This window comes from Wolffia australiana, chromosome 4 (genome assembly GCF_029677425.1).
Source record: "Wolffia australiana isolate 7733 chromosome 4, ASM2967742v1".
Lineage (NCBI taxonomy): Eukaryota > Viridiplantae > Streptophyta > Magnoliopsida > Alismatales > Araceae > Wolffia > Wolffia australiana.
This window is the reverse complement of record NC_135838.1, coordinates 21,457,710-21,528,786: the sequence shown is the minus strand read 5'-3', so window position 1 is coordinate 21,528,786 and position 71,077 is coordinate 21,457,710. Positions and strand designations below refer to the sequence as shown.

At 40.9% G+C, this 71,077-nt stretch overlaps 5 protein-coding genes across 10 annotated transcripts; 1 reads left to right on the top strand and 4 right to left on the bottom strand.

The window, feature by feature from the left end:
• Positions 1 to 21,289: 21,289 nt before the first annotated feature.
• On the bottom strand, positions 21,290 to 25,045 carry LOC144702365 (serine carboxypeptidase-like 5). Of its 5 annotated transcripts, none has more exons than XM_078574382.1 (16): positions 24,838 to 25,044; positions 24,623 to 24,765; positions 24,356 to 24,435; positions 24,156 to 24,278; positions 23,981 to 24,083; positions 23,851 to 23,888; positions 23,655 to 23,759; positions 23,109 to 23,189; positions 22,876 to 22,998; positions 22,712 to 22,783; positions 22,514 to 22,635; positions 22,296 to 22,409; positions 22,162 to 22,207; positions 21,735 to 22,083; positions 21,570 to 21,663; positions 21,290 to 21,498 (listed from the first exon to the last, which is right to left on the bottom strand). In XM_078574382.1, exons 1-14 carry the CDS (start codon positions 24,966 to 24,968, stop codon positions 22,000 to 22,002), a joined length of 1,365 nt encoding a protein of 454 aa, XP_078430508.1. In that variant the 5' UTR covers positions 24,969 to 25,044; the 3' UTR covers positions 21,290 to 21,498; positions 21,570 to 21,663; positions 21,735 to 21,999. The 5 variants fall into 5 exon arrangements, with proteins under 5 accessions (XP_078430508.1, XP_078430506.1, XP_078430507.1 ...); XM_078574380.1 differs by having other exon boundaries at positions 22,876 to 23,022; positions 24,838 to 25,043; XM_078574381.1 differs by having other exon boundaries at positions 21,871 to 22,083; positions 22,876 to 23,022; positions 24,838 to 25,043.
• A 19,371-nt stretch (positions 25,046 to 44,416) lies between these two features.
• LOC144702363 (uncharacterized) lies at positions 44,417 to 49,411 on the bottom strand. 2 transcript variants are annotated; one of them, XM_078574377.1, is made up of 4 exons: positions 48,986 to 49,411; positions 46,403 to 46,618; positions 45,531 to 45,590; positions 44,417 to 45,446 (listed from the first exon to the last, which is right to left on the bottom strand). In XM_078574377.1, exons 1-4 carry the CDS (start codon positions 49,010 to 49,012, stop codon positions 45,429 to 45,431), a joined length of 321 nt encoding a protein of 106 aa, XP_078430503.1. In that variant the 5' UTR covers positions 49,013 to 49,411; the 3' UTR covers positions 44,417 to 45,428. The 2 variants fall into 2 exon arrangements, 1 of the variants encoding a protein (XP_078430503.1); XR_013581240.1 differs by lacking the exons at positions 44,417 to 45,446; positions 45,531 to 45,590; positions 46,403 to 46,618 and adding an exon at positions 46,627 to 48,817.
• A 293-nt stretch (positions 49,412 to 49,704) lies between these two features.
• Positions 49,705 to 53,395, bottom strand: LOC144702362 (ACT domain-containing protein ACR3-like). The gene is made up of 8 exons (XM_078574376.1): positions 52,822 to 53,395; positions 52,637 to 52,746; positions 52,386 to 52,431; positions 52,177 to 52,291; positions 52,035 to 52,102; positions 51,248 to 51,895; positions 51,068 to 51,172; positions 49,705 to 50,260 (listed from the first exon to the last, which is right to left on the bottom strand). The coding sequence occupies exons 2-8, from the start codon at positions 52,720 to 52,722 to the stop codon at positions 49,886 to 49,888; spliced, it is 1,443 nt and encodes a 480-aa protein (XP_078430502.1). The 5' UTR covers positions 52,723 to 52,746; positions 52,822 to 53,395; the 3' UTR covers positions 49,705 to 49,885.
• A 3,462-nt stretch (positions 53,396 to 56,857) lies between these two features.
• Positions 56,858 to 57,284, bottom strand: LOC144702364 (uncharacterized). The gene has a single exon (XM_078574379.1). It carries the CDS (start codon positions 57,219 to 57,221, stop codon positions 57,009 to 57,011), a length of 213 nt encoding a protein of 70 aa, XP_078430505.1. The 5' UTR covers positions 57,222 to 57,284; the 3' UTR covers positions 56,858 to 57,008.
• Positions 57,285 to 61,312: 4,028 nt separating this feature from the next.
• Positions 61,313 to 64,334, top strand: LOC144702557 (uncharacterized). Its single transcript, XM_078574605.1, has 8 exons — positions 61,313 to 61,436; positions 61,555 to 61,634; positions 62,101 to 62,184; positions 62,474 to 62,586; positions 63,074 to 63,127; positions 63,193 to 63,277; positions 63,977 to 64,047; positions 64,209 to 64,334. The coding sequence occupies exons 1-8, from the start codon at positions 61,313 to 61,315 to the stop codon at positions 64,237 to 64,239; spliced, it is 642 nt and encodes a 213-aa protein (XP_078430731.1). The 3' UTR covers positions 64,240 to 64,334.
• The last annotated feature ends 6,743 nt before the right edge of the window (positions 64,335 to 71,077 follow it).

The window sequence follows — 71,077 nt, the reverse complement described above, 5'->3', positions numbered from 1 at the left end:
TAGCAATTTGGCTGAGGAGGGTCTAAAAGGAATGATAATTTGTTAGTAGGGCTACAATGGTTACATAAGGAACTATGATTAAAATGAAATGTCCCTATCTGTTTATCTCTAAAGATTCTTTGTTATTATACTATATAGAATAGTGATGAGAAGTCTTCTGATATTAGTTAAGTTAACAGAAGTTTTTTAATTTGGATTATTATTTGGATGGTATTTTCAAAATGACTGGACACTGATTGATAATTTAACTTGGCAGAAAACATGAAAGAGACAGGCCAAAATAAATAAACACTCAACATTATTTGATCTACATCTAACATTTTTTCTATGCAACGATTATATCAAATGGGTTAATAGTATTATTTTGATTAATTTATGCACTTCCTACACAGAAAATGTGAAAAATAAAAATAATATTTTATATGCTTGACCATTCATATACCCATTTCATAATGACCTTGTTTCCCTTTATCCACGATGTTTATAAGACATAAAACCTCTGACTGGAATGAACTGAAAGTTTCCACACAGGTTAGGTAAACGTTTGTGTGCAAAGTAATGTGCAGAGAAAAACTCTTAAGGCCGCCATGGAAGTTCAGAGGCAAGAGGAATTATTCTTTAGCTGGCTTTCTCGCAAAAAATAAAATTGTTTGTTTTATGAGATCCAACTCGTTCGGAGCTTGAAACCAAGAACATCATGGAACAAAGAAAGGCTATGTTCGTTTGTCCGGTGTAACATGAGCATTTTCCCCATGAGGCTTCCTGAGTTAATGGTTTTCTGTACAAGTTAATAAAATCTATCATGGATACTTCCCTCGAGGAAGATGTTACTTTTATTTTCGGCCTCAAGGAATGTTTTTAGAAATAATAGTCCACTCAACAAGGATGTGTGGAAGAACTGCACTAGGATATATAGATTTACCTTCATAACATATTAATTTAAATCTGATTAGTATTTTTTTATGTACTTGTATTAGGGATGATCAAGGCATAAAAATATGATCAATCCTCTTACAGTTATAACTCTGTAAGCCTCAAATTCATTAGGCCTAAGAGTATAACTCGTTATACGGTTGACACACATCTGGTTACTCAATTCATTTGAGTATTGAAATAACATTTTCCTCATAAGTTGTGATAAGGATACTAATGTTAAAAAGCTTATGAAGTCTCTCATGCAAGGACAACCACTTGGTATCATCGAATTTAAAATTATATAGTATCAGAGAAATCAATACAAGGGTGACTGCTATCGTTCTGAAACCATATTCTCTTTTAATATGCCTCTCTAGGAGGAGGTGAGTTTTGATAACATGATTAATGCATGTATATTTTCATACATTTTAGATGTTTTGGTATTGTTAATTTAGAATTTATCATGTTATCACTCGAATTAAAATTTATGCACATTATGGTTATTTTTTACTAAAATCTTTGAATTCTTTGAAATCAAGCAATTTAAGTACTGATGAGTATTCTATAGTTTCACATATGCAGAAATTTCCAGGAATGAGAAGATGGTAACTCTTAAAGAGTTGGAGAATTTTTGTGAGCTCAGTGATTCTACAAAGGGGCTTGAAAGGATCAAGTGGAGTTGTGGACCTTCAAAAGAGAAATCTGAGGAAGATGGGCAACTACCTGACCTGCCCATTTGGCTCTAAAAATCCTTATGAAGAAAGAAGCTAAATATTCCAAGGGGAAGTTCTCAACCAATGGAGAAAAAGAGGCAAAATGGCAAGAAAAGAGAATAGAAAATGGCCAAAAGGCTATTTCAGTAATTCTACCAATGTATAAATAGATTTTTTCTCCCTCATTTTGGAAGTGCTCTAGCAAGTGGCTGGCCAGCAGGACAAGGCATTTTTCAGAATCCAGGTTGTTCAACCTTCTTAATGTAAGTTTATTGAAGTTTTCTCTTCATCCCATCTCTTATTTGCATTGAAAAATGCCTGATCCTGGAAAAATATAAGGATCCAGACTTGAGAGGAAGCATTTAGGGATCAGTGAACTTGCATTGAGGTTTTAGGATCTTAGATTTCTATTTTCTCCATCATTACCCATACATTTACCCTTAAAATCCACCACTTTCCCACTCTTAACACTATTTTTCTCTACTTTATCTCTCTAGAATAGTTTTTTTCTCTCTATTGACCTTCACCCATATCCCTAGTTACTCCCCATAAAATTTCATACAAAATCGTTTTCATTTGCACCTTCAAATTCTGTCTCAAACTCCTTCTACACTCTCTTCATTTTCTCTCTCTATCTCCTCTTTCGGCTTTTTCTCTCTCTAGATTTGGTTCTTTCTCTCTCTATACTTTCACCTATATCTCTAGTTAATACCCTCAAAATTTTATAAAAAATACCCTTCATTTACCCCTTCAAGTTCTCTCTCAAACTCTCTCTACACCATCTCTTCATTTTCTCTCTCTATTTCTTCATTTTCTCTCTCTATCCTCTCCTTTTGACATTTTATCTCTCTAAACACGTTTATTTCTCCATCTAAAATATCTCCCTATCTCTCTCTAGATCCTCAAGCATTCCCCACTTCGAATCCCAAAAAAAATTGTATTAAAATATCACTTTTATCCTTTCAAAACTCAAAATTTCCCTCTTCTAGCCACCACCGTGTGCTGCCGTGCGATGCTTGTGCGGCAGGGACAGCCCTCTGCCCGCCGATCTGCGCGCCGGCAGTGCACATGACCACAGTGCACAGGGTATACCTGTGCAGGACTTAGCCAAATCGGCTAAGTCCTGACCATTGGGTTAGTCCCAATAGGGTTTAAGCCCATTTGGCTAAGTCTTCACTTAGCCAAATTGGGCTGAACATTAATGGGCTGACCCACTAAGGCCAGCCCTATACGGGCCACACATTTCCCTCCGGCCCATCTGGTCCACCGCCGCTGCCACTGCACTGCAGCCGCCACCCGCCCGCCACCTCCGCCGCTCCACTGTCGCCCCTCCATCGTCGCCACTCCATCGCCGCCGCCACTAGCGATCGCCGGAGTAGGTAAATTTATATTTTTCATATTTAAAAATTATTAGAAAACCAGTAAAAATCAGAAAAAATAGAAAAAAATATTTATTGCATTTCAAAACTCCGAAAAAAATTAGGAAAAATCCAGATAATTCATATAATCAATTTCTAGTCATTTTAACGTCTAAAACAAATTGTAAAAAAAATCTCTAACCCTTTTTTTTAATATTTCTTGTGGTTTTTGGTGTAAATTAAATTCTAGAAATTTTTAAAAATATTTTTCTTTGATTTATTTTGTTGAGAAAAATTACGAAAGTTAGTGTAAAAATATTTTTAGTGTTTTTCTTTGTACTTCTGCCTCGCTTTAAATTATAGGAAATTATATAAACTACCAAAAAATCAAAAAAAAAACTCAAAATTTTATTCTTCACTTTTAAATCATTTTATTCATCTCAAGGTTGAGAAAAAAATTGAAATTAAAATTCTGCCTCTCTGTGGGTCGACCCCTTACTTTCCATATATTAATTATAGAGTATTTTAAGTGGAATTTTACATAAATATTGTTTGTTAAGTCTAAATCAAAACAATGACATAAAACCCCTAAGTTTGGACTTTTAATGTTTGAAGATGCTTTCTACAAAGATCACGGCCTCCACTTAAAGATTCTACCACACTAGTGGATGGACGAAACAAAGACAAAATTAGCCCCAAAACTTCAGCTGTATTGGACTTTTGGATCTTCGGACATCAAGCCCTGAAGTTAAACAACTCCTTGCTATCGATTTAACCAAATATTTCTCTCTCCTCATTCTGGCCAGTGTAGTCATGTCATTTTTAGAGTTTGCATTCATCACGGAAATAAATTTAATAATAGGTCCTGATGAGCCTATGTCATCCATTATCAAGAGCTCTTGTTGTATCACATATCATCTTCTCAAAAAAGACAAAATAAAGCTCAACAGTATATGGATATCATAATATTATTGAAAATGAGAGGGCATGTGACACAACAGCTCATCAGCGCATGCCACATCAAAGCGATTTTAAAACAACCCAATGAAATAATGACACATGTGTGCCATGTGTATACATGGAGCCACATGTCTGGTGACCTGTCAGTGGCACCACTATTTACATCCAGTCAAAGGATGAAAAGCATTTGTTTGAAAATTTCCAGCCTTGGTATACATGCCCATTCATGGCAAAAAAAGAGCATTTTTTTTCTGATTGGGCCATGTCATCCTGCAATTATGAAAATAGGAGAGAGAATTCGGAGGCAATAAATGCCATTTTGACATCACAACTAGTAATCTTATAATGATATGACCTTTAATGATTTGCTGAATTCAACCATTTTTTATTTCATATAAATATTCAACCATTTATCTTTTTTTAGTTGATCATATTTCCCTTAAAGTTATGTAAATATAAAATAGGCAAGATATTACAGTCCCTATAACATATAGTCCAATCTTAAATATTTTAAGTATTGAATCATGTGATCAATGGTTAAATCTATTCATCAATTCTTTGTACTGACTCAACCTTATTTTATTCAACTAAATTAAATTATTATTTACTTAAATTTGTAAATGTTATCACTCAAACTTTCTACGGTTTCCAGTATGTCGAACTTAGTTAAGCTTCATAGTTGAAGGGGTGACACTTCAAACAGAAAATAAGTATTTTCCCTTTTCATAAGACATTTGAAACCGAATACCTTCATATTATCCTAACCAAATTTGATACAAGAGAAAAAGGCACTGGGAGAAATAGAAATGTTTAAACGAGCTGAAAAGAACTACAATCAGCTAACATATACTACTCATACAGTGTTTAACCAAATTTGATAATGACATAATATGAGGAAATCAATGACTTCATACAGTTTTACGGAAGTTTTAAATTAAATGCCTTCTACATTGACAATCTTTCAATAGAGAGATATTGAGGAATACCTTCCTGGGTCAAAATTTTTAAAACATTAGTTCTTAATTAGGTTAATACTGAACAGAAATTTAAATACTTGAGATTAGCTTTGAATACATTATCCTGAAATAATATCTAGTTTATCAATAAATAAATAATTTTCTGTACGGGTAAAAATTGGAATTATAAATAAAGAGTGATAGATTTGGAAATAAAATACCTCTTAAGTTTCGTACTTTCATATATCTTCTTTCTTACAAACTCTAAATTATATTACCTTTCAGGAGCAGACTATTTCGAGACAATGACTAATCCAATTGAAGTCACAAAAGCTAAGCATTTTAGTTTATTAAGAAAATTAAAGATATTAAAATATGCCCTTTAATTACAATTTAACTTACCAGAACTTAATCAAGGGTATTATTTGGATATTCAATAAGAAAAGGATGAAATGTTTATTTAGAAAATTGTGTAAGACCACATTGTGTAAGATCAGAAAAGGTTCTCCCTTGATCAAGTTTGGTGTTTCTTCTGCAGATATCCTTCTCTGAGCTTCAGACCACTTCAATATTCAGTCTTGATCACTCAATAATGGATCTAACCACAATTTAAATGATATTTAGCACTCACAAATACAAGTTGGGAGCCTAATATGGGAGCCAAATGAATATTTCTATTCTACGTGAAAAATAAAGAAGCAGATATATAGATTTTTGTAGAGAGGGAAGGAAAATACTACTTGCAGGACCTAACATAGAGTCACATAATAAATAAAGTGTTAAAAGGAACATTGATAGATAGTACAGGTTATTTTGTAGGTGAAAACAGTATTTCGAGATAGATGATTCAAATTGGAATACAGATTGTTAGATAGGTGTAGTAATAAAACATGAATGATAGACTCATTGTAATATAGAGGATGCTTCATTCCTGAATGAAACCAAAATATTCATGAACTCATTGTAAGGTAGATCACAGATTCGCAGATTTAACCTTGCAATGAATATTGATTGCACATTCACTATAACAAAACACACATAAAATGATAAACTCTGAAACTTCTTCAAAAATAAAACTAAACTAAGAATATGGAAATATCTAAGATTCCCCATGATTGAATAAAATAGAGAGAAAAATATATCTGAAAATGGTTTTGAAGAGCACTGTAAGATATGTGAGATATCTTATTTAAGAAGAATCTAAAAGTGGAAAGATCAACTTGGAAGTTCGTGAAATAACACTAACAATAAATAGCAGAACTTTGTGCAAAAGATCTTTAAAGCTTGTAGGGAAGGACCAGGTCTGGGAAATATGTGAGATATTTAGTTGTTTGGATTGCTGAAGCTACAAAGAGAAAATTGGCAATCCAAAAATATAAGTCTACCTTGTCTTTCACTTTCCTTTTCAGCCTCTTCTTTATTTATGCACTTCGAGGCACCATACAATTAATTCTCTTGTAAATATAGCAAATGTTTTTAAATTTTGAAGCAACCTATTGGATATAAAATATTCGTAAATGAAAAATATTGATACAAATACTTATATAAGTATTCAGAGTCTAATATATGAACTTTCATGACATCATATAGACATATAAGTGTGCATGCATATTTCTCAAGGTCCTTATGTATGCATGAATATTAACCATATGACCTTACAAATTACTTTCTAGATAATGATAAATATAACTTAGATATATACATATCAACACAAAGTAAGTACTATAAGCAATATATGTATATGAATTACTACACTACTAAAATGCCAATTAGATAAAGTAAATGATTAATTATAATATAACATACTCTTACCATTGATCTTACGATGCTTACTCAATTGTGGCATGATTATTGACCGCATCCCACCTATTTCCCTGAAATTCCTCAAGGAGACATCTATCTCTCCCATAAACTGAAAAATATAATATAAGTATCAATTCATAAAAAGCCACATCAATGCATAAACATTCGTCTAGATATTCATTGCTCTATAGTTGCCTTCATTCAAAAAATGTCTCTCTCCTGGCAGAAAATTAAGGCACGTGTCATTAGAGTTGTCTCATCATCATCATCATCATTAGATTACTACTATCTCCACAAATTATCACATTTCATTCCATGAACTTTACCATTCCTTACACCGTCATATTTATGTTTCTGATTATCTCCAATTTAGGGGTTTAATTCCTCTTTGGTACTTTGACATTATTCAATAAAAACTTAAACCTGTGCTCATGTTAGTAATCCTTGCTAGTTATGAGCATAAATCGTCACATAGGTAACAATGATTAAGGATTTAATATTCTTAATATGGTGATTATTGAGATGAGAAGAGATAATTCTTAACACAAAATTAAGCGATGAGGAAATATAAAGTGAGATAGTGATATTAAGTCGATGAGAGTAGTTGGCAGATATAATAATTCCAGTTTGAGAGGAGCAAGTGAATGCGAGAATTAAATCACGATGATGCAATGTGTGGTGGGAATAGGTTAAAGAACGAGTCAAATACGATATATTAACAAACAAGTTAATGATACGACAATGATATGAAGTTGGGAAGAGGTGATTTGGAGGACGTAAGGTGGTGATGGAATGCCAAGATGTGTTGTGAAAGAGAACGAAACTATCGGCGTTGTCAAGAAAGAGCAATGTAACGCAAACATTTCTTACTCTAGATACTTCCATTCTACCAGGACCACTACAAGTTTCGTGTGCAGGTAAGCTCCCCCTCTTCTCTGATGCAGCAAGAACACACATAATGGATCTCAAAAGCTCACTATGTTTCAATCAACCCGCACTAGTAGGAAGCACATTTCAGGGTGATTTTGACAGTGTTCCACACCTTTATCTATAGACAAAGGGTATGGATGGCTAGTGGAAGCGGAGACAAAGCTTTTCTGAAAATTTCAGCTTAATCAGAACTCTGAATTTTCAAATATCACATTTTGAATTTCGGAGCAATCCTTGTTGTTCATTTTTTCTCTCTCCTCCTCATTGACACTGACAATTCATCTTTTTCTATTTTCAGTTAAGACATCTAATCGCCATATTCTTCAATGATTATGCAATCACGTCGTCTTCAGTAACTGTGTGCTTCAAAATCGCCATGTGTACCTGCATGAAAAAAGACAAAAAGCACTAAAAATTTTGTTTTGAATATTGTAAAATGGCGGCGCGTCGCCATGCGCAGCGTCACAATATTCCCTTTTTCCTATTAATGACACGCTGAGGCATATCATTCACGTCAGAAAGAGAGAATATTCTCTTATTATTAACTGACGGGGGATGTGTTTCTGTGTGCGGCATCAGTGTCCTTTTTACTTCCTAATCAATTGGGGGGGTACACGTGTGCGCCACATGCATCAACACAATTCTTGAATTCATTTTTAATATTTTTTATCCTTTTCTCTCTCAATTTTTATATCACATTTATTGTGACTTAAATAAGCTCATGTTTCCTATTAGTCCACATCACTTGTGCAAATGAAAGGATAAAGAATGTCAGATAATGATTGGTTTATTATGGCATCACAATTTACGATGTCAAGTTATGATTAGCGCAGTTAATCATTACGGAAACTCGTGATTGGTTACCATTCAAGGAATCAAATGGCGACCATGGCGGGCGCATATTAAAGCAAAAAATACTTTAAAATCATTCTGAAATAAATAATAAGTCATAAAAATATAATAAATAAATATTTTCACTTAGAAAATTAATATCTCTATGAATATAAGTGAAACAAAATCATAAAAGGTATATTATGAATCACAAAATTAAGTTTTTTTAGGATTTGATGTCAAATTAATTATTTAGAATTTAGTTAAATCCACAAAAATCGGAAAATACAATTGAATAATAGGTTTAATCATTTAAAGATTCATAACATGCATTTATATTCATTTTATTGGATCAAAAGAGTGTAACTATCCCAGAATTAACCCGATAATATATGTGTTATCAGTTTCATTATCATCATGTCATTCTCATATGAGATAAATATTCATAACCATCCACACATATCTCTCTATCAAGTTTCATCTCCCATCACTATCCCTTTGCCTCATCCTTCTTGTCCCTGTTTATTATTCTAGTTTCCACATCATCATCACCTATCACCCAACTTTTATATCAATCCTTATAATATATGTAGACTTTTATATCAATCTTTAATGACCATTGAAAAACTATAAATTCATAACAATTGATCGTGTGGAGAAAAGTATTACTCATCACTAGATAAATCTATTTCCATGAGTAAATGTTCACATAAATTTTATTTGTTAAAATCAAACGCTGACATATACCTAATTAAATCTCTTATTTTGAGTTTGAAAATGGCATCGTTGCTGTAGAATGGATGTCATTATGGATATTTCCATTTGTTGATTTTCTTTGACTGCACTTATATACTGTAAGAGTCTAGTCAGACATTCTATGGACTATTATAACTCATGCATACTTTTTACTTGACTTTGTTTCATAATGAACAGTACAAATTTGCCTAAACTGTATGAAGTTAGAAATGAAGCATGCGGGGACGAAGGCCAAATAGTGTAGAAAATAATAATCACGCCGAAGATATTCTACAAATAAAGTTGTCAGGGCAGGAAATAGATGGCAAAGTTTTAATAAATATACTGCTCCCCTAGGGTATAATTGCTCACAAAATTTAGTGTTCTAAATATGAGGGATTGATTTTTAAAATTAATCATCATGCAGTTATGTCCTAATCTCCATGGTTTATCTCAGGAAGAGGGATGAGGCCATATTACGGTGATAATTTCAGTGTTGTTGTATATTAATTTGGCTAAATCAAATAATTTTGTAACTATAGAAAACACACTCAAATGCAGACAATGGAGTTGTGTCTCCACAAGGGCTAGCTATTAGAGATACATCTAAAAGTTGACTTTAGGATGAAGGAAAATAAGATTGTTATATAAATTAACTGATGTTGGACGTCGTCAATGTCGTGGTCCGACGGGTAATTCACTAGGAGATGTAACTACGTGATGACGTGAACCCTAGGTGGATGTACGTGCAGGCCCCAACTCGTGGGGAAATTTGCAAAGCTCCGAGGGCCAAGTAGACGGCTGATGACGATAACATTGACCTTCTGACCTTCGTCAAACTGACGACGGCGACTACAGCGTTGAACGGAAGACTTTCCATTGACGCTCGCACGTAACGGACGGGCACGAACCGTACCAAAGAATTCACTCACTTCATAATTTTCTCGATAAATTCTCTCACCTAATTCTAACCTGAGCGCGGTACAGTGCAGCCGAAAAAATACTCTAGAAAGTAATATAACGGATGAGTAAGGGACGGCGTACCTCGTTAGTGGTGTTGCTCGTCGTCAACATCTTCGTCGGTGTGAGGGCTGGTGCAGGTTGATGCAGTGGGAGACGTGCCATATATGGATACGATTGGGCTCAACTGGCGCCAATGATGCAGCGCAGGAGCGTAATGACGGGGATCAGAAGCGAGGAGACAAGGATCGAGCAGCGGCAATACGGCTCAAACAATCGCCCGAGATCTGTAGGGGCGACCTTAATATGGGTCGGTGTGGGCAAGAGTCAGGCGGCAATTGCGAGCGCTGGTAGGTGGCTCGAAGGTGGGGTTGACGCGGGGTTGCGTCGAGCGCCGCGATTGGAGAGGAGCACGGGCGCGAGTGGTGCAACGGCAAACAGACTGTAAAGCCTTTGGTGGACGGCTTTTGTGCATTCTATCTGTGTGGCTCCTCAGCCTGATATCATGGCTACGTGGCTCGGTGGCACATACGAAATGACGGCGACTGGAGTTGCAACATGGACAGATAATGCAGCTGTACGAACCCGCTGCACGGCGAGTGCGGCCGGGATTTTCTGGGCTGCACGGATTGAACTGCATTTTTAGCGCTCCCGTCAATAGGTACAGCGGTGGGAACAACAGAGGACGTCGCTTGGTCCCCGATCACGCCTGGTGCAGAAGTTTGGGTCCTCGTCACATGATTCTCGAGCGTGGGTGTGTGGGGTAGAGGTAGGGAGGGGAGTCTGACGGTAGGGCACGTAGCACTGGCTTGGGTGACGACCGATAGTGGTTGCTTGGGCGTCCACTAGTCGATTGGATATGCAATGCACTGGATCGCCGCGACGTAATACGGGTGTTGACCAGACCCTCAATGAAACCTCCGATGTCGGTTTTTGGCTGACCAGATCCTGGGCACGACACGCAAGGCACCCGGAAGGGAACGATGCGGCGCCGCCAGGGTTAGTCGGCGTTCTTGCGGCCATTCGACACCGCTTCGACGAACAATGCAAGCGACGACCCTTTGACCAGGAGCTGTGGACTATCCTTAATGGTCGCGTGCAACGCAAGATACCCACGAGATGTAGACGGTAAATACTGTCATCAAAGGGTTAATAGCACAGTACATCCCAAACCATGTCCAAAGTCTGCGAGTTAACCTTAGCTTTTTTTTTGGCACGGTATATCCCAAACTCACTAAGTTGTCTGCGATATATCCTGGTGATGACGTGGAGTCCATCGTGGCTGCCAAGTGGATCTCCGGCCAGATTTTTACCAGGCGGAACCCACCTGGATGCCACGCTGGATTCCACTTCATCACCGTGATATGTCTACCTGCCATGGGTTTAACTTAAAGAGAGAGAGAGGCATTCTAGAGAGAGAAAGAGAGGTGTTCTAGAGAGAGAGGCATTGTTCTCTAGAACACCTCTCTTTCTCTCTCTCTAGAACACTTCTCTTTCTCTCTCTAGAAAGAGATAGAAGGAGAGAGAGAGGTTCTAGAGAGAGAAAGAGAGGTGTTCTAGATAGCAACACCTCTCTCTAGAACACGTCAATTTCTCTCTCTAGAACCTCTCTCTCCTTCTCTCTCTCTCTCTAGCACGCCTCTCTCTCTTATCAGAAAACCCTTGGCAGGTTCTAGAGAGAGAAAGAGAGGTGTTCTAGAGAACAACGCCTCTCTCTAGAACACCTCTCTTTCTCTCTCTATAACCTCTCTCTCCTTCTCTCTCTCTCTAGCATGTGTCTCTCTCCCTCTCTCTCTCTCTAGAATGCCTCTCTCTCTCTTTAAGTTAAACCCTTGGCAGGTAGACATATCACGGTGATGACGTGGAATCCAGCGTGGTGTCCAGGTGGGTTCCGCCTGGTAAAAATCTGGCCGGAGATTCACCTGGCAGCCACGATGGACTCCACGTCATCACCGGGATATATCGCAGACAACTTAGTGAGTTTGGGATATATCGTGCCAAAGAAAAAGCTAAGGTTAACTCGTAGACTTTGGACATGGTTTGGGATGTACCGTGCTATTAACCCGGCATCGAACAATGGAATCGATACGGCGTTGACGTATTCGGCGAGGCAAAGACATCGGCGATGGCCCGTCCAACGATAAGTAGCTCTGGCGATGTTGACTCCTGCTTCTTTTCCTCCTTATCTTCCTTGCCCCTCTTCCTCTTTGACTTCGTCCTCCTCTTTCTTCCTCTCTTCTCTTGGGTGAGATCTGAAAGCGATGGTAACTACAACAAACAACTTCCAGATCTGGTCTCTAGGATGTGCCCATCATGGCGTTACATAGGGCCATGATGGGCCCGTTACAATGGTTCACATAAGGGGCGCGACAAGGGACCCCTTTTACAATACTTAAAATTAAAAACATAGGGAAAACTAAAAATGATTCAAAATAAAATGACGCATAAAATGTGATAATACCGACGTGTCATGACGAGTACGGTGAACTCGTTGTGACGAACGTGAAACATGAATTAGACAAACAAAAATGAAAAAATAAAACAAGAGCACATGCGTGGACGTGCTTTACCTTGGGTATTTAAACCCGAGAGTCTTCACGGATGCTTTGGCATGCCGGTGGGGCTGGACATGAACCGGCGGTGATGCTGATGACGGCGAGGGCAGCGCCGATGTCGTATTCTCGGTGTCATTTGGGCACGCTCCATCATTAACTATATAGTTTATTGAGAGAAGTGATAAATTTATATTGAGATGACAGTTAAGATTAAGCGGAGAATAACTAAGTGGATAAAGGTATTTGAGATAGTAATTAAATGATATCGTAAAAGTGATTTTAAGTATTATGTTAAAGAAGGATACTAAGATAGATGGTACATGAATTATCTTTTAATTTTAACTAAGATGTAGGGAAAATATGGCCAAGATAATTGGGCAAGGAGACTGATTAATAAGTGATGTAATTAATAGGATTATTTTTTAATTAATAATAATTGAATAAAACAGGAATGGGGATAAGAATTACGATAGATAGAAGATAGATATTATATGTAGACTAATCAGGTAGAGAAAGGTATATTTATAGGTTAAAAGTATAGTATTAATAAAGATAGGGAGTGAAATTATTTTATTTAAGTCTAGAGGGGCTTAAATAATTAGAATGACAATGAAATAGTAATGGAGAGAATAGGAAGAATAGTTTTACTTAATAATTCATAATAAAAATTAATCAATAGTTGGGGAATATCCTATAGTAGTATAATGCGGTATATATAGTTGATATATTTAATATATTATACATTTATTTATAAGATAAAATTGGAAAGAAATGGAGGGAAACCATGGTAAAAGCTTGGTGCCCTGTAATTATTTGTGAAAGTACCTCAAAAAGGTCCAACTAATAATCTCTATTAAATGCATATTAATATGTGATCTACTAAGAACTAGAGTATTCTAATATGTTTAGATCAAGGTAGAAATATATCGGATCTACCCTAATTTTAAGAATAGTGGGTGGGCATGCCGCACTGCCCCCTAACCTCGATGTGCTTCCCCTTTCCTTCTTCCCTGCGATGGCACATATCTTGGGCTTCCTCGACTTTCTCAGGAGGGTATAATGGGCATTCAGAGCCATGGAAGAGGTATCGTGCCCCTGGTCTTGATTACCCAGCTGCAAGAAAGGCTTGCCGATTCAGTCAACATATGAGAAATCAAGGGTCGAAAAGCTCCTTTTGAAGTCCCTTGAAGGATTTTCGATGATCATTGATGGGATGGTCCACTCTTGAGGGTCCTCTAGTGGCTGTTGGATCATCTATGGCAAGCCCCCATGGCCAAAAAAACTGACGTCTAACCAGCAGAAAGGACTGTTCAGAATAGTGATCGATAGATTTGCTCCTAGCTGTCTGGTCTCTTAATAAAGGATCCAACAGCTGCAACAAAATCATAGCGTTGGATACCTATAAGTTATGGTGCACCCCCTTGCCACATCACAAGCACGTCATCAAGCCCCATCTGCCATCCTTCATCATGATTTGATCGTCAAGAGTCTCATTGTCCTCGTCAATGAACACGACCAAATAGAAGCCAGAAAAAAAAGGAAAATTTAATAAAACAAAGAGGATCAGATAGTCAAGATTATATCGGCTAACTTACAACAGCCAAATATGACATGGACTCTGTGCCAGATCATCTCAAATCCAGGCCATATTTCCTTCTATTTGTTCTATGATCACCGCTGTTGGGTGGTGATTGGTTTCTAAGCTTTCCAATCCACCCGTGCAATTCTGAGATTTAAAAGACCACCATTCATCCCATACAAAAAAATCATAGAAATGAATTCACCATGTGGATTTTGAGTGGAACACCAAACGAATAAAATATAGCATTTCCCTTGCAGACACATGGGTTAGATTGCCTTTGACTATGGCGTGTAGGTGGAGCTTCTCTTGCATCTCAGTGTTTGGGCTGTCTTATATTTTGCTTCCAACTTGTGCACTGGTTCTCGTTGGCCACAAGCAAGGTTGAGCACACTGAGATTGTTAGAAACATAGCCAAGGATGGGTTTGACCACACTATGGCAGGCTTGAGCGCTGCTGCGATTCACGGGCTTCGATGTTTCACTTTAAGAACCAATGTTTTCTGTTCTTCTTCGTCTATCTCTATTTTTTATTTATTTCTTCAAATTCTACATCAGCCATGTAAAATATTAAATAACATAATAGAGATAATAATAAAACTCATTAAAATTATGATGGTTTAAACATATTTCCATGAGATTTTATGGGCATCTAAATTATGTAGAAATTACATCAATTTTTTTTTCAAATATTTTAATTATTTAATATTAATAAAGATATTATAGAAATGATATTATTTCCTTTTGGCCTTAGAGACGAAACTCCAACTTGGTTCATGTTTTTTTCAAAATAGTTGGGATATTGAAATTTTATAAAAAATAGATTATTGGAAAAACAAATGCTTATCAAAAAGATATTGAGGAATTTTATCAAGGGCACACTGAATGCCAATGTGACAGATGGGATACGGAGATGAGAATAATCCAATTTTTTAGACTGATTTGAGATATGGAGATGAGAAGATGATCAATCCCAGCAATAGAGGTACTTCATGCTTAAAATTTTAGATAAAACACTTTAAATTATAGAAAGTAGTGCAGTAACTCATGCATATTATTCCTCTATTAACAAAAAGTTAAGAAATTGACATTCTTAAAAAAAATTCAATCTCTAATCACCATTCTATTTGGAGATGACCCTTAACCCTCACTGGGTTAATTTATTTTAGTGAGTAAATGTTTTAATTTTTTTATGGATATTTTTGACTTTCTTGGATAACTCAGTGGATTTTATCAACACCACCTAGTATCCCCTTTCACTACCCAGGACCACCCCATCTACATACAAAAGTGGAATTTTTCGTTGCAGTTTGTCCCAGTTACCAACTAATGACTCTCCACTTATGTCGTCGATATTTTATACTTACGTAAGATTAAAAAAATGTGTAAGATGGTTATTGATGGTAGAAGTTATATGATTTGATTATGAGATATGATGACCTAAAGTTATTGTTTGCCTTTGATGTAACCCCTACCATGTTTCTTCAATGAGCGCCATGTTTACACCTAATTAGAGATAGAGTATGATTTGGAGAATCTATAGTCACATGATGAAAATATTTTATGTCCTTTACAGCTAATGAAGGTGGAAAGTATTACCACAGGTGTCCCATCACTTGACCACAATAAGGATCATCTCTTTGATAGGAGTAAAAATTAATCCTTCACCTATGACATAATGATCAATGTGTCTAAAATTACATGCATTTTATATGAATTAAAATATTTAATACTAAAATTATCATGATATTCACTAATTAATCATAGTCTTTCTAGAAATTATCACAAACATCTCTTTATGCAAATTTAATGCATTTTTAACTAACCTTGTTTGACTTCCCTATCAAGCAGTCATTTTGATTTAAAATATTTCAAATCCCTGTGTGAATAACTTCATAGAAATAAAATTAGACGTGAATAAATGGGATAGAGCATCCCAAGTGATTTTTAGAAAAAATTCTTTAGGCTATTGGTCCAAATTGGAGCAATTATAACACTCAACTTCAAAGAATAAGTTAGAGAGGTCTATGCTATGTCCTGGATCCTGACACAGTTAACTCTAACTTCCCTTTCAGTGAGTAGCATGAATATCAAGTAATGGAGATTCAGATACTCAAATTAAATCAATTGGAAAATATGAAGGGAAAAATAAAAAGGAATTTTAGATCATGTCTAATCTATAAATTTTCTCTTCTGATCCCTCCCTTGACCTTATTGTAGATATTCTTTAGCAGTAGCTAGACTGAAGGACAAGGCTATTTAGGATCCATGTCGTTCAACCTGATTGAAGTAAGTTTTTTGAAGTTTTCTTAATTTCCTCATCCTTTTCTTGCCTATAAAAATGCTTGATCTAGGTGAAATATTAGGATTAAAGTTTCGAAAAAAGCATTGCGAGCTGAAGACATGAGCATTAACCTTTTAGGAACCAAGATCAAAAGTTCCATTATCATTTCCATCATTTTTTCCTACTTTTCCTTCATTTTTTGCATCAATTTTTTCATTGGATAACAATCTTTTTATGGGTAACAATTTTAAGTGATCAACACTGGATACTAAAGATTAAAGACACCATCTCAGTGGTCTAGTAAAGAGTACTGGTATCTTATGGAGATTCGGGTTTTACTGTTTAAAGCTTAAAAAACTGAGCATATTTTAGTGACTGTACTTAATTTTCGAACTACACTACAGTCAGACTGAGGATAAGCTCACCAGGTTTACACAAAAAGTCTAATTGAGGTTGTAAATAAAACTATAGCAAAAGTTATACAGTCTTTGGTTAGGGATAATCTCAAATTGTGGGACAGTATCATTCTCCACACAGTTTACATCAAACACCTATCAACCATACCAAAAGCATGAATCCTTTCAAAAAAAATATGTTCACCCTCACATAAACTTTTTGATTCCCATGTGCGCACATGATACAATCTCAAAGAATGATTAGTCACTTGGAAAACATGTTAGAATTTTGAAACAGGATATTTATTCATTCATCATAATTAGATATTGCTTGTAAAATCAAGCCAGACTTGAGTCATTATTTTTTAGAAGTAAATAAACATAATTTCAAGAAATGAAAGGTAGGATAGGTTTTTCTCCAATCAGGCTATTAAGCATCATGATCACAGTACCAAGCCATTCGTGGTCCTCGAATGAGCAAGGAAATAGTTGATGCCCTTGAGTAGTGGTTTTCAAAACTATTTCCTGATTTATCACCTCTAATGGACCTGAACAAAAGAGAAACTTTGGAGCACGTGGATGCCCATCATACCAGCCATCATATGTAACGGACATTCCCAAATGTTTTCTGAGTCATGTTTAATCTTTAATCTCCATCTTGAATTAAAATGTCTACTCAGGGGCCCAAAAAGGAGATATCGGAGGTGAATTACAAAAATTGAAAAAGCAACTGCCAGTGATGATATGGTCCTGAAGAGAGCTGTAAGGAGCACAAAACGGGGCTCCAGGAATGAAAATCTATTGGACCAAAAGCTTAGGGGTTCTCCTTCTAATTATGGAATAAGCAGCGTAATATTCGCATAGTTACTTATGCCTATGAAAGGTCGCATTGTTTATTTATCCTCCTATACCTTAAAGCTTTCTCCAACAGTGAACCATTAGTGAAAAATAGATACTTCACATATCACGCATTATGTTAATTTTTGAATTTAATGCAACGTTCTAACTTTAGGATGAAGAATGAAGATATATGATCTGCTGTCTTCTGAATCTTAATATGCTCCTCCGACCGGTAATCTAATTTTTTTCAGATAGATAAAGCAAGGTACCTCTCCCTCCTAAGAACCATATCTGATAATTTGATCTCTTATGGCTCAAGCAGAAACAGTAAAAACTCATATTTTCTAAAAAATGAAAAATTTTGAGCCACTTGATTTAACCCAAAGACCCGAAGAAATAAAAATATGAAATCTGTTCTTGATAATGATAGTGCCAAAGAAGCTCACCTTTGTTTTATTATATTTATTATGTCAACACAACGTCTTGAGTATTATTTATCCACACAAAAGAGTATTTTATTTTAGTTTTATTGTATAATGAAAAAATATAGTAATGTTTTAATTTTATAGACTCCTTGAGACCCTATAGTTAAAGCTTCACGTTCCTAACAATACAATGATTCATTACGATAAGTAAAAAAAAAACTCAAAAGTTTCCTGAGTAAGCTTGATCAGCACTTATTTAATGAATAGATGTAATGACTCAACTTAATCCAGATATAGTTGTAAGTAATCCATATATAAAGTTATGGAAGTTCATAACCAAAGGTTAGGAGGTAAAGAGATTTTGAAATTTGCAGACCAGTTATGAGGCGTGACTTCACGCATGTTCAAAGATTTATTTTATTGGTTTATTTGATACATTTTGTGCTCTTGAAAGTTTAATAAATAGAAAACTAAGGTGTACATCCAAATCAAGATGAGAGATTCATGGGAAACGATAGGATCAGTTATTACAAGTCCCACACACTTTATGCTGAAACAATAAATTTCATTAACCACCAACCAAGCTAGAAATCTGAATCCTAATCTAATACTTCATCTATCTCAATGACAATTACAATGGGAAGCAGTGTTGTTCAGATTTTTCTCAGTGACTCGAGAATAGTGTTCGCCCAACCGATATCCATCCGATATCCGGTATCGGACAACCAATATCCGATATCGGAAATAAAACAGGGACGATGCGTGATATCGGATATCAGATATCGGTTGATATCCATCTTTAAAGTGTGGACGGATATCGAAGATGGATATCGGAGGGGTAAGAATGATCCGGATATCGGATATCAGATTTCGATATCTGGATATCAGAACTGGTATCCGGATATCGATAACCGGTATCAACAGAAAAAATAATATTACTCATCACATTCGATGATTTATGTACATCCAACACCATATGCTTTTGATATATATTCAACCTCGGTTAATATATACAGTGCAAGACTTTTATTTTTTTCCATATGGGATAAAATGATTCGAAGTTTACATTAAACTTTGAATCCTGTTATCCCATATGGAACAAAGTAGAAATCGTGCTCTGTATATATTATACAAGGTATAATATTTTTTAAACAATTTAGTAATATTTTAATAAAAAATTCTTGTAATATATTTAAGATATTACTTACTCCTCCAATAAATAAAGCCCGAATTTCTATTTTCTTCCATATGGGATAAAGGATTCAGAGTTTGATGTTAAACTCGGAATCCTCATGTTATCCCATATGGAAAAAAAAAGTTCAAGCTCTATATATTAAACGTGCTACTTTATATGTAAACAGCTCCCAACTACCCTCTTCCGCACAATGATTCGTCTAACTGCTGCTTAACAATGATTAAATAATATTTTTATACAACCCTTCTAAGTTGGATATCGGAATCCGATATCCGATAATGTCATCCTCCTCGTGAGACGGAGGCAGATGACGACATCGGGACGGATACCTATATCGGATATCAGCACTGTAGCAACCGATATCCGATATCATTATCTGATATCCGGATATCGGAAAAAACAGATACCAAAAATTTGATTTTCGGTATCCGGTACGGCATCCGTCCCGATACCACAATCCGATACCGGTATCAAGACGGGCGAACACTACTCGGGAACATGAAGTCAGGATCGCTTGTAATCGTAGGTCAGCATGCCACGGTGAATATGTACAGCGGTTATGTACACACCGCCCATCACACCGTGGGAATTGGTTTAGCCAGCAGAATTGTACCAATGATCAGTCACGACTTTTGTGTACCACTAGAGGCACAAAAGGCTTTTGGAGGTCTTATTGGCACATACGATGGTGGGGTCTTCAACTAGGGTGAAGTCATAACAAGGTAGCCATAGAGGAAACTGTGGCTGGAGTGAATCTTGGAAATTCCTCGCCTACTATTCTTGAGGACCCACAAGCAACAGATGCTTATGTTGAAACTATTTTGGTCCTGCTCTTAGTGCATTGTTTTAGACTTCTTTTTATCATAACTTTATTCTGTCATTTTTTTTCCTCAAAAATCTCCCCTAAAGGCATGCCTAATCTTCAAGGTAAGTTTCTTTATTGCATGAGGTCCCATAGGGATAGATAACATTTATTTCATACATTATGTTTTAGATAATGCTTATTATCATCAACTTTGTCAAAACCTGGAGGTTGTGAAAGAATGGATAACTTTCAACGTACTATTTTGTTAACGAGTGTTCTTCTCAGCGTCCCTTTTTGCTTCTAAAGTTGTGTCTTGCTGAATGTTGTGATTATCATCATTCTTCCTCAATCAGAACCTTCTTGATCATAAATCTCCAATCAAGAAAAACAGGGCACTACAGTGACAGGTGAAAACACCTGATCCCATTTCAACCTCGACATGTGGAATCGTCTCATGCCGTATGCACTGAAATTGTTCGGGATCCATGGTCAAAGCTCGGTTCATTTTTTTACAATACAGGGTTCTGAATGAATGTAGTAATCATTAGTATAAGTAACATTACTTTTGATCACATTAAGAATAAGTAAAAAATTATTTAAGGTAGCTTCCTAACGCCTGCAATTTTTCTGTCGATCATAATCACTTGTGATTCTATTTCTAGGATATAAATATCTTCATCTGTAAAAAAGATCAAGATCTTCTTGATAATCTCAACCACCTCTTTCTTCCATTGTTATAAATTATCTAAGTTTCTTCTACTACCTCATTCCTTTCCTCTTATACTAAATATAAAATTTATACCTATAAATCAATTCCTCTTATATGGTTCGACCCCCTACTCACTTTATACTTAATATTAAGTGTTTTAGGTAAAACTATATACGCTATAGGAAAGGCACATTTTGAAAAATAATATATTTTATCTGTTCAATGGTACTGGTAAAGAGGGCACAAAAATGTCTACAATACATCTTTTTTCTTTATCGAAGTTGAACAGTGGTAATCACAATTAGTAATATTTATAGGAAAAAGCTTCTACATAGGACCCACTTGTATAATGCATCATTATTCCTGAACTTTATTAGTCATGAAACTGACAATCACGATGAAAACATGGATGAAGAGAAGCATTCAATACAGTGAAATGATCAGATTTGGCATGATCCGCCATCATCGCCTGGGAAAACACAGATCTCCGCATGCACAACAGCCCCATAGCTTATTCCATCATGTAGTAATAGCAAATGTTTGAGAGTCACCTGTATTAGATTTGAATGAAACTTGTAACAGTTCTTAAGGAAGAATGCATTACATATGAGTGAAAAATAACCTTGGTCCACAGCGTCCTCAAGGGAAAAAACTAAGCATTTTTGGGGAAGTCTTTACGTATGACCACCAGAAGTTTGTCGGGGGTAATGGGATGCCTGTCAGAACAGTCAACAACCTTATGACCCTCGTTCTTGTAATCAATTAAGGAAGAGAAACTTAAGTCTACCTCAATTGATATCATTATTATAATCAAGATACGCTTATCATGCACACATTTTTCCGATATAACCATACACATTTTAGGTGAATAAAATTATTTGGGATCCAAAGTGGTAGCTTAATAATATGCAATCCATGCATACAAATAATTTTCCATGGATTAAGAAATTAATCCAGCCGCCTGGTGACGCCATCATCAGTCTATAATTTTTGATTGTCTTGTGCCTGGCTTCTGACGTAAACAGCAGCTAATAATCGCCCAACGAGACACATCATAAAGTCTTCCCTGTGATCCAACGTTCAAACATTGCTTTACATTCGTCTGGCTTGTATTCTGTTGCTGTGTGGCCGGCACCCTTCAAAACGGGGTAGTCAGTATAGATAAGTAGGTCATGACAATTATAGAAATATCAACGTGTAATTAGTTTTTTAACCTTGACCGTCGCGTATGTCAAGTTGTTGGCAAAGGTGTTCGTATACCTGAAGGCGTAATTAGTTTTTTAACAAAAGCGTCAGTCTTAAGCGGAGAATATAGCTTACAATATAAAGCTTATTTTTAACAACTGACCCTGCAACTTGGCCACTGACATGCCAAGGCCGCCACCCCTCGATTATTGAGTAGTTAAGGGATGATAGCCATGCCTGCGTCCCCAAGAAGTTGGCTAGCATATCGTGGTCGCCGCTGATTCGGGAGATAGCGTGGGACTCGTTTATGGGAAGAAGAGGGTTCAATTTATGGTTTATAACATGTAAAATGCATGGTTCCCTAACATATTCAATTGTTACCTATAGACAAGAGCTCGAAAGCCTCGTTGGGTAATGCTCTGATGATACGAAACTACGCTGGGAACATCCGCCGTGTGAATTTTACTGTGACCTAGGCATCTGACCCAATTCCCTGTCCATTTCTGAAATAGATATCGTAACTACCAAAACAAGAATACTGTATCGGGCTGTATGGACTAAGATGATGGATCTCTATACCTCACTGACTCCGAGCACTTTTTGTACTTCATCGCTGTTTGCCCATGCCTCGACGACTAAATAATCGTAAGCCTGGTACAAGATGAAGAGCAGAAGAGTGAAGCTCTACACAACAAGACATCAAGATTAAATGACTTGGAGAAGAATAAGATGCAGAATAATACACGACATCGAATATCTGGCGTCCTTGGCCTATGAAGTTGAGAAATCTGAAGCTCGGTGAGGCTCCTGTGCTTTTTGTGTTCAGTCCGTAAGAGATTCAAGTCACACTGAGGCTCCAAGATATGCTGTGTATTGATGCCCTTTAGACCCTGGCATAAGAATCATACACAAATGAAAGTAGCAGATAATTTATTGCCGGATTGTAATCATTTGATTATACTATGGGAAACTTCACCTCTTCCACGGCTCGAATGTACTTCTCGCACTGAGCATTACGAAGCGTAAGATAGTCCCCACCGCAACTCGACCTTGTAGCCTCATGGTTCAGCACGGAATTGATTAAATGCAATCAGAACCTCAAATAATCGGAAATATCATAATATCGTGATCTATAAGTTTTAGCATTCTATCAAAAGGTATTATATGCATTTGGCTGAAAAAGTCGCATGTTAGGTTATTATCTATGTTTGGATTAGATATATTTCATTATTTCAATTACGGTGGAAATTCTCCATTTTAACTTCAACTCTGCCAGATGTTTGACCCCTTGTCGGTGAGATATGTAACACGCAGTCTATTAAAAAAGGGTTTCCAGTATATTATTCAAGATCCATGTGAATGCAATTCCACTATATTATTTAAGTTGGATGAAGAAAAAATTACCATGATCTATCTTAGTATGACCATATCCGTGGAAGGGCCTCTAAGATGTGTGCATAAGCTCTCATGAAATAATCACGTTTTTTTGTAATAAATAAGGGCAGCGTTAAGGACGATTCACCTCATATAAGTTATTGGAAATGAGCCCAACGCCGTGTGACCATGGAATCTTGAAGCTCCTATCAAAACGATCCTCGCCAGTGGCCGCGTTCCCAACTAAATAGCCCTGCTTAGATCACTCGTAAAGAGTTACGATGCGAAACGGTGAACACTTTCGTGCTTGTTTCAATCACCCAACTTCTTCAATTTGTGCCTACCTTAAGGTTGACTATGGGCATCTGTCCTGCCTCGTTCCCTGCAAAATTGTTTGGAATCCATTAACGAAACTGAGATGGGCTGAAAGGGCGATAAAATTGCATCAAGTTGGTTAGGTCCAAGATTTCAAACCATTAATTACTTCATCCGCAAAAAGAACCGCTAACTTCCCACCGTAAGACACGCCAGAGACGTAGAAGGGGTTCGAGATGAACTCCTCGTGATCTTGTAACCACTACAAACGTATAAATCCTAAGTTTGGGACAATTCACCATAGGAACTAAAAGAAACGCAGGTCCAGCCCTACCTTCCTGATGAATGCGTGAAGACGGGTAGATGTTTTTGAATCTAGCCTCTCGTTCTCGTCGGGCATTGAGGAGTACGAGAATCCAGAGCCAACGGGCGAATCAATGAAGATGATGCTGCTATTCTGGCGTAAACAACGACAAGAAGAGGTCAGAGTAGAGACGGCAAAAAATCATCAAAGACAACGGCTGTTAAGAGTACTTTTGTCCAGGCGCTATCCCGATAGAACATATTTGGCAAATTTCCTTGCTCGTAAGTCTCGATATCGAAGCCCAAAGGACCTGCAAAACGGTATCGTTTATCTCACTATCTTACACGGAATCCACCTGTTTCTTCCACTCTGCATGGCCGTAATGGGGCTTGATCCGGAAAAAGATTAGGCGGCTGATGGCTGATACGATGTGGGTGCAAAGCGTCTCATCTCATCTTTGAAAGCCTTAAGAAATCAGTTTTGACTTATCGACGTACCGACTTCGTAAATGAAACTAGACAATCCAGAGCAGCTACTGCCGCAAAGCCATAAGATAAGGGGATCATCAACCGGATTCCTCTCTGACTTTACAAAGTAATAGAACAGATTCACGTCCCGTGTCTCGTCCACTTTTACGTACCTGGCGTCGGGGCCTTGAGCCATTAGTTACTGTCATGGATGAACTAGATGAAAGTTTGGACCGATAGCTTACCCCGTTTCCAGTTCAAAAGGAAGCGAACCAGCGAATCCCGGGAGGTGGGTTACGGCTGTTCTCCCGGACACTAGCCATGGAAGCCACGAGAAAGCAAGTAGCAACCCCACTACCAAAATATGTGATCTCATGATGCCCGTGTGTTGTGCAAAAAGAGGATCATCAAGGATGTCTACGGTTCCATCGTGGAGGTGCAAAGTGGTCTCCAGTTTGGCATAGTTTAAATATCATCATCTTGATTTCCAGAGTCTAAGTTACATTTGAATTCCCAGCCACTTACTTCAACAACCCCAATATGTGGTGTTCGTTTCGCAGGGCCCACAGTCAATTTAAGAGAAATCAAGGACTACGCTGGCGAGTCAAATCGTTGATATTTTATTAATTCCCAAAGAGAACATAATAAAGACTTGGCTTTGACATTTTGGACGGGCCGGTCGGTCCGGATCCCGTCTTAAGGTCAGACCGGACCGGTACCAGTGTATGTTAAAAAAAATTTTAAGTTTTTTTTGTTTGTCATTGCCTCTCACCCCCCCATGCACGATCCATGGCCCACGCACTGCCCATCGCCCACTCCATCGGCCGCCGCCCCCCGCTCGTCTGCAGCTTATCCCCTCGCCGCTCCGCGAGCACGGCGCGCCTCCCTCCACCCCCCTCACCGCCGCCCCCCTTCTCCCCGCTCTCTAGATGCCCCCGCCTTCTCGCCCGCTCCACCCACCCTTCCTCCCCCTCTCTCGCTGCCTCCCCTCCTCCCGCCCGCTCTCTTGCCAACGCCCCCCTCCCCCCATCCGCGCTTGCCGCCGCCTGCCTTCCCCCTTCTCTCTCGCCGCCGTCCCCGTTGTTGGAACCTAGCTCTCTTACTTCGGCAACTCACACAGAGAATGGAAGGACATGCACTCACTCTCTTGATCTCACACAGAGAAAAAAAGATTTAAGTTCTCACTCTCTTGATCTCACAATGAGAAACAAGAAGAAAGAACACTTTGAGAGATGGGGGGAGCATACAACAACAATGTAGCACATACATATTTATAGGCACTCCCCCATAACTGCCTATGGATTTAAACTCAGCATGGCCACACACTTGTCCATGTACTTGGTGTTCCAAAAAACCCAATCTTCTGCTCTCCTTGAACTCAGCTCCTGCCTCCACATCACGCTATACCATGCTGACTTGTTTTTTGTTGACTTATTCAAAAACACCAACTCCTAAATTAACTAAGTCAATATTAACTATCCAATACTCTCCATGCTCACATCCACCTTGAGTGATCTTTTGTGATGGCCTACAAGAGAGCGGATACATGCTCCTGTCTTGTATCCATCAGAGTGGCCCTTTCATCCTCCTTATCTTCATTGTCATCTCTTAGACAGTCTGCTGCATAATATCCCTATCGGTGACAATTATAGCACCCTACCTTTGACTTGTGACGGGGCTTGTGGTCATCATCTTTGCCTCATCCATTGCTTCCACGACCTCGACTTATTCCTTGACTTCGTCTTCCATCATGCCTTGCAAGAAGTGCTTGCTGCTCATCCACTGCATCTCGTTCTCGAAGCTTGTCTTCTTGCACCTTCAATGAGCCCACAAGTTCTTCAAGGGACATGGATTTGATGTCACAGAACTGCTCTATCACCACAGTGACATTGTGGAACTTTGCCGGCGTTGCTCGCAGCAACCTTCCAACGACGTCGCCTTTGGTGAGCTTCTCTCCAAGATTGTGCATCTCCGACATAATCCTAGATAACTTGCCAACAAAATCAACAACTGAGTCATCCTTACCCTTCTTCAGGTTCTCGTACTCTCGCTTCTACGAAGACTGAGTGTTTTTGGTCTTCCAAAAAACCCAGTCTTCTGCTCTCCTTGAACTCAGCTCCTGCCTGAACATCACCCTATACAGTTCTGACTTGTTCTTTGTTGACTTATTCAAAAACACCAACTCCCAGATTAACTAAGTCAAGATTAACTGTCCAACACCCACTCCCCCCCACCTCTCTCGCTGCGCCCCCTACTCACGCTGGTACTCTTATTTCTCACTATGTTCGTTAATAGTTTTAATATCCCTTTCTTATCCTTCTGGTCTCCTTTTCATCCGTTCTTATTCTTTTCTTCTTTTCGTCTTTCTTTGCTCTTATCTTCTTCTTCTTTTTACAATTCCTTTTTGTGTTCTTCTCGTCTTTGCTGTATTCCTCTTTTACTTTTTCTTCTCTTCTGATCTTAACTACTTGTTTTCTTCCTTTGTTCTTCTTTTTTCTTCTAACTTTCATATTCCTTTCTTCTTATCTTCAGCCTTATGTCTAATTGGTTTTCAAGAACCGTGCGTGCACTTACTCTATTTGACATTCCTTTCACATTCAGCAACTATTGTGCTCCTCTCCACACTTATTTTTAAGCTTGTTCTTATCGGGAGATTGGAATTTTTAGTCTCTTTGTTCTCCAAGAATAAGACCGGATTTAGTCTGGTTTGGACACTGTCAGTTATTTACATGGGAATTGGGATGGTCCAAGTTCTCTTAGCGTATTTGAATGAGAAGAGAGAGAGGGGGCGAGAGAGAGAGGGGGAGAGAGAGAAAGAGAGATGGGGCAAGAGAGAGCGAGAGACAGAGAGAGAGAGAGAGAGAGAGAGAGAGAGAGAGAATTGTTGACTTTGGAGAGTTTTCCATTCCCAAGATGTTTATGCCCAGTTTGGCTGGTTTTCTATATCTACCTCTCACATAGCCACCAGAGAAGATGATGTCAGGTTGAAGGTCCTTTATTGCGGCGTATGCCACACTAGGGTTTGCCCGTCCCGATACTGGTATCGGATTATGGTATCGGGGCTGATGCTGTACGGGATATCAAAAATCAAATTCTCGGTATCCATTTTTCTGATATCCGGACATCGGATACCGATATCAGATATCGGTATCTGTCTCGATGTCGTCATCCGCCTCCGTCTCTTGGGGAGGATGACAATATCAGATATCAGGCGTGGATATCAGATTTCAATATCCAAGTTAAAGAGGACATTTAAAAATATAATTAATCCATAATTATTCAGCTGTTAGAATGGATCAACATGGGAAAGAGGGTAATTGGGGAGATTTTTATTGATTAAGTGTCTTGTTTAATGTATATAGAGCTGAATCTTTTTTATTTCTTCCTTATGGGATAACAGGATTTGGATTTTAATATCAAAATCTGAATCCTTTTATCCCATATGGAAGAAAATAGAAATTTTCAGCTCTATTTATTGGACAATGTGTTAATATATTAAATAACGAACATATATAAGGAGCTTTAAATATAGCGACTATAGATTAAAATGCTATTTATCATTTAATGTATAGTCCAACTTATTGAATATATACATAGCAAATTTTTTAATTTCTTCCATGTGGGATAACAGGATTCGGAGTTTACATTAAACTCTGAATCCTATTATCCCATATGGAAGAAAATAAAAATCTTGCAATCTATATATTAACTAAAGTTGAAAATATATCAAAAAGCATACGATCGATGTACATTAGTCATTGAATGTGATGATTAATTTTATTTTTTCCTATCGATACCAGATATCGATATCCAGATACCGGTTGCGATATCCGAATATTGAAATCTGATATCCGGTATCCCATACCTATTTTATCCCTACCCCCCTGATATCCATCATCGATATCTGTCTAGACCTAAAGGACGGATATCAACCGATATCCGATATCCAGTATCAGACACCGTCCCAATTTTTTTCAAGATATCAAATATCGGTTGTCTGCTATCGAACGGATATCGATTGGACAATCACTATGCCACACCGACCTCCCCTACATCAAGAACGAGTGGGGAATGACAACCTACCCAGTCGTGCTAGGGCAAAAATCCCCCCGACGACACTTTCTTTCATCATTTAGTGCATACAATCTTGAACGTACTCCAGCAGTGCCACTTCCTTCTATCTCACGGATCTGGTGGAATTAACTCTGCGTGGAATAGCTTCCATTCTCTATGTTTCTCCTTATTCATTGATCTATTCCTTCGCATCTCTCTCCATCTTCCCGCTGTGTTGATCGAAAGCAGTTTCCCAGCTCTCATCTAAACTTGTATCCCTATATCTTCAGAAATTGAGTTACGAAAATCGCGGAAGAGTCTGAGAGAGAAGAAGTGAGCAAGGGAGAAGAGGCTTGGGACTGATATGGCGAGGAAGATAGCGAAGACTGAATGTAAGATATATTCATAGATAGATGGGTAGATACATAGGTAGAGAGAAGAAGAGAGGTAGCGAGGGTGGAAGAGGAAAGGAGGGGGAAAGAGAGGGAAAAAGGCAGGGAGGAAGGAAGAGGAAAGGAGGGCGGATGATAGGGAGAGAGAGAGGAGGAAGAGGAAGGGAGGGCAGACGGAGAGAGAGCAGGAGAAAGAGAGAACAGAAGAGAGGGAGAGAGAGAGAGGAGGAAGAGAGAACGGAAGAGTTTGAGAGAGAGAGAGAGAGAGGAACAGGAAAGGGGTGGAAGAGAGGGAGAGAGAAAGGGAGGGCAGAAGAGATGGAGAGAAAGAGGGTGGGAGGGGGGAGGAAGAGGAAGAAAGGGTGGAAGAGAGGGAGAGACAGGGAGAGAGGAAAATGAAAAGACAGTGGAGAGAGGGAGATGACGACAAAACAAGAAGAACCCACGGAGTAACGGAGGAAACTCGCCACTGGGAAAGCCAAAAGGAACTTGATTAAGACATAACAAATAGTAATTAAACAATTATCCTATACTCGTTAGAGAAGAGATGAATAGGAAAAATATAAGTTCAAACATAGACTAAGATTAAATATAGACAGGGTAAAACGTAGATAGGATTCAATGGCCACAATTATAATAGGACATAGTAGTTATACTAGTTATAACGACTATGATTAAAACGAATCGAACAATCTAGGTCGTTCGATCCATAGCCGCTATACCAGATATAACAGCTATGATTTAAATACTTACTAAATATGGTATCACCTTATATTATCTAAATACCAACCAATGTTGTGGTTAATTATGTGGGAAATAAGATATCTAATTACGGCTTTGTGTCTCTGTCCCTCTCTCTTCCTCTCTTCTTTCTTCTTCTTTCTTTCTCTCTCTCTTTCTTCAATCTCTCCAAGCGAGGTGCAATCTTTACATGGTATCAGAGCCAGTTCAGTGATCAAGATGGCTCAAGAAAGCTCGGCAGCAATTACTCACATGGTGTCGACCGGAGAATTCTGTGTGGGAACTGTTGGACAAGTCCAGGTTGCGATTCCCCCTGGAATCATAATCAATCCGTGTCTCAGCAGAGAGAATTATCATATGTGGAAGAGCTCAATGCTACCAGTATTGTACGGGTATGATTTGATGAAATTTATAGACGGAATACCTAATCCAGTTTTGATTGCAGATGCCCAAGTAAGCATGGTCGAAAATCCTGAATTCAAGAAATGGTGGAGAACCGATCAACAAGTACTGGGATTCCTTCACCAAACTATTTCAGAGTCAGTATGTCCATACACTAGAAAAGCTAAGTCCTCATGAGAAGCCTGGGAAAGCTTGGAAAATGCCTTCGTGGGCTGGAATCAAACTCTAGTCATGGAACTTCAATGGAAATTTCACAACATGAAGAAAGGTACACTCAATGTTGAGTATTACATTAAGCATTTTAAGGAAGTTGTAGAATCTTTAGAACAAATGGGTCATCGTGTGGATGAATTGTCGATTGTCTACACACATTCCTAAGAGGATTGGGTTCTGCATACTCTCAATTTGTAATCAGCATCAATGTCAATCTTTATCATATGAAATTCAATGAAATTGTGGCCCATCTTAAGTCTCATGACGATTTTCTTGTTTATGAACAAGAGGAGGGAAGGAATTCCTTTCCACCAATGGCTAACAATCTGCAGATTCAGAAGGGCCAGCCAGGATACAATTACCAGAGGAAACATTTTAGCCAAAATAGATTTAATTTCCAAAACAGAGGACATGGAAGAGGAAGAAATCAGAGATTTCAACCCAGATGTCAGATATGCTTTCAGTTCAGGCATAGAGCAAGAGAATACCCAGAATTTCAGAACCCACGACCAAGGAGTCAATTCTCACAAACAAATGCATAGGCATTCTTAACAGCAGAACATAATAATTTGTCTCAATCGAAGCCATATCCTCATAACGATCAACTTCAAATAGGTAGTGACTCAGGTTTAATGATCTTATCCATCGGCTCCTCTAAAATTACTACTACTAAATGACATTCTTCATGTTCCACATATCACTAAGAATCTATTATCTGTTCACAAATTTATTAAAGATAATGATGTTTTTATTGAATTTCATGACTCTTACTGTCTTGTGAAGGACAAAGCAACCCATCAAATTCTACTTAGAGGGATGGTTAGAAATGGGCTGTATCATCTTGACAATCAGGAACTCTCAAAATGTGCATTTGTTGGGGGAAAAGCGTGTTTAGGGACATGGCACGCTCTTCTTGGACACCCTCAATTTCGTATTTTGAACTCTATTGTGAATAAATTTGGTCTTTACGTTTTTCCACACACTTCTAAATTCATATGTGAACTGTGCAATCTAGCTAAATCTCACAAATTACCTTTTGCGCCTACCAATCACTTGTCCAGTAAATGCTTAGAAATTATTCACTCAGATTTATGGGGATCTTCCCCTGTTTTATCTCGATCAGGTTTCTCTTATCATGTTATTTTTATCCTCTCAAGAAAAAAAAAGTGATCTCTACGCTGTTTTTATTGAATTTAAGAATCGTGTAGAAAAACAACTAGATGTGTCTATTAAGCATGTACCATCTGATTGGGGTTCAATCATTAAATTAGTATTTAAACACTAATGGGATCATACACAGGGTGTCCTTCCCCCACACACCTGAGCAGAATGGAACTGCCAAAAGAAAACACCACCATATTATTGAGCCATCTCTTGCATTGTTAAAACATGCTAACATGTCAAAATATTTTTGGGATGAAGTTGTTGCCACCGTTGTTTTTCTTATTAATCGACTTATTACTGCTATTCTTAATGATAAATCGCCATATGAAGTGTTATTTAAATTCCCTCCAGACTATACTTTCTTGAGAACCTTTGGCTGCTTATGTTATGATGCACGACATCTAGGGGAAAGAGGACTATGGGGATGGATAGGACAACGACGGGTGGAGGGTACACAACGGGTTTGGATGGACGGATAAAACAGACCATAGAATCCACATGATCGAATTCGAAACTTAAAACCGATGAGATGATGGTATTGCAACCCCGTTCCTCGTCGAGGGCGGGAGTACTGTCTTCAACCACCGCGACGATGCTGAAGCACCAAATTCAATACTCGAATTCACGTCACGAGAGAAACTCACGATAGAGAGAATTTTAGGGAGTTCCAAATCAAATCAAATCTGTCGGCGGTGGAGAATTCTTGCGGAACACTAGACGAAGAACACTTCGACACCAAAGAGTTCAGGCGTACCTCGGCACCGTAGTGTGTGAAGAGGTTGCGGGGAATACTGATCGTGACGCGACTGGACAATTCCAAGCGTTGGTGGCTCACAAGACAACAGGTTCTGGGCATTCCGGCGTTGTATGGCCCTGGCAAAGAGCGTGATGGACGAGTGCAGACATAGACAGGGCGGGCGTGTGCGGGTACCAGTGGGGTTGGTGCACCTTGGGTGGTCCTAGGCGGTCGGCCTAGGGTGGCTTGGGCTGCCCTGGGTGGGCAGCCTTGGGCGGCCCGGGTGGCGGCCTTGGGCGGCATAGAGCGGGCTGCCTTGGGCGGCCTGGGGGGCGGCCTTGGGCGGTCTTGGGTGGCAGCCCTGGGTGGCCTAGGGCGGGCTGCCTTGGGCGACCATGGGCGGCTGCCTTGGGCAGTCTGGGGCGGCAGCCTTGGGCGGGCTGCCTAGGGCAGACTAGGGCAGCGGCCTTGGGCGGTCCTGGGCAGCAGCCCTAGGCGACCTAGGGCAGGTTGTCTTGGGCGACCCTTGGCAGCTGCCTTGGGCGGTCTGGGGTGGCTGCCTTGGGCGCCCTTGGGCGGGCTGCCTAGGGCGGCCTTGGGCGGTCGTGGGCGGCAGCCTTGGGTGGCCTAGGGTGGGCAGCCTTGGGCGGCCTTGGGCGGCTGCCTTGGGCTGTCCGAGGCAGCAGCCTTGGGCGGCCTAGGGCGGGCTGCCTTGGGCAGCCCTAGGCGGCTGCCTTGGGCGGTCCGGGCGGCAGTAGTGGGCGGCCTAGGGCGGGCTGCCTCGGGCGGCTTGGGGCAGGCTGCCTAGGGCGGCCTGGGGCGGCGGCCTTGGGCGGTCTAGGGCAGCAGCCTTCGGCGGTCAAGTGTGGGCTGCCTGGGGCGACAACGACGAGATGGAATTGAGGGTAGCCGATGGCGCAAAATGGCGACGGCGGTGATAAGCCTAAAAATGCATGTAAATATGTCGTTGATTTGGCGTTTAGACTTAAACAATAAAATTTATAATTTCCCTTAATTACTAAATACAGACTATAGAGCAAGCAAGGGGTCGAACGACAGTGAGGCAACAAATAAGAATTTTTATCCAATTTCAATGAATTAATTCAAAGATGAATTAATTTTGCAATTAATAAATCTTAATTATGCTTAATAATGTTTTTAATTAATCAAAATCAAGTAAGACTTAATTTTGATTTTAATTTCGGTCAGAAAACTCAAGATAAAAATATTTTAATTTTGAGATCAGATTGATTCAGATTATTAATTTCCCAATTATTATAAAATTTTAAAACAATTTTTATGAATTAAAATTGGGAATTAAATAATCAAGAAAGGGATTTTTAAGTTGGACTTCAAGATGGATGAATTTTCGAATCAAATTTTATTTTTAGGTTTTTTATATATTAAATTAAATTACTAAACAATAAAAATCCAAGTTTAGAGAGAGAAACTAGAGAAATTAACCTAGAGAGAGAAAGTGAAGAAGTTGGGGAAAAGATGAAATCCGACCCTAAATTAAAAATCTAATTGAGCAGAAATGTTCAAAATTGATGTGGAATTAAGGATCAAATATCAGATCTTGAATCAGAATCAAAATGCAGTGCTAATTTCATTCAAAACCAACTTCTAGGGCATGTACATTTTGCCCATGCCTTGGCGTTTTAGAATCGTTCAAGAAGAAGATTGAAATACAAATCAGAAACTTACACCTTTGAGTGCAGAATCAAGAACTGTCGACTTCCAAAGCATCCCTTGTGTCCTTCCTGGCCAATTCCTTGGAGAGAGCTTCAAAAAGTGATTTTCGCCCATTTCTAAACCTCTATTTAATGATCCAACCGTCTAGATTTTAGAGGGAGAAAAGACAAACCTACCCTCAAAATTTCAGCCCAATCGGACATCTAGATCTCAAGATATCATGGTTTTAGTGAGGCTAAATCTAGGCCGTTGGATCATTTTATTATCTTAAAAAAACTAATTTTTCTGATTGGCTTAGCATTCTTTCTCATTTTCCACCTTATTGGATCACGTGTCAACACATCGTTGTCCGCAATGCCCGCCCGCCATGAATGGAGAATGATTAGTCTCTTTGAATGGTATAATGATGCCACGTCGCCCTTTCTCTTTAATTTTTCTAAATAAAACAGAAAATGACAACTCAAGCCGCAATGTTTGACTGTGTCATTCTTTTAAAAAATAATAATAAAGAAGGAGGTAAGCTTACCGTCATTTGTCTTTTTTTAAAAAGCTCACGAGGAATCGATTACCGCGTGCAATAAATGCACGCGGTGACTCAATTCTGCGTACGAGGAATATGCCTCGCCGCCCGTGCTGCTTAATATATATAAATATATATTTTGATCTAATGATTGGCTTTTTATGGCATCGCGATTTGCGATGCCATAATTAGCCAATAATGGTTATTATTCTCTCTCTTCATTATTTAATTATAAACATCAACTCATTCGCCCAAATTTTGGGCGAACGACGTGGATGCCCTTTAGTATATATATAAATACATTATAAAATGCCCAATAAATTCAATATATATTATTTAAATATATAAAAATCATTTCTTGGGTATATAATGGTCAAAATATTATATAAAAATATGGAAAAATTCCAGAAAATTTAGGAAAACCTTTACCAACGTTAAGCCAAGTATTTAAGGCCCTGCAAAAAAATATTTATTTACTGAAATGAGGTTAAATTCCATGTAAAAAATGATAAAAAATTAGAAATAATAATAAAATCAAAGTATAACATGCAAATATAGTCATTAAAACACATAAATATAATGTAAAATTCATCAATTAATGATGTTAATTTGCAAGTTATCGGGCGGCAGCGGCGGTGGCGGCGAACGGAGGTAGAGATAGGGAGAATAGGGTTGGGGCAAGTGCTCCAAGAAGAGAAAAATAACTCAATTCTTGAAATAAACTTGCCTAACTATTTCTTGATACAATGGCCTATACATATAGGCCTTGGAGGAAAGAGAAAATACAAGTTACTAAAAATTAAAGACGAGGGAAGTGGTTTGTGTCACGTCAAGGGGCAGTTGTTGATCTGCCTTTGACAATGTGTCATGATGCGTGAAGGGGCGTGCGGGAGACGTGCGTGACGCTGGCTCGTTGACTTGATCCGGTGACGATGGCGGCATATCTTTGGCGGTCGTGTTGACTTCAGATGACAGTGGTGACGCGTCCGGTGTCAATGTGTTGACGTTGTCGCCACCATGTTATCCATATCTTAAACCATATGCTCACAACAAGCTTGAAGATAGATTGGAAACTTGCAATTTTTTGGGATATAGCTCAATGCACCATGGGTACAGATTTCTGTCTCTCCTGATAGGTAAACTCTATTTTTCGTATAAAAGATATGAGAAACATCCATCTGAAGGCATTTTAAGTTATTTTCCATACAATTTTTTTAATTCTTCTCCTAAGGATCCGTCTTTTATCCATAATTTTTTTTAATCCCCCTCGACTTTCAACTCAATATCTGATCATACGAAAGATCAGATACCACTAGAAGCAATTAAAGATTCCAAAAATGTATCTTCATCCTCGGTTAGCAGTATTTCTCATGGCTTGCAAGTCCTTAACTCGCCAGTTGATTAGCTCTCGAGTTTTGTCGATTCAAGGCTAAGAGAAAAATCGAATGACTTAATAAGTTCTTCTATTGCCAAAACACAGAAATATTATCCGGATGTAATAGCTAAGAAATATATGGATATTATTTCAACATTTTTATTGTACCCCTGAATTGAATATTAAATTGAAAACAAAGACCCTTGCAGATATTAATGATGATCCAATTTCTAGTCCTAAAGAACTATTTCTGTGCTTTGTGAGATATCCAATTCCATCCTGTTTTCATATTAACAAAATAAACATATCGGAACCTACTGCATTTACTGCTGCATCCAAAAATCTAAATTGGATGCAGGCCATGACTTCAGAATTTCAAGCTCTCATGAGGAACACCACATGGACATTAGTACCTCATGATTAACATTTTCATATTTTGGTGTAAATTGGGGGGGGAGGGAAGGGAGGCATTGGACATGGGAGCCCCCGTAAACCTAAAACAATTAACAACAAAATAAAACAAAGGTTCAAAAAAGGGTCGTGCGACTGGATATGGCCCGACAAACATCAAACTCACAAGCAGCGGCATATCTTTGCCTTCACCTTGACGTGCCGGTCAGGCTGGGCTCGGACCGGCAGACCATCGATGATGACAGTGTGGGCTTTGACGACGTCTTTGAGGGAGCGGGGTTGCTCGATCCATCAGCATGACAATTATGGCATACCTGGTTTTTCAAACAGTTGGCCCTTGACTTGGACCGTCCCTTCCTCTTCTCCCTGGTCTTGCTTCTTTCCCTCGTACGACCTCTTTCTTGCCCGCCTTGCATGATTAAACATTGACTTTAATCAGCATTAGATACAGACCGCCTCTAGTCAAACTCCATTAATGTCAAAGTTGCCTCATCAAGACTCCGCATGTTTGTCCCATGAAGCATAGTCGTCACAAGGTTCTCGTACTTGTTAGTGATGGCGCGGCACCGTCCGACACTGCAGGACTGCCGGCACCGTCATCGAGCCCGCCGCCAACACGTGTCCAGCCGACGCGACAAGCCAAAGCGATGACGCGTACACTCGGGTTCAGATATTCGGCGTGACGACACGCCACCTTCGGATCGTTTATTTACTCGCTTCTTATTTCCTTTCGTAGTTTCGACCATCTCATCCACGATGTAGAGAGGGGAAGTTCCCGCATGAGGATACCTTCCCCTCCCCTTAGTGGGCCTTCATAAACCACCTCTTTTATTTTCATTTCTCTCTTTTCATTTTGCAGTTAAGGGGGCCCTTTTACCTCTCTCCTATAAAAGGGAGGGGAGGGCGCTCCCTCAAGATACTCTTGAATTTCTAAAAAGCATAACATTTGGAAGTCAAAGAGTCACCATCGTGAGAAGAGGAAGAAGAAGAAGGAAGAAGAAGAAGGAATAAGAAGAAGGAAGAGAAGGAGAAGAAGCTCGCCGATTGCGCCGTCCACCTGTTCGCCGCCGCGCGAGCCATTGTACCCGCCACCACACGCCGCTGATTCCGATGCGCGAGCCGCCGTTCTCGCGGCCGATCCGCCACCATCAGGCCGCCCTAACGCCGTAGGGAGTCCAGGCTTCCCCTCCGCGCCCCTTGGCCGACTACCCGCCCGCGCGCCGTCGTCCCTCCGCCAGCCGATCACTCCTGCCGCCGCTTGGAGGGCAGTCGACCCTCCATTCCGTGCTGCCCACGTCTGTTCACGCCGCTCCACATCTCCACCCGCGTCGCGCGCCCGTGCTGAGCTTGCACCGCGCGCGCGCCACGTCCAACGCACGCACCACGCCGCACGCCAGCGCCACAGCCGCGCTTTGGCGCCACACAAGCCACCGTGCTGCCACACCTGGCTGCATCATGTCGCGCCCGTCGCGCTGCGTCCCCATGCCCTGAGCCGCACCGTGCCCTGCGCTATGCCTGACCGCCGCGCCGCCCTTCGCTGCCTCGGCCAACCGCCGTGCCGTGCACCGAGTGCCCCCTCTCGCCTTGCACCATACACCGTCCCACCAACCGACGGCCACACAAGTGCCCACGGCATTGTTGTTTCCTCCGATCCCCATGTTACGAGATTTTACCGTCGCAGGACGCGACGAAGGTACCCCTCTTTACTGCTCTTTACATCTCTTACTTTCTTCAGTATACTTTCGATTTGCCTCCTCCGTGCTCGGGTTAGACGTAGGTGACAGTGAGACAGGTTGAGAAAACGATGACGATTTCTTTGAGAGTCTTACCTGGTTGGTATGAGTCGGCCGAGCCCGACGAGTGTGAGCATCTAAATAAGGTATCCCCGTTCGGCAACGTAGTCGCCCTCGACCCCCTCGGGCGAGGTTTGGGAGGTCCGTTTGACCTCACCATAAGCAATCCCGTCAATCTCTGGAATGGCAACACGCATTTCGGCACTCACACGTACTACAGTAGGACTTTTTGTATTTCCGTCATCATTCATATCTGTCCATTCGCATTATCGGACGACTCTTGCCGTCGTCGTCCGATAGAGACACTTATTCGATACCGCGCCGCTACCCTCGGTGTCGACCGGACGACGTCTTAACGACGTCCGGCATCAAATAGGCAATTAAATCAACAAGATGATCATCTTGCTCTCCTCAGACAAGTTGTCCGTAAACTTTGGCAATTCAACACAAAGGCTTTGGAAATGATCAATATGAGCATTCAATTTGGTACCTTCGGCCATCCGAAAGCCTGAATAGCTTTGCTTTCAAAAAAGCTTTGCTCCTAGACTTCTTCCCTGCCTATAGTCATGCCAATGTCTTCCACATCTGGGCAGGATCTTCAAGGTCAAAAACATGATATCTCGCACCATCTGACAAACGTTGATGAATAGTGCTGGCAGATTTCATTTCCATCTGTCTCGAATCGGCATCCTTAACACCTTCAGGTTTTGAATCATCCAAAGCCTCAATAACATCATTTTCGATCAATATGTCCTTCACTTTTTGTTGCCACAAACTGAAGTTGACCGAGCTGCTCAATTTCTCAACGTTGTATTGAGAAATAATGAAAGTTGCCATTCCAAAAGCCGTCAAATTTCCCCACCAACACGTAACCCTGATACCACTTGGTGGGCACAAACACTCGCAGAAGCCTACTTGGACGTGAACAAATGCAGAAGATGTCGAGGATGATCCCATCATGATGCAAGGACAAACACTGAGGCATCATCACAAGCCTCGTCACATCCCTTCATCGTCACCATCAAGAGATCACCAACTCCAAGAGAGAGATACAGAGAGGGAAGGAGAGACTTCTAGTTCAAAACAACTTTCAAGAAACTTTACTCAACTCAAAGGGAGAAAAGAGAATACATCAAGGGGTGATGAAAACAAGAGAAATGGGGAGCCTTTTATAGGCACGACCAATGGCCTAAATGCCCCCTAAAAACTAGGCACGATATTAGAAAGTAGGCACAATCCTATTCTCAAAGATTTGCTAAGTCATCCTACTTTCAAGGATGTACCAAGTTGAACCCCTACAATCCTGAATCATAGGGATGGGGGGTTTGACATTTTTAACAGACACTGATACGAGAGAATTTGATTGGCCAGCATGTTAAAAAAATTGATCCATCATCTAAGAAAAAGAGATGATCATCCGAGAAGAAACTGTTGGAAACAATCTTGAAGATTTCCATTTTCGACAATTTCCTTTTTGGTGGTTTCCTTTTTTGATATCATGTTTGTTTCCTATTCCATGGATGTTGCCTATTACTGTCTCATCCTATCCTCTATAAGAGGCTGTAAGGGGCATGCTCTAAACAAGCCAAAGATGTTCCATCTTCTTTGAGTAGAACTTACTGTGTTCTTGTCTTCTCCTCTCCAAAATCTTCTCTTCTTATCTTTTCTAGTGTAGGGTTGTCTACATTTGGTATCAGAGCCTGTGTTCTTTTCCAATCTCACATCGACAAAATGCAGTTGCAATGTGAAGAATCTTCATCACAAGGCCTTCATGTCAATGCTGCATTAGGGTTGGTGGAGCCAACTCAGACTGGGATGTTTCCAATCCTCACCAAGCGCAACTATCAAGTGTGGGCTATAAGGATGTGTCTTCATCTCGAAGGTATGGATATTTGGGGTGTCGTCGAGGCCGAGAATGATGTTAAGAAGAGAGACCGTCAAGTTATGTCGGTCATGTTCAGTGCTATCTCAGATGAGATTAGCTCCCAACTGGATGTGGAGAAGACAGTCAAGCAAACATGGCAAACTCTTATGAGCATGAATGGTGAATTTTCACATCTTCGCAAGGCCAAGGCTCCATCGCTCAAGAGAGAATTCGAGACTCTCTCCATGGAGGAATCCTTGATTGAAGCTGAGAAGAAAGAAAAGATCAGTTGTTTGAGGACTAACCAAGGAGGTGAGTTCAATTCAAATGAGTTCACTACCTTTTGTATGAATGAAGGGATCAAAAGGCACCTGACTGCGCTCTATTCACCTCAACAAAATGGGGTGGTAGAAAGAAGGAATCGGACCATAATGGATGTGGCTCGAAGCATGCTCAAGTGCAAAGGACTTTCACATGAATTTTGGGGAGAGGCAGTAAATACTGTTGTTTATATCTTGAATAGATCTCCCACAAAGTGTCTGGCAGGCAAGACACCATATGAAGCTTGGAAGGGATGCAAGCCTCGAGTTGATCATGATGGCACACGCCATCAAAGATCATCAATGACGTCATCCGCGTCGCCGCCACCGTCGTCGAAGATCGGGTGAAATCGCTTGAAGTATCGCATTTTGTTTTCTTCATTCTTTCTCGTGTTTTGTGCTCTTCTCACTCGTCGTTGTGTTTTCATCGCGTCTGCGACGCGTCCCTACGTCCTTCGTCATCGTCATGGGGAGGGATCCTTAGCCAATTTGGAACCCCTCCCTTGTGCCCAAATCGTCTCTATTTTATTTTCTTCTTTTTATTTCTTTCTTTCCCCCTTTTATTATGTAATGAGGGGGCCCATTATATGAGGGCCCCCTTAATGGACCCTTCTTCTCTCCCCTTTGACACACTAAGGGGGGGCATCGTTTGACCTCTTCCCTTGTTATAAGGGAAGAGGGGGACGCCCTAGCCCCTCAGACCAGGAAATTAAGAAGAATTGTGAGTTTCGTTTCTGGTCTCACTCCCCCCTCCATCGAGTGAAAATCAACAAGGGGGGGAAGAGAGGAGATCGTAGTAGCAGCCAGAGAAGGACCTCGCCTGAAGGGAAAGGGGCAACAATTCCACGATCGTCCCTTTGCTCTCCTTGCCGTCCGCCCCAATCTCTTTTTAAAGGCGTAGCTGCCGACCCTCTGCGTTCGCCAACCAACGAATGCATGGCTGCAACTTCTTCCTTGCCGCGACGAATAGAGATCACTGTCTGGATGTTGCCCGTGTGAGCTGGGGTAGTCAATTTGAGATTTCCCACTGAATTTGGGATCCCAGGTGCATGAACGTTGCCACCGTTTGCTGGCATCCGCCGCTCAACAATGCACTGCCTCAACCTCCTCCTTGTCGCGATGTACGGAATTCGCGACCAAGGATGTTGCAAGGACGAATTGGGCTTTTCAAATGGGAGTTCTCCCTTGGGTCTGAGGGCCTCCAAGCATGACAACCCTGTGGATTGGATATTGCCCAAGATCTTGATCGGTCCAGGTCCACCGCCGCTTTGGAATTTCCTGCCGATCGACCCGGTCGTGAAGCCAACCAACCGGATACCGACGGTCTTGAAATTCTCTCGCAAGGGAACTCTTTCGTGAAATCTGTTGATCGAGCCGCTCAGCTCTTTGGCCGGGAAATCCCTGAGGCCATTAAACCTTCGACCAGATAACCCTTGGTCGAGGCTCCATTTGATCTGATCGATCTTGGACGAGAACATCTTGACCGTGGGCTTCCCATCTAACCACGCCTCAGTGCCGAGGCGATGCTCCTGCTCCCACCAACAGCCGGTCCGTGTCGGCTTGGCCCATCACCAGCTACCAGACATTGTCGGGATACTCTGCCTTCACGTGAATGCTCATTGCCGCTCGCACCTGCTACACGACTCGCCCGAGCTGACTAGCACTGCTTAGCTCCTACGGGTCCAACGGAGTCGCTCGAGCCACGCCACCTCCAAGGTCGCTCCCTTGTCTCCTCTCCTCCTCCAACCTTTACCAGTAGCTCCGACATCTTTGTTTGCTCTCCGGCGCCTCTCCGCCACACCAGCTCCAAATCGCCGCCGACGTCAACAAAATTCTACATTACGAGCCCGCCAACGAGGTACGCCGTCCTCTCCTGTCGCTCGTTTACTTACTGCTTGCAGTATAATTTCGACTTGACTCTACCGCACTTGAGCTAGGTAGGTGAGAGAGGCTTGAGAGAAACTATGATATTTGAGTGTCTTACCGGTACGGACGAGTATGTCTGTTACGTGCGAGCCCTAAGGATAAATTTCATTTGGCTGTAGACGCCTTTGTCACTCCGATGAGGTTCGAGAGGCCACCGTCGCCATCACTCAGCGGCCCCGTCCAAGCTTGGAGCTCGGCACCTCCCTCGAGTCGGAGCTTGCACATACGACACGTAGGACACCCCTTCATCACGCCGTAGTTACATAACCCGTTATGGTTGCATCCATCGGACGACAACACCGTCGACGTTCGATACCATCGTCATTTATCAGCACCGAACCATCATATTCGGTGTCGACCGGACGACGTCCGACATCAGATCATTTGAGGATTTTTGGGTCGATTGTCCACGTGAAGACCCGCGGTGTCAGCCTGAAGAAGCTAGAAGATCGAAGCAAACCCATATTTTCATTGGGTATGAAAAAGGAAGTAAGGGTTATAGAGCATATGACCCGACAACTAGAAACATTACTCTTTCAAGGGATGTTATCTTTGAAGAGAACAGCCAATGGAATTTGGAGGACTCCAAGGAAGAAGAAATTTCAGGTACTATTAATTCGCCTATCTTTTCTGATTTGAGAGTTGACCAAGTCGACAGTGAAGCTGGGTCATCTTCAACCCAAGCATTGGAAGCTGAAGGAGGTGAAGTTGAAAGAATTGAATGTCAACAGTCAACTACTGAGGAGAGTGAACCAAGAAGGTACAAAACTCTTCGGCAAGTTTATGCTGAAACTCACCAAGTGGACAATGATGTTGAGGAGGTGTGTCAACTCTCCAAAGAAGAACCCGAGACTTTCAAGGAAGCCATGGAAGATGAAATCTGGAAGAAGACCATGGATGAAGAGCTTGAAGCAATAAAGAAGAATGGGACTTGGAAGTTAGTCCTACCTCAACCAAATTTCAAGCCCATTGGGCTCAAATGGGTGTTCATGATAAAAAAGATCCGGTGAGGAGAAATGTTTAGGCATAAGGTGAAGCTGGTGGTCAAAGAATATGCTCAAAGGTATGGGGTTGACTTCAATGAATTTTTTGCTCCATCGGGAGATCATTGCAAGGACAGTGGTGCTAGGGGTGGACGACATGGACATCTTCAAAAGGATCAACTTGAAGCTGCTGGCCTGCAAGCAGATGCTGGTCGTGCACCCAGGCTAGAAGGGCCGCGCCGTGATGGTCCAGATCGCGAATCCTCCCAGGGCCAGGGGCAAGGACGTGGACGACATCCACGCCAAGATACGAGAGAACTGCCACCGGATCAACAGCGCCTACGGCTCTGAGAATTACACCACGATGTTGTACGTCGACCGCGCCATCTACTTCGGTAAGAGAGCCACCTGCTATGTGGCCAAGTACGTCATCGTCACTGCCATCCATGACCGGATGAACCTGATGCCTTACGAGTATGTCCTGGCAAGGCAAAATCTATGTCGTAGACATCGGAAATCAGCTCCAAGCTTGAGGAGGTGACTGTTGGAAACAATCTTGGAGATTTCCATTTTAGACAGTTTCCTTTTTGGGTGGTTTCCTTTTTTGAAATCACGTTTGTTTCCTATTCCATGGATGTTGCCAATTACTCTCTCTAAACAAGCCAAAGATCTTCTTCTTCTTTGAGTAGAACTTACTGTGTTTTTGTCTTCTCCTCACCAAACTCTTCTCTTCTTATCTTTCTGGTGTAGTGGTGTCTATAGAAACTACACCTTTTGAATTGCAAGACATCGTGCTCGAGCTACATGCACAGTGCACGACGATGGGTCCTGGTTCACATGAGGTTGCCATGCACAAAACGAATGTCCACGAGCAAGACGAACTGAAAGACCTAACAAAAAATAGGGTTATTACTATGAAACAGCATGAACTTTCAAATTTGTCAGCCAGGCAGCATAAACTTTCTGACATGTTCAAAAAATAGCACGCACCAATAAGAAGACGCCAAGTGGCGTCTTCTTATTTTTTTTTCGGTTATCACTATGAAACAGCATGAACTTTCAAATTTGTCAGCTAGGCAACATAAACTTTCTGACATGTTCAAAAAATAGCACGCACCGATAAGAAGACACCAAGTGGCGTCTTCTTTTTTTTTTTGGTCAGCGATGGTCAACTACTAACGTGGCTTCCACCGTGGTAGCCAGGTGGACTCCACGGTGGCATCCACATCTCCGGCCGCCACCCCCACCCGTCTCCGGCCACCGCTGCCACCCGTCTCCGGCCGTTGCGCCACCACGCGTCTTCGTCCGCCGCCTCCGCCGCACGTCTCCGGCCACCGCCGCCGCTGCGCGTCTCCAGCCACCGCCGCCGTTCGTCTCCAACCGTCGCCGCCGCCACCCGTCTCTGGCCGCCGCCACCGCCCATCGTCTCTATCTCTCTCTCTATCTATCTATCTCACTCTCTCTATCTATCTATCTATCCATCTCTCTTTCTATCTCTCTCTCTATATCTCTCTCTCCATGTTACATGTTACATGTACCATCCATCTCTCTCTCTTACCCTCGACCGTTATTGATATCGATATTCCCCACTATCAGTATTCGATATCGTTATCAATATTCCCGGAAATCGATTTTTGGATATGGATATCGATATTACTTGATATCGACGGATTTCTCTCTCTCCCACTCTCTCTTTCACATACACACTCTATTCTCACTTCTCTCTCACTCACTTTCAACTCTCTCTCCTCTCTTACACACTTTCTCTTCTCTCTCACACTCTCTCTCTCCTCTCTCACTCTCGCTCCTCTCTCACACACTCTGTTTGCTCACTCCTCTCTCTCTCTGTATCTCTCTCTCCATGTTACATGTTACATGTATCATCCATCTATCTCTCTTACCCTATACCGTTATTGATATCCATATTCCCCACTATCAATATTCGATACCGATATCGATATTCCCGGAAATCAATTTTTGGATATTGATATCGATATGACTTGATATTGATATTCCATATTTCAATATCCTGAATATATAGGATATCCAATATTCCCGTGTACAACTTATGACGCACGAAAACAAACACGAGTGGCATACTAATACACAACCAAATATCAACTTTTTGGGTCCGAGTTGGATGGTTTGAAGTTGCGACACATGTTTAGGTCCTTGCTAGCTCTTTTATCTTGAGATGAGGTGAATAGATCTATGTGGGTCCTCTGGGGCATCAGTCGTGCGGCATAGGTTATTTTGTTTTTGGTACCTATGAAATATGGTGACCGATTAATATCCGAGTACTGACCAACAAATTACATAGTAGTTAATTAAAATGAAGAAACAATCAAACCTGGAACTTGGTCATGCTCTTCAACAATTTGATGAATCCTCCTGAAGAAGACTGTGATCCCTGCATGTTTGATCAATATGTGCTTAATCTTTTATGTTTAATGAAAATTGAGGCTATAAAGGAATTTCAACAAAAAACTCAATCCATACTTCGCATGCAGGTTGTAGCCTTCTATTGCCGCATGTCTTTCTATTATGGCCGCCTTGGTTGTAGAGAGAGCAGTGCATTTGCACGCCTTTCTTGGTTAATCTTAGACCACTAGGACCTGCCTCACTAACGTCAGTTCTTCTTCTATGCTTCGGCCTTCCTAGTTGTTTCTTCGCCAATGGGGGGAAGAGGTAGCTTCCCTCATTTTCCCCCCACAGGTTTTTCCTATTCATCGGCGGGATTTCATAACTATAAGCTAGCTGGTATGAATCCCTCTTCAACCATTCGTTGACGTAATTAGCAGGGTCCGCCCGGATAAAGTGAATGCAGGCAATAGAATGCGGGCATGGAATGCCCGTGATAGCCCAATATCTACAGGTACAGTGTTGGGCACGCAGGTCAACCACGAATCCTTCTCCGTGTGTGCTAACCTCGAATTTAAGATGGCCTGCATGGATAACACTGCATGTCCTACACTTGAGTCTATTATCTTCGAGTACCCGTCTTATCCGAGGGCATAAGGAATCAACACTCTCGGATAATAACTCCCTATTCTTAACTATACGTTCCATGATTGCCGTTCTAATGTATTCCAACATGTCAATGATAGGTTTAGACCTACTCGGCCAGATGAAGCTATTGAAACACTCAGACATATTGTTATCAATAACCTCACATTTCGGCTTGTCAGAAATAAAAGCCCTGCAAAACTTTTATACGCCTACCTCTAGAAGATCTTGCACGGCTTTTGCTTTCAATGTCTTCATTTGTCCGATGACCCTTTGGAATCCTTCACGGGTTGTGCACTTCACTGCTTTCCAAAATAGGTTCCTCAAGATGTCAGTGGAATGTCCCTTCTTCTTCCAATTTGCATAAATATGTCTTGCGCAATTCCTATGCTCCGCATTCGGTAACAAACCTGCCACTGAATTCTCGAGACCCTGCGAAATGTCAAAGCGTATCAAGGTATTAGTGCACAACATTAGTTCCACCTTAACCAAGTAAGTCTTAAAATAAGTAGAATACGGTGAACGAGTCAATTAAATATCTTTTGTTGATCGCTTATAATTGTCCAACCATAGCCATCAATAATTCCTAAATCAGTCATCAATAGGCTGATAAACCAAGTCCAAGAAGCTTGATTTTCCCCTTCTACCACCGCCCAAGCAATAGGGAACATCTGGTTATTTCCATCCTTCCCCACGGCGCTCAACAACTGCCCTTTCGATTCGGTTTTCAAAAAACAACCATCCAACCCAATCACTGGTCTACAACCCTCAAGGAACCCTCTTGCTAGAGATTCGAAGCAAATATAGAGTCTGTTAAACCTAGGCAAAGAATTATGAATGTCGTGCTCCACCTCCAACTGGAAAGTACTATTCCTATTCACTTTTTGTAACTCGGCCACATAGCAGGGTAGCATGTGATAATGCTCATTCAAAGAACCTTGAAGCATCTTGCGCGCCCAGGACCTTGCATTATAACAGGTGCCCAGTGAAACTATGATTCCATACTTTTCGTTCAATTCTCGCACCATATCTACTACCTTATAATTCATATCCCTTCGAATAGTCTCTAAGAAGTGTTCTGCGATCCAACGATAATCGGCTTGTATATTCGTGGGATCCCTATTGCACCTATGTTCATCGTTTACTGACTTTATGACAAAGGTCTCCCTCGTAGGACCCCAACTAGCATATATCCTCCATGGACAATGTTCCTAGCATACAACTTCCACTATATTCTCCGTAGACATTTGAAACCTAACATTGAACCCATTGCATATGGCGTAGTTCTTCACGGCTTCTTTAAATTGTGAACCTGATTCAAATGTCATGCCCAATTGAATTGTAATATTATCGATGGGGCAGCCAGGATCATATCTTCTATCGCTATGTGTGGCCAAAATATTTTCACCCTCGTCATCACCATATAACTCTTCTTGACGTTCTTCTCTTCTACTTCTCTGCCCGTCAACAAATTCTTCATTCCATTCTTCGCTTGAATATCCATCGGGATCACTTGAGCACACATCTCTTGAATCCGAACCAAAAACAATACTTCGGTCATTAGCCCTATTTGACAAACGGATACAAAAGAATAATTTAATTAATTATACAGAGGAAATTTAGTTATGAATAGGATACTTACATTCTCCTTTGCTTTGGATGAATATCTTAGAGGTGCACGACACAGGAAATATCGATATCGATGTCCAAATATGGAAATCTAAAATGTCGATATCGATATCCAAATATGAAAATCTAAAAAATGGATATCGATGTCGAAATATGGATATCGTGGAATGTCGATATCGATGTCCAAATATCCAAATCTAAATTATCGATATCAATATCCAAATATGGATATCGTGGAATATCGATATCGATGTGCAAATATGGAAATCCAAAATATCGATATCAATATCCAAATGTCCAAATATGGATATCGGGAATATCGATATCGATATCGATATTCGCATATTGACATGGATGTCCCAATATCGATATCGATATCCAAATATGGATATTGAAATATTGATATTGGACACCCTCTTCGGCCGCCGTCCTGAGACCCTCTCCGGCCGCCGCCGACGCTCAAACGTCATAAAAAAATGCCACTATACCTGCCTGCAAGTGGATGGAAACAGAAACTCGTCCCAGGAGAAAGGAGAGAGAGAAAATTGATCTTCAATAGAGGGAAAGATGATGTGGCATTGAGGAGAGAGAGAAAATCGATCTTCAAGAGAGGGAAAGATGATGCGGCGTTGAGGAGAGAGAGAAAATCGATCTTCAAGAGAGAGAAAGATGATGCGGCGTTGAGGAGAGAGAAAAATGGCACAATTAAGGTTTGATGGGATGTTCACATGCTATTTATATCCACAAGGAGAGAGAGATAAAGAGAGATGGATAGATAGAGAGAGAGAGAGAGAGATAGAGAGAGAGAGATAGAGAGAGAGAGATAGATAGAGAGAGATGGATAGAGAGAGTGAGATCGAGAGATAGAGAGAGAGATAGAGACGACGGGCGGCGGCGGCGGCGGCGGTCGGAGATGGGCGGCGGCAGCGGCCGGAGATGTGGATGCCACCGTGGAGTCCACCTGGCTACCACGGTGGAAGCCACGTCAGCAGTTGACCATCGCTGACAAAAAAAATAAGATGCCACTTGGCGTCTTCTTATTGGTGCGTGCTATTTTTTGAACATGTCAGATATTTTTTGAACATGTCAGAAAGTTTATGCTGCCTGACAAATTTGAAAGTTCATGCTGTTTCATAGTAATAACCCTAAAAAATATAAATATTATCTTACTTTTTTATCTCTGCGCTGTTCTCCCATGCTTCTGCATCGTTTTGCCAGCGGGCCACGGCTGTTATCCTGTCTGAGAGAGAGAAGAAATGAGAGAAAGATAGAGAGCGAGGGAGGGAGACCGTGTGGAGAGGGACAGAGAGAGAGACCGTTGGAGAGAGAGAGAGAGAGAGAGGGAGATCTTGTGGGAAGAGAGAGAGAAACCGCGTGGAGAGAGAGATATAGCGGGAGACAGAGGGGGGGAGGGAAACCGTGTGGAAAGAGAGAGAGAGAGAGAGAGAGAGAGAGAGAGAGAGAGAGTTAGAGCGAGGGAGACCGTATATTGTGGGGGAGAGCGACTGAGACTGTGTAGAGAAGGGGAAATCAACTGAAAGATAGAACGAGGGAGAAGGAAGGAGAGAGAAAGTGAGGAGGTCCAAGAAAGAGAAGGGAGGGAGACGGTGAAATCGGGAGACCGAGAAGAGAGAGAGAGAGAGAGAGAGAGAGAGAGAGAGAGAGACAAGGGGAGGGAGAGATTGACGGAGCGAGAGAATTTGATAGGGAGAGAGCGGGAGAGAATGAGAGTGAGTGGAAAAGAGTTAAATTTTTGTAGTGATGATTCATAACGATTGATAAGTTAGCTTTGTTCCCCCTCAGTTAATGCATTTGAAAAAAAAAATCCTAGAGAAACATACAAGTATTTACATTTTTATCGTAAATTAAATCTTTTTAGCGGGTCGAGGGAAAAGCAATGACTTCCTAGAGAAACATACAAGCAGAACACCAGAAAAGTGTTGAGAAACCCAAAGGGTAATCGCATATTATACAAATTTTGAATAGGCCGATGATGGGGAACACCGATTTCCCCCGTACCTGAGTTGACAAGTTTAATGAGAGAAGCTAGAATCTGCGTAAGAGCTGAGCTCAAATTTCGGACTTGATAGATCCAAAGTTGCTGGAGAGGCGTCCAATGCGAGACCATAGGAAACTACCAAGGGATCGCTTCCCAGCTTTTTCAGCTCCCCCGCTTGGGTTACAGGTCCTGATGATCGATCTATAAGGCGACGAGTCATCCATTTCAATAGCCACCTCTCCTCCTATCTCCTTTCTTAGAGACTCCATTGTTCTTGGCTCCACCATCACTCCGGACGCGTCCCTCACGCAGAAGGTCCCCACGGCGCTGTCGCCGAGCCTGCCGATCTCTGCTGTCAACATGGTCAAGCCATGCTCTCTGAACACCCTCGTCACCTCCGAGAGAAGCCCCGCCCTGTCCGGCGTTCGAACCTTCAGCGTCAACCCCTTTCAATCCACAGAGCTCGTTAGTTCAGAGACATAGGCAGAAGAAACGAGAACTATTTTCTGCAAAGGACTTAAAACAAGATGTGGAAGTTGTCAAGGATACTATTAACGATCTTAAGAGATAAGAAAGACAAGAACGAAAGTCATTATGTAAGCTACAGATCTTTATTATGTAAGCTACAGCCTGAGCAAAAGAACGAGATAACTCTCTTGAATCAAAACTATGAACTCCTTCAATACACAGAGCTTTTTATGTTAAGAAATAAGGATTTCATACACAATTTTTAAGAACCCAAAGAAACTCTTAACAATATTAATAGATAATAAAGATGAAAATGTTAATATTTCTCTCAACTACCCTCCTTTCAATCTGCAGAGCTCCTTAGTTCAGAAATGCAGCCAGAATAAACTTGATTACTCTCTGTAAATGATTCAGTATACAACTTGAAAGCCGCAAAAGAGACTGCTTACTTATGAGATAAGGAAGATAAATTTTAGTATTTATTAGATACAAGTCCTTGAGTCCGCAAGGTCTTTAGTTCAGAAATGGGGGAAAAAAAAGAAGGTAACTCGCTGTACAGGATTTTAGTAAACAATTTCGAAGCTGCCCAGGAGATCAATAACGAGAGTAGAAGATGAGAAAGATAAAAAATGAACGTTAATTTACCAGCCTAGGATCATGAACAATACAATCTAAACTTCGTTATCTTAGTCTCGTCTACTACTCTATTTTCCTCTTCTTGGATCTTCAAAATCTTTCTGAAATTCACGGAAAATCCAGATGAAAAACACAGGAAATATTCATACCTGCGAGACTCTTCGCTCCACGGCGGCCAATAGGCACCGGGCTACCTTCCTCCGCTCGGCCTCCGAGTCCAAAGGGCGGCCGTCCTTGCGACGGATGAAGTACTCCTGAGAAAATACATAACTTCTCGGTGTTTTTCTCCACGTAACGCGCGAGAATGTTTTGACCTAATGACTGCGTACCTGAATGGCTTGCGCTCCATGGGAGCCGACGGTGGCGTGGAAGACGACGTAGTCAAGGTCGGTGAGTGTACAAACCGTGTCAAAAAGAAGCTTCGGTCGGTCCCTGCTCCTTATCCCGACAACTGAGTAGCCCTTCTCCTCGCAGCTCTCAACGGACACTCTAACGGGCATTCCATCCTTCTCCGACTTGTCGCCCTCGTCTACTTCATCTTCGAGCTCGAAGTCTTGGTCCTCGTGCATGAGCTGGTGCAGCCGCCGCTCGACGTGGACCGGACCGGCGGCGTGGGCGGCGGGCCGTAGGCGGAGCCGCCACCGCTCGTCGGAGCCGTGACTGGCGGCGACGACGAGCTGGAGCTGGTGTTCGAGCGCGCCGACAGCAATGGCGGGGGAGTTTTCGCCGCGGAGGTAAAGAATGCAGGCGGCTCGGGAGTTATGTGTCCAGACTTGGCCGGAAATTACGTAAAATCCGTGCTTAGCTACCACGGCGGAGACCTCGGATAGAACTCCGTGCCGGTCGGCCACTGTCATTTCGAGGATCGCCAAACCCGACTGGTTATACGACGGCGATGAATCTCTCGCCTCCACCACCCTCCCTAGACAAGTCTTCACGGGCTCTATCTCTCCTCTTAGTCTTGTTGAGATCAGCGACTGTAAATTGCATCTACCGACAGTGAAACTCTCCGTAGAATGCAGATATTTTCAGCAGACGGATGACGGACAGAATGGGTCTTCCCTTGCTGTCATCAGTCATACGTCATCAATAAAGAAGAGAGAGTTCGGCTCGAACCTGTTTAAGATAGGTTATGAGGGAGTGATCGCTAATCTTGCGCCCGAACTGATCCGTAACATGGAAGACTGCAACGTCATATCATGATTTTGAGTGCGCGAAAGAGAGATAAAAAGCGAGAGAAAGACGTGGGGATGAGTACCATCCATGACCCAGCCGCCGTCGGAAGAGACGTAGGACTTGGAGATGACGAGATCGAGGTCGGAGAGCACCTGCACCATCTCCAGCAGTATCCCGTGCTTGTTGGCCCCATCAACCTTTAATCGAATGAGAGAATTCGAAGCTTAGAGGCAACGCGATTTTGCTTTCTTTTCCTTGTAAATGGCGTTGAGAGATATAGATCTCACGCACCTTCACGAGCGTCGTGTCGGCACACGTCTCATTGTCTACGGAGACGCTGCAAATGAAGGATCAAACATTAAACTGTAGGTTATACTATTCTTAAGAGATAGAGATAGAGATAGATATAGAGATCGATTAAGATGTAGATATAGATAAAGACGGAGATAGAGATAAATGTAGAGATCGATGAAGAGGCAGATGTAGAGAGAGATAGAGATAGAGATAGAGATAGAGATAGAGATAGAGATAGAGATAGAGACCTTGCGGGGTTGATTCTTTCGATGAGGGAATCGTAATCGGGATCGAAATAGGGGTAGTAACCTCTACCGCCCCAGCAATGCTCCATGTCGATCAACCGATCGGAGAACCCCTGCAACGGCGGTGGTTGACACAGGTGAAAGAGAGGCCTCGGCCGTAAATAGCACAAGAGAAAGAAAAGGGGTACCTTCCAGTGCGCCTATCTCTTTATTTCAATCTCCCACACGATACCCCGAAGCAAGATAGCCTCGAATTGCTGCTTGAGAATACGAAGATGAGAGAAATTTGAGAGAAGATGAAGAAAGGGCTTCGGTGGGATGTTCCTCCTTCGATCTTCTTGTTTTTCTTTCACGCCCGTCTTTTGGGGGGAAAATTATAAAGATCCCATAGTGAAAGCCGTTGATGAACTAACTCTCCCTCTTCCTCTCTCTATCTATGCCTCTCTTCTCTCCTGGTGAGACGCCGGGAGTCGAGAACGGAAGAGAAGTGAAAGCGAAATTGTCGATTCTGAGGTGTATAGTAACAACTTGAGTTTCTTGGAGTTTATACCAGGAGAGAGAGATGAACAGAGAGATCAAGCTGGCACCTTTGGGCGACCGTCAAGCCTTGGGACACGTGGCAAACGGTGATGATTTATCGGAACTTCTCTTCCACCCAGCGGCGGTCGGCCAGGGCACATCTATTGCCACCCATTCAGTCGACCGGCCCCGAAGAATTCGCGCTATCGTCAACAGGCTCTCCTTCCTGCGGCATGAGTTCTCAACAACTCGAGAAAAAAAAGATGAAATGATCTACGACGGACTTATTAGTCATCCCTCTATGCTTAGACGCAGTGATTTTCAAGTATTTCGACGTCATCATCCATTTCTTCTTCTTTTTTCTCGAGTTGTTGAGAAAAAAAAGAAGAAATGATCTACGACAGACTCATTATTCATCCCTATATTCTTAGACGCTGTGATTTTCAAGTATTTCGACGTCATCGTCCATTTTATATTTGCTTCCCGACTTGTCTTTGCTGAGGGATAGATTTCTCTAAGAGTTACGATGAGAAAGTTGACAAACCTGGCTGATCCATAAAATCCCAAGGCAATAAACCGATCCAAATCCGTCGTCAGGGATGTTGATAGTTGGATCAGAAGAAACTGGCGCGTGGCATTTAATAATGTACAGTTTTTAAATGCAGACTTTCAGTAGGGACGACTTTTCCGTGGGAAGCCCCTCCAAAGTTCATTTGTCCACACAGCAGATGAGAGGACAATAGGAATATATCTCTAAAGAGGAATGCATGGCCAGCCTAAGTAACTGACTTAAGTATTTATTTTGTATCCAAATATTAACGAATCTGACGGAAACAGTCAGAACAGTTCAATTAATTTGTTGAAACTAGCGTTTTTCCCCGACAACCCTTGTGAAGGATTAGACAGAGACGTACTGTTTTTCAGCTCTGTTGTTTGTTAGATCAACGTTGCCGCCAGTCCCCACCTTGCTAATAGATCATCAATCCGATAGACCGTAGACAGAGAAACATGGACAGACGAATGGATGAACAGATGTAACAATGGATAAACAGATGTAACAGAGATATCGATTAGTAGGTAGACATGGTTGTTCTGTTCTGTTCATTTAAAACGAACAGAAAATTCGCACAAACGAACCGCACAGGGGTGTGTTCGGTGTGCTGTTCTTCTTATGTGCGAAAGTTCGAACAAATGTTCGAACAAACGAACAAAATCCGCACAACCGAACAAAATTCGCACATCCGAACAAATTCACACAACCGAAAAAAATTCGCACAACCGAACAAATGCAAACAAACGAACAAATTTGAACAAACAAACAAGTTCGAACAAACTAGCAAATTCGAACAAATGAACAAATTTGAACAAAACGAACAAATTCGCACAAGCAAACAAAATTCGCACAGAAAGAACATAATTGTTTGGAAATTGCATAAAATGCTATAAATTGCAAAAAATGTTATGCATAAAGTATAATTTACTACGGATAATCTAATTTAGTATGACGTTATCTTAAATTACGAATTGCAAGTCATGAAACACCATAATCACTATACTATTTTCAGTATAAATATAACAGTCATTAAATCTAGTGATAATGGCATTTATGCCATTGTTGTAACTTAGATTTAAGAAAAAAATTTGGAATGATTTAACGAATTCATTTGGCAATTTAATCAGAGGAGGAGATTGTACTGAATTAATTTTGGTAATTCATTTCATTTCATTAGGTGACATAACTGAATTCATTCGTTCTAAAAGGGAAGGAATTAATTAATTTAATAGATTTTTGAGAATTAATTTCATTAAAATGACATGCATGAAACAGAGTGTACTTCCATGTTTTCTAGGACTTGGTTAGAGGGTAGAACGATTAGGTTTCAATAAAAATATATTTAGGTATTTCTACAATAATAATATAACTTTTGTTAAGTTCTCATACGGTAACAAATTCAAGATGCCGTTTTTTAAAACAAATGTTAGTGTTCCTAGTTTTGTCAGGAAAGGGAGATGGAGAGGGAGAGGGAGAGAGAGTGAAAGAGAGAAGAAGAGGGAGAGTGTGAGGGTGAGTAAGGGAGAGGAAGACAGAGGGAATGAGAGCGATGGTGAGAGTGTGGGACAGTGAATTGTAGAAGGAAAGGGACAGGGAGATAGAGAGATGAAGATAAAGGGGGGATTAAAGACAGAGAAAGGGAGATTTTGATAGATAGAAAGGGGGAATAAGAGATAGAGACAAAATCAAAGAATTAGAAGGAGAGAGAGAATTGGAGATAGAAAAATAGAAGCTCAGCGAATGATAGATAGGGAGAAAGAGATACTTAGGGAGAGAGAAAGATGGAGAAAACTGGAGACAAAGTTAGGAAATGAGAGAAAAGTAGAGAGGAGCAATAACTGTCTTCAAAATAAGTGGGTTACACCATGTCTATTTTGAAGAGTAAGACTCATTTTTTAAGGAAAATAACTGTCTCTAAAATTGAAGTCCCTCTGCAGACCCAAACCTTCAAAATTCCAGTCAGATTTCTGGATGGGTATTTTGAGCTGCAGAACTAGCTTTCCGCCTCCTGGCCGAGTATATCTTTCGACGATGGTTGAATCCTGAGAAGCGCCCTCAGGCCGATGACGAGACCTCCTGTTCTGCACATGTAAAAAAAGAGATCTCGATCTGCCCTCAGTCAGATTTCCCTGCGATCTGCCCTTCTCGTGACCGAGGTTTTCATCTTCGTAGAGCCACCGGAAGCGGAGATCTCGAGCCGCTGCTTTGCAATGGTAAGGACAGTATCCTCGGAGATTTCAACTCGACGCTGAACTCTTACCTTTTTCATTGCCCTTCTCCTGCGCAGTTGACAGGGAGGCGTACGTAGCTCACAAGGTGCACTCACGCGGTCAACATATATCTGCCTCTGTCCACCAACATATCTAATCAATTCATTCTTCTCCGCTTTGTTGAAACTAGATTCATAAAATCTAGTTTCATAATCGTTCCTACGTTAAACTCGCTCAGACGACGAAAGAAGATGATTTCCTATGTTGATGACGATTATGACGACTTTCTCGGATGAAGATGAACGTAAGGGGGAAAAAGAAAAAGGCAGAAATCTAACAAATGACTCACAGGAAAGGCAGAGGAAGTCGAATTTCCTAGAGAATAATCACCGCAGTTCCGAATTCCAAGCAAATGCATCGATTCAAAAAGCTAAAACGAGACATACAAGATAGATTTTTCCCGCAATCAAAAGGGCGAGGATACCTTAAAACGTCGGGAAGCTCCGTGATTGAGAGAGCAGAGAGCAGAGAGAGGCGAGACTAGAGAGTAGAGAGAACGAGAGAGAGACTCGAGAGAGCTTTCTACAGGCCATCGTCGAGTTAGAGGCGAATTAGAGGCGTGTCTACAGGCCGCCGTCGAGACTCGAGAGAGCTTGAGAGAACGAGAAAATGAGGTAGAATGGGGGAGGCAACGCGGGAAGCATTCCTTCTAAGTTCTAAGTTTGCTAATTTGTATAAAATACTTTATTAATAAATTCTCACAAATCGAACAAAGCGAACTGCACACGGGTGTGTGTGAAGTTCTGTTTGTTTCCAGATTTGTTCTGTTCGGAAATCCGAACAGAACGAACAATTCGCTCAAGTTCGCACCAAACGAACAGAACTACCATGTCTATTAGTAGGTAGATAGATAAACAGATCGATGTACAAATAGAGAGTCGATACCAGAAATAACTTCTGTCGATCCTTACTCTCTTATCAAGGGTTCACCCAAGGGGGCATACAAACAGATAGGCTGGGCAAGCAGAGATATCGATGATAGAGAGAATTACAGAGACTGGGTTTGAGTTGAACAAGGAGAAATTATGATAGGCTAGGCGGAGAAGGAGCGCTTGCCAGGACTGTCGGCAGCGCGCATGGTCTTCTCGATTAGTTTGCGGGCTCTTCGGCTGCGTATCTCAACCCGAACGCTAGAGGACTTCTCCATCTTAACGTATGGCTTCTTGCTCTTACTCCTCTTCAGCGTCTTCACTAGCTTTCTTTTGATGTTCTCCACCAAGCTCCCCAGCTGCTCCTGCACCGCCATATCTCACTTTCTCTCTGACTCTCTATGTTTTTTGTGTCAGACTATTCACAAGGGAGAAGAAGAGTGGGAGGAAACTACGGTTGCACCCCGCTGTTCGAGTGGGAACCCATTGACTTTTGCCACTACCAGCTAATTTTCCATTGGAAAGTAGTGTGAGCGAAGAAGGATAGGGATACGCTGTAGCTCCTTTACCATAAAATTCTCCGAGAGTTCAGACCTAGCCCCACAGCCAGAGCACCTTTCTTCTACAGTTTTTCTCATAAAATTGACAGCCACCTGCCGCTTGCTATTCATATTGCCCAACAGAATAATCTGTTTCGTCTTGGACACCTTATGCAAATAAGCATAATTTAGACATTTTCGTAACATTTAATCTGCGACACGTAATTTTATTACTTTTTATGCAGCCTTCCCTTTTATTTTATTTTTGTTTTTATTTCATTTGACCAACCCAGATCCACACGATTCGGTAGTTTTGGATCAATTGGAGCACAAATAACTTAGATTGTCATGAATTCAATATAAATTAGGTCCATGTAGTTTCCCAACGTCATTACATGATTCCGAATGTTGAATAAGCACATGTTTATTTCATTTTGACTGACCGCCTTACACTCTCTCACACCATATCCTTCTCAATTGAATCTCCAATATATAATTATTATTACAAGTAGTAGTATTATTTTGATGATCATAATAATAATTATTATTAGTAGATGTATTTTTATAATAATATAAGTATCAAGACCAGGTAAGATATTCCAACCAAGCCAAATTTTGAGAAAAACACAGAAAATTCTACATATTAATTCAGCTATACAGGTCCGTCTACATGAAGACTAGAATGTTACCATGCATTAATTGAACTTCAAAACTGTAGAATTTGGGATGAATTTGAGAACCAAAAAGCCATAAAATATTCCTGAATTTTAAGTCAACGATGGATGAAACACGCTTTCTCAAAGGGCTGCCAAAAATAAATTTGTTAAATTGAATTAGCATTTTGATATTGAAACCATTTTTTATACTAGATCAAGTTAAGGAATGTGTATTCTATATGAAAATTAAAAACAAGGACCAAAAAAAGTTATTTACATTCACTCAATGAATTAATATTTTTCATTAAAAAATAAAAAGTGTGATTCTGTGTGTTTGTTAAAAATGTTTGCAGTTTTATAAATTATTGTTCCTGAATCACAAGTTATCATCTTCCCTAAATTAAATAATTTCTTTTTCATTATAAATCAGTTAAGCTCTGACTTAGATGATTACATTATTCTTTTGAGAAACGCCCACAATATGAGAATAAATAGGTCCACTCCTATGAATTGAAGTTATACTTGTGAATGGTCAAAGCCTATTCAAGCACCTAATGATTTTTAAATGATATCCTAGGTAAACAGTTGAGTATATTTCTCTACAATCGAAGTAAATACTTTTCATGTAACATCGCCCAAGAACAGTCTTCTCTTCCAAATTTTCAAGTAATAAAACGTTGAAAAAAACCTACATGACAACAATACTATTCATAGGTCATGGATTAGATTAAACCTCCATTAACTGGGAGTATTAGGAAAGAAATAATGGCAGTTTGTGGAAGGAAATCTTATATTGGAATAAATAAATAAATAATTGATCATTTATTACTCTGGTTTTTTGTAAATTTGTTCCCTTTTATTTTCAGTTACTTTAAAATTTTCTATATTTTAAATGTATTATTTGTTCAAATTTCACTTCCTATTTTTATATCATTACAGTGCTTACGTTTGGGGAGTCAAAAAGATGCATTAAATGGTCGCGAACTTAATAGAGTTAGTTATAGTGATCCTGCTACTGTGTTAGAGCAAGAGGTGTAGCTGAAAACTTGACCTTTTGGTTGAGCTAAATTGATCAATCAATAATTAATCTATATTTTGGAATGTCAATCAAGTAGGTTTTGGGCAGTTGTCATTTGCACACATACAACTAGAAATCTTCCGATACAAGAAACTTATATATTATAGTAGGCATATAGAATTCAAACAATTAGGGGTCGTAACACATGGATGATTGTTAAATTCAACTCATTTGTTCCTTGATAAATTTCACTACTAGAGAATTCACTTAACTCAATATTTTCCACTCTTTAGTTCACTTATTCTGTAGATATTGATATAATTTTTTGTTATGATTTTCACCATTTAAATTTGACTTGATAATATTCTCACATTAGTTTCTCAGCTGCAACGTAAAAGAATATTATAAATAAATTTCAACGCTTGCATCTTTCAATAGATTAGATATACAATCGAATTATATTTTCACAATTCCCAAAAATAATTATTTCCATATTATTATTATAATACTTGAAAATTATAAATCAATCATATTCAGTTAAATATAATATGTTTGGTACACTAAGTTATAGTTTGAATTGCCATCTCTCAATTTCCTCAAATCAATATATAAACCCCAATGGTGTACTCCTTTATTTCCCTTTTCTTTTCTTATTTTCTCATTTTCTCTTTTTTCTTTAAATGTATCTACAATAATTAAGTATTTTAGTTCTTGCTTATCTCAACATTATTCCATCTCACCTTTTCATTTTACTTCAACTATCTCAAAATCCTTGACCTAAGACTCTAAAGATGTCTTGTGGATAGATCGTTACATTTTCATTGTGATGTGTATGTCCCTAATAAGTGTGTGAATTGTCTAAGCTTGTATGTAGAAATAAATTTATGAAGATGTTTGAGTGGTGAAGATGAGATCATCCACTGTATGTAATATGAGACAAACTCAAATGAAGATGGTTCAATAAAATAACTGACAAAGGTGGTATAAATATACGAGGAAGGGATCTCAGATGATTACCTGATAGGGTTCTAGGATAATCTGATGAAAAACATAGAATGATTCGCACTATAAGACTTAAAAGATAGTAGTTTGATTCACTCAAACTACTATGTTAATGGTCCTTACATTTAAGATGCTAATGACCTCTTGGGGAAAGATAGTAGTTTTGATATGTAGGTAATAGTTGATGACAAACAAGTTCCATGAAAGGGTTGATAAATTCATTTTTCATTTTGGAGAATGCATTGTAGCTTTGCATATATTGAGTTGGCAACTCGATCTGTCAATTGGGTTGAAATAATTCATGATTAATTAAAATATTATATATATAATTAATTATCTAGGTTAGCTAATAAATGGTAGTTTTGCTAACAAAGTCTATCCATAAAGGAGTGCATAAGCCTAGAGGGCCTGACACATAAGGTTCATTGGAAATTTATTTTATACTTTAACTATAAGGGTTTTATGAAAAAAAGCATTAACTATCAAAGAATCCAAAGAATCCAAACTTATATCATTGATAGTTAACTATCATTAACTATCAAAGATATACACCCATGAAAGTTTCTCCTAGGGTGTCCTCCTCCTTTACCCTTGAGCATGCCCTCTCCTCCTAATGCGACTGGAATGGTGAAAAGATCCACTCTGATTTTTTTTGGCCTTTAGTGAGAAGATGATGAAGAGATCCAGCATGTTGATGAGCACGTAGATACGTCTAGAAGTTGGACATTTGAATGGCTTGAGATGGTTAATTCAAGTAACCATAAATGCAGTGGATTTGAGCATTCCCTCTCCTCCTCGTGTGATTGGAATGGTGAAAAGGTCCACTCTGATTTGTGTTGGCCTTTAGTGAGAAGATGATGAAGAGATCCAGCATGTTGATGAGTGCGTAGATAAGACTAGAAGTCAGACATTTGAATGGCTAATTCAAGTAACCATAAATGCAGTGGATTTGACTTCACTCAAGGTGATATGACCATTAGATGATTTTTGTTGCAAGTTTTTTAAGTTTTGACTGGATGGGATTTAAAGTTGTCAAAGTTTATATATATATAAAGGTTAAAGACTGTAAATAGAAAACTAAGGGCATGCAAATCCCAAAGATATCTGCCAATGAATCTTACAACCATAATGGAACATTACTCCTTTAATTAGCCGACCCTCGGCACAAGAAATTTCAACAGAGTCCGAAGGTTGATGCCAAGGTTAGTTTGTCCTGTTCCGTAACACCATCAGTCATCTAAACTTACCCTGGGATGGAAAACAGAACAAAAGGCTACCTTCCTGCAATTTCGTCCCGTCCCATCGAAAACGGACCGAATCTGCAGACCATGAGACGATTAATAACTGAACTGTGCTTCCGCCCCGTTCCGTCCGTCCGTTCTTCCGTCCCGTTTCGTCCTCCGTCGTCGGTCCGCCAAATCCTACCAACCGGATCCAGGCCGGGCAGTGGCCCGTTTCTTCAGGCCCATTTAGAACTGACGCCTCACACAAAAAGAGTTTGTTAATACTCGTAGAGAAAATTTTACATTCCGATTTCTTCTTGCGACGAAGAACGACCTGCATTTTAATCTCGAGGTTGGTAGTCATCAGTACGAAGATCTTAATTTCTGATTTGTTTTTGTGATGTCTAGTTGGATTCGTGATAGCTCCAGATTTCTCAATAGTTCTGTTCGATTAATTTTTGTTGCATGAAGAATCCTACAATGTTCCGTATCTGCGTAATTTTTTGAATACTTGTTCTTAAGTTCTCTCTCGATTCAGAACCAACATAATCCGAAGAATCCTTCTGTAGTCAGAATCAGCATCCATTTCCTGAGCTCTTTGTTGTCATGAAATATTAATATTATTAACTGTTTTCACGTTATTTCTCGATGGGAAAACGAACCAGAAGAAGCCCTCTTCATTGCCGCTTCTTACGCTTAGTTGTTCCGACCAAATTTTGCGTATGCCCCCAGTTTTCACGATATTGAAACCTTAAATTTTATGAAAATCGCAAGAAAATTTGAGAAAGTACAGGAGTCTAATCTTAGTTGTTGCTTAGGCTCTTGCACGGCAGGTAAAAGAGAGAGACGATGTTTCGCAGGAGAGGATTTCTGTCTTTACCAATGGTGGTGGGTGCCGTCGTGTGAGTTCCATCCCCATTGTTCATTCGGCTTTCATCATACTGCTTCGAGTGTCGTTTTTTTAGGGTTTCTATTGGTTTCGTAGCTCCATTGAAGAGATTATTCGGGCTTAGTCGTCTATAAACCTATTCATTTTAGCGTTTTTTCATAAGTCGGATATTGAAAATTACACAAGAAATTCGAAGCTCCAAATCGAAAGAAATAACTTATGACAGATCTTCTTTAAAAAACCAAAATTCTGGCTGATCTTCTTCTTCAAAAAAACTCCGGACTAATCTTGTTTATCTGTAGGATTGGCGTGGTTTCTGGAAAGGCCATATTTGGGCCTCCTCTCGAAGAATACTGGGCAAAAAGACTCCAAGAAGAGGGAGCGAAAGAGGATGGCTCCAGCAAAGCTTGATGTGGTCAGAAAACGTGTTAGATAATTCATTGGTGTTCTGCATCTGTTTTATAATCGAATTTATAACATTGGATTTTGATGTTTTGGTTTTTCTTGGAATATTCTTTTCTCTGTTCTTGTATTACAGTTTACCAATTTAGTGAAATGCTTGGCTCGGCCTCTTAGGAGGGCAATACTTCAGTTCCCTCAGAAGTATCTTGATTATAATATAATATCAAGGTCCTGTGGCAGCACAGTGAAGAAAACATCCAAACTCCTCACATTCTCACACAACATACTGCCGATTACTAACTTTTTTTTGGTATGCTGAATTCTTAGTTATATCGTCATAATTCTTTTCTAGTTTTTGGAACTGGAACTCAAGAGAAAGGTAGGTCCCTGCTCTTCAGGAATCTGATTACTATGGTCTTGCTTCATCATGAGCCTTGACTTTTATAAACTTGAATTAAATAATAACTTGCTAAAGGGATAGTGTGATGACATATCTTCAGCCCTGATGCTTTAACTCTCCATAAGCCAGAGATAGCTGTGGCAGAAAACAGTTGGTGAGTCTCATGGAATTTAAATATCTTCATTCTTTTCATTTTCTAAGTTATATTATTGTTTCTAGGATTTTTAATATGCAAGGAGAGAGCTCAGATTATCATCTTCGTGGTCCTCCACCATCACTTTCACACCAAGCAATTTATGCGGAAGTAAGAATTTTGTAAAATCCTGTGCCCTGCATTTTATTTCCTGAACGTCAGAATTTTTTGCGCGCATTAAGAATTCTGAAATGAATATTTTTCTATCCAAGACGGAAGCCACATATCTCTCCTGGTCGGGCTTCTTGTAGACCTTCACTAAATGGGTTTAGACAATCTTTATGACCGTCTTCCTCTCCCGTCAAACTGCTGGGAGCCGTCTGATACGACCCCGACATATCTAAGTCTCTTTCAATTTAGCCCGATAGGGGCATTTAGGGCATTTGGAGCTTTTGTTATCCCTTTAAATAGAGCAGCCCTCCCTTTAGGAGGGCAGTATCCCAGAAATATGTTTGGCTCCCTCGGGCGATGTCCACTGGACCCCTCACGTGGGCGATGTCCACTCCCCCACCCCCCCCCCTGCTGTAGTCCATCCCGGCACGCCGATGTCCATCCCGGCACCTTCTCCATCCCTTCTCGTCTTCTCACCGATACGAACCAGCAGGTTCGTATCACCGTCCCACCAAAAACCTTATTATCCCGGGGTTCCCTTCCCTCAACGCCTTTCCCCCCTCCTCTGAGCCACTTAGGCCCACATGTGCCCTGCCTTTGGCACATGAGGGGTCTCTTAAGTAGGGTATCCACAGTCTTGTATCAGCTTTCAGCTCGTTTTTACTTTCTATTTGGCTTCTCACGGGTTTTTCTTTCTAGATTGAAGAAATCGGGTGGGAGAACTTGCTCTATCTTGAAGAAGACCTCTCTGCTGTCAGCTTTAGAGTTCGGTAATGATCATCTACAAATTGGTGTTATAACTTCCCTGTTGGAAATCAAGAAAAGAAATACGCTAGATTCCCATTGCATCAAGTCAGAATACGTCTATTTTCTGAATGTCTTGTTTTATTTTGTGCCTTTATTAGTTAATGTGTATTTTTTTTGTTTGCAGACATACCCTTGTGAGACATGCACTAGAATAATGGGTCAGATCCAGACGCCATGCATGGGATCTGATATCTAAATTGTGTAACTGGAAAAGATTTTCCCCCAATGAAATAACTTGTATTTTCTTAAACTATGTCTTCTTCCTTGTGCTCTCTACAATGGTAATCTAGCTTCAAGAAATAGCAGTTGTGGGTCACAGAAGGGAGGAGAGTCTTGGCTTCCAAGAAAATCTGATAGGCTATCAGAGCTTAGGTGCAATTGTTCTGACACTCCACTCTCAAACCTGTAAAACATATGAGAATTACCAAGAATCCATTATCCTTCTTCTTCTTTTATTTTTTCTTATCTAATAACTCTGGCCTCCAAGGAATGGTTAAGCTAGAGTCCACATTGCATGGATAATCTGATAGGGTATCTCATACGGCCCTCCCTGAAACCTACTCAAGGAGACAGAAGATGAGAGCCAGAAGCATGACAATTGTGGCACTTCAGGACACACTTGAGATGGGAGCTTAGACCAATAAAGAAATACTATAAATAAGTGGGCAATCATCAAGAGGAGGGGAGATTTGGTTATTGATTTGTCAGGGGCTGGAGTGCAGAAATCCTACCATCCAGATGAGCATCACTAATTCAGCTGTGTGGAGTTCCTACACTGTTTCAATCCTCCATTATCCTCTTTTTCTCTCTCAAGTCCTGTTGCTTCTCTGGAACAATTTTTTGTTGAATTCTCACTTTTGGTTCCCCAACTTCGTATTCTCGTCAAGATCAATCGGGTCTCAGATCAGTATCATTCTGCAGGACTGATACCATCCCAGACCTTGTGAGGGGGTATTTTGATCATTTGGTAACTTGAGTGCCTTCCCTTCAAATGGAGCAGCCCTCCCTTTAGGGAGCAATAAACATGTCAGATTTTTTTTTTACTTACTGTTTTCTTTTTTAGTTCTCCCACATTTTCACCTCTCAGATATTCCTTGTCCTCCTGATAGAAGCACCAGACTTCTATCAAAGATGTCCTTGAAGGGATGCATAACATGAGACCAGTAATATGGCAGCTACGTGTCTCGACTCCATCAAATATTTCAAGACACAGACAAACGAATACTTTTGTGAATAAAAGCTGACAAACAAATATGTATCAATCAAATTTGAATTAACAATGAGTAAGAATTAGAAGAAATCCAGTTTGGTGAAGATTATAGCAACATATATTTCTTCCAGCAATTCATCCACAATGGGGACTGTAATTTTATTCTGAGCCCTGTAATCGATGCAAATCCTCGATCCCCCATCCTTCTTGGTTGATAGAGCTGGACCAGAAAAGCAGCTGGTGGATGTCCTTATCACTTTTGAGTTCAAAAGTTCCTGAATTAGCTCTTCAAACTCATTCTTGTGGAGGTGGGAATAATGGTAAGGTCCCATGTTTACAGGTGTGGCTCCGGATAATAAATGGATGTAATAATGAATATCTCTTTTAGGTGGTAGAGATATACCTGGTTCAAATAGAGAAGGTTAATGAATTCTTTCTTATCAACAACTGGACTAAGTTTGAGAGTAAGTACCATTGGCTTATTTGGAACACAGACATTATGCAACCTGAATTGGCATTTACTTCTCATAATTTCTTGAGGTTGTTGGTGTCCAGCAACTCCCGTGTTTTAAATTTGGTGTCTGTCTGGAGTACATATAGCCATTTTATAAGCAGATTATAATTGGAGTAAAACCAGTTGAGTGACTTTAACCACTGCTCTCCCAAACTTACTTGAAATCTGCTGAGGGATAAGGGTAAGAAATCTTGAATAATATCCGAGCTCTGTAAGTGTAGAGGTACATTCAAGCAAACGCCTTGGGAGGACCTTCAATAGCCATCTCCTTGCATAGCATCAAACCTTGGACCTTCAAGAACCGGAATACCCAAAGTTGACAATATAACAGGTCTGATAAAGTTATGCGCAGTGGAACCATCAATCAGTACAATAACACGTAGTCCATTGATGTTTCCCCACATTTTAAGTGAGCCGGTTAAAGATGGCTGCTGGGCCTGCCTCAAGTTTACTCATGCCAGGAATAATACCCCTTCAGTGATTAGGTCCTCATCAGTTGGCATTAAATCCATCTTCGATTTCTTCTGTTGGGATTTTTTTTTGTTGCCTTCTTGAATAAGAATAAGATTTAAATTCTTATGACACCAATGGTAAGGAGTGAATCTGTCATTACAATAGTAACAGAGACCCTTATCCTTTCTCTGTTGATACTCTAAGTCAGGTATCCTCAGATTCTTCCGACGGTTGATCTTGTCATACTGCTGGGTTGTAGCCTGATACTGGACTCCAGATGTTGTACCAGTTCTGTTGTAGGTCAAAGGACTGGAAAAGTTTTGAGTGTTCTGGGTGGTATGTGCCAGATGTGGGGTATTTGTGTGCTGATTTGCTCCCACAGAAGATGGTAAACCTGCATATGGCGGAGGTGTCTTCCATGCCCTATATAGAATGCCCAAATCTGATTCAGCTCGCAAGGATAAATAAATGACTTCCCTCAATCCGCAAAGCCTATAACGCAGAACTTCTGTTCTAATTTCTGCCCTTAGGCCTTTAAGATAAGCACTCTACTTTATTTCTGGAGCTATCATAGGTAATTGAATGATGATCAATTCAAACTTTGTACAAAATTGGTGTACTGAACCAACCTGTTGGATTTCAAACAATTGCTCTTGCAGAACATGAGTAGACAATGCATAACAACCCTCAAAAAAATGTCTTCAAATTAGCCCAAGAAACCATACCAAAAATTTCTTCCACATGTATAAACCAAGTAAGAGCAGCGTCATCCAAATGTATGGCCACCAGGTGCAGCTTGTCTGAATCTGCCATGGGATATAGTTGGAAGAATCTCTCCATGCTCTTCTACCAAGCTTAAGGTTGATAGCCATGGAAAACCGAAAAGTCTCCTCGTTTGAATCAACAGTCAAATTCAATCCTTTCTGGCATCTACATTTGAGCGTGCTCAACCATAGGTGAAACAATGACGGGGGCTTTATTGTTCAAACTTGCACTTATGGAGGCTACTTCTTGCATCAAGTGATCTAATACATTCGTAACCCCGATTTGGTAGTTGTCGACCTTGCTTGATAGTGCATCGATGTGATCTTCCAGTTTTGCAGGATCTGTATAAATACAGATCCAGTAACAGTTACATTCGTAATGGGCCAGGCCCAATAATGAGAGAAACAGGAAATAGTAAGAAATAGAAAGAGAGAAATAGGAAATTCGAAGTAGAGAAATAGGGAAATAGGAAATAGGGCATCGGCTAACACTCCCCCGCAAGTTGGGTATGTATGTTAGTCATGCCCAGCTTGGTGGTTAGCCTGTGTACTCCCGAGCCAGGTAGTCCCTTAGTAAAGATGTCTGTTACTTGATCAGCAGATCCAACATAGTCAATAGTAACAATACCAACTTCAATCTTCTCCTTATAAAATGTCAATCGATCTCAATATGTTTGGTCTTCTCATGTTGAACAGGGTTGTTAACATTGGCAATTGCTGACTTATTATAACAATACACTTTAATTGGGTCTTCTTCTTTGATTTGTAGCTCTGTCAAGATGCACTTAATCCACAGTCCTTCACATATGCCCTGGGCAAGTGCTCGGAGTTTTGACTCTGCGCTCGATCTCGCAATAACCTGTTGTTTCTTACTTCTCCATGTTACCAGACTTCCCCCAAATAAAAGAACAATAACCGGAAGTTGATCTTCGATCAATCACTAACCCTGCAAAATCGGCATCTGTATAGATATTTACTGATATATTAGCAGTCCGTCGGAATAGAAGTCCTTGCCCCACCGTCCTCTTCAGGTATGCCAAGACTCGATGAGCTGCCTATAGGTGAATCTCTCTTGGATCATTCATATGCTGACTCAATACTCCCACAGCAAAGGCAATATCCAGGCGACTGTGATTGAGATAAATTATCTTCCCAATAAGTCTTTGATAAGCTTCTCGATTTACGGCTGCACTGTCCTCTCCTCTTCCAAGTTTCACATTGGGGTCAATGGGATTAGCTGCTGGTTTGCAGGCAGTCTTTCCTGTTTTCTTCAACAAGTCGAGTATGTACTTGTGTTGTGAAAGGCAGATACCTTCCTTGGAGTGAGCCACTTCTATTCCCAGGAAATAACGTAGGGTCCCAAGTGATTTAATTGCAAATTCCTGAGATAGGCATCGACCCGGTCTTCCAGTCTCTTCTATGTCACTGCCAGTGACTATGATATCATCAACATATACTAGTAGAATAGTCAATTTTCCATCCGTACTGTGCTTGAAAAACATAGTGTGATCTGCATTACTTTGAAGATATCCCAACTGCTTCATAGACCTTGTAAACTTCCCAAACCAGGCTCAAGGTGACTGTTTTAGTCCATACAGAGCCTTCTTCAGTTTACACATCATTTGTCCATCAGTAGACAGATTTTACCAGGTGGAGGGGACATATATACCTCTTGATCAAGTTCACCATGCAGGAATGCATTCTTCACATCATACTGAAATATTCCCCTGCTGAAATGAGTTGCCAGTGCAACAAGTATCCTGACTATGTTCAATTTTGCCACTGGTGCAAATGTCTCAAAATAATATATCCCATATGACTGCGTAAAGCCTTTTGCCACCAGCCGAGTCTTATACCTCTCCAATGTTCCATCAGAGTTGTACTTTGGTGAATACACCCATTTGCATCCCACAACTTTCTTTCCCGCAGGTAACTGTACTAGATCCCATGTGTGTTTGTCTCCCAAGGCCTGCATTTCGAGGTCCATTGCTGCTTTCCATTCTGGCATAGACAAGGCCTCCTCTACAGTTTGTGGGATCACTACATCCACCAGTTTATGCAGGAAAGTCTGGTACTGAGGTGAAAATCTGTTATAGTCCATGTCATTGGACATTGGGTAAATAGTCTTCTTTATACAGCTTCTTACACCCTTTTGAAGGGCTATAGGCCAATAATACTGATCTGTTGGAGTTGTTTGATCACTTGCTTTCTCAGGCTCAGGTTGTGGATTTTAGTTACCTTCTTCAACTTCTCTGACGCCATCGTCCACTGATGTAATCTCAACAGGTTCAATCTGGCCAATATCAGTTTCGGTTTGGCTTGTACTGTCACTTCCTGATGGCTTCGGGTTGCTCTTGTGGAAATATGACTGCATATCATCGAAGGTTACATCTGCTGAAATAAAGAATTTACCAGTTGTGGGATGAAAACATTTGTACCCCTCCTGAGAGAATGAGTAGCCAACCATAGCACATATAATGGCCCTTGGGTCAAATTTTCCTCGCCCTTGATTGTGGACACGAACAAATGCCACCGACCTAAAGACTCTGGGCTTGAGTCCTGTCTTCAGATCAACCTGCTTGAACATCCCTGAAAGAAGTTCCAGTGGACTTTGATAAAGAAGCCCTTTTGAAGGGGTCCGGTTTATCAGGTGGACTGAGGTGAGAACAGCTTCTCCCCACAGACTCTTGGGAACATGATTATGAAGCAATAATGTTCTAGCCATTCCCACAATATGGCCTATACAACTCTCTGCTAGACCATTCTGCTGGCGGGTGTTAATGCAGGAGGATTCATGAATGATCCCATTCTGTTGAAAATAGTGGGACAAAACTATGTTGAAGTAATCACGTTCATTATCAGATCTGAATCTTTTCATAGTGACCCCAAATTGATTCTTTATCATTTCCATAAAAACTTTAACAGTCTGGCCAACTTCCGTCTTGGACTTGAGCAAATACACCCACGTAAATCTTGTGGCATCGTCGACAAATATAAAAAACCACTGTTAGTGAGATAGTCAGCCTTATGGGCTAATGGGCCCTATTCTATAAGCCCATTAGCCCTCTTATCATTCTCTCCCTCCTAGGGTATATGTATACCCAGCCATGTACTCTATTGAGTTATGTCATTATCTTCTTCCTTCCTCTCTTGACATGGTATCAGAGCTCCAGAGCTCTTCCATCTAGGGATTGACATCACCCTCTCGCTGTCTAGCGAACCCGGAGCGTGACCGACGGATCAGCCACAGCGCGAGCTGTAGCCAGCCCGCGGAGCTTCCGGAGAACCAGCCGCAGCCAAAACCTAGCGCAGCCGAGCGCCAGCGCCAGCCGCAGCCCTAGCCGGAACCGCAGCGAGTGCCAGCGCGCAGCCGCAAGCCGTGGCCGCAGATAGCCGCAGCCCGCAACGCGCGCCAGCCGCAGCGCGCAAGGCCGCGCAGCCGCGCCGCAGCCACAGATAGCCGCAGCGCGCAGCCAGCCGCGCAGCCGCAGCCAGCTGCCTCGGCCGCGCCGGCGGCAGCAGAAGCCACAGCAGCCGCTGGCAGCCGCGGCCGCGGCCGGCAAGCAGCAGCCACAACCAACCGCAGCCGCGCTGGCAGCAGCAGCCGCAGCCTCGCCAGCAACGCAGCGCCGCCGGCCGCAGCTTGCAGCCGCAGCCGCAGCACGGGCCGCAACCTCGGTCCACAACAGCCGTCTCCGTAGAGACCACGGCTCGATGTCGGAGGAACTTTACTCCACGGGCGACGCGTCAACCGGCCGTCCCAGATGATGGCTTCACCGATGCAGACTTTCAACGAGAACCCTTGTCACACAAGGTTACTCATTCTCTGCCGGCGGTTCCCGACACGACGTGTCTCCAGGGCCCGAATTTGTTACAGTGGCGTCACTTTGTCGAGATTACTCTCAAGGCTCGCCAACTGTTCAAGCATTGCACACAAGCCCCGCTTCCATCGACCCATCCACACTATGCGGCGTGGGAAGCCTAGGAACACTTCGTCCTTGGATGGCTCTACACAACCTCCCTGGCACCCTCGTTCCGTGTAAGGTTCCCTC

Bases quoted from the DNA above. Each gene is read 5' to 3' on its own strand.
- LOC144702365 (XM_078574380.1), bottom strand. From the start codon at position 24,968: ATGAGATCACATATTTTGGTAGTGGGGTTGCTACTTGCTTTCTCGTGG. The intron at 23,190-23,654 runs GTGAATCGTCCT...CTGAACCATGAG, and splicing joins TTTCCAATAACTTATATGAG to GCTACAAGGTCGAGTTGCGG. The intron at 22,410-22,513 runs GTAACAATTGAA...CTCCCGAATCAG, and splicing joins TTTCGAGCTCTTGTCTATAG to CGGCGACCACGATATGCTAG.
- LOC144702363 (XM_078574377.1), bottom strand. From the start codon at position 49,012: ATGGGAGAACAGCGCAGAGATAAAAAA. The intron at 46,619-48,985 runs GTAAGATAATAT...GACATTTCGCAG, and splicing joins AACAGCGCAGAGATAAAAAA to GGTCTCGAGAATTCAGTGGC. The intron at 45,591-46,402 runs GTAGGCGTATAA...TCAAACATGCAG, and splicing joins CCGTGCAAGATCTTCTAGAG to GGATCACAGTCTTCTTCAGG.
- LOC144702362 (XM_078574376.1), bottom strand. From the start codon at position 52,722: ATGGAGCATTGCTGGGGCGGTAGAGGTTACTACCCCTATTTCGATCCC. The intron at 52,103-52,176 runs GTACTCATCCCC...ATGACGTTGCAG, and splicing joins CGGCGGCTGGGTCATGGATG to TCTTCCATGTTACGGATCAG. The intron at 50,261-51,067 runs GTATGAATATTT...GTGGATTGAAAG, and splicing joins TGGAGCGAAGAGTCTCGCAG to GGGTTGACGCTGAAGGTTCG.
- LOC144702364 (XM_078574379.1), bottom strand. From the start codon at position 57,221: ATGGCGGTGCAGGAGCAGCTGGGGAGCTTGGTGGAGAACATCAAAAGA.
- LOC144702557 (XM_078574605.1), top strand. From the start codon at position 61,313: ATGGAAAACAGAACAAAAGGCTACCTTCCTGCAATTTCGTCCCGTCCC. The intron at 61,635-62,100 runs GTTGGTAGTCAT...GTTGTTGCTTAG, and splicing joins ACCTGCATTTTAATCTCGAG to GCTCTTGCACGGCAGGTAAA. The intron at 62,185-62,473 runs GTGAGTTCCATC...GTTTATCTGTAG, and splicing joins ATGGTGGTGGGTGCCGTCGT to GATTGGCGTGGTTTCTGGAA.